This window comes from Sus scrofa, chromosome 1 (assembly GCF_000003025.6).
Source record: "Sus scrofa isolate TJ Tabasco breed Duroc chromosome 1, Sscrofa11.1, whole genome shotgun sequence".
Lineage (NCBI taxonomy): Eukaryota > Metazoa > Chordata > Mammalia > Artiodactyla > Suidae > Sus > Sus scrofa.
Genome location: NC_010443.5, coordinates 198,193,234 through 198,265,322, shown reverse-complemented (window position 1 = coordinate 198,265,322; position 72,089 = coordinate 198,193,234). Strand labels below are relative to the sequence as shown.

At 34.1% G+C, this 72,089-nt stretch overlaps 1 long non-coding RNA gene across 1 annotated transcript; it reads left to right on the top strand.

The window, feature by feature from the left end:
• Positions 14,559 to 59,682, top strand: LOC110257022. Its single transcript, XR_002339175.1, has 3 exons — positions 14,559 to 14,767; positions 18,485 to 18,688; positions 59,344 to 59,682. It is a non-coding gene; the product is annotated as an uncharacterized LOC110257022 (long non-coding RNA).

The following is a 72,089-nucleotide window of genomic DNA, read 5'->3' as shown; positions in this document are numbered from 1 at the left end:
CATATGGTGAGTCTGTATAAGAAGTAGATGTTAATGATGAACCCCTTGGGCCTGGCATGTCCTAGCATTAAGTTTCTTATTAGTCTGTTAAAAGGAGTAAGCCTGGGACTGGTAGTCCTTCTGAATGGATGATGTAATTTATGAACAGTAAAGAAATATGAGTCTCTTCATCACATTTAATTATAACATCAAAAAGACTATCAAAACAAAGGATGGTGCTGACTCTAGTCATGCAGTGACCAATGATCTAGGACCTCTGTGGTCTGAGCCTTATACCTCTTCATCTGAGAAACATTGCCTTAATCAAAAGCCCTTTGTACTCCTCAGAATGGAACAATTCCCACCTTAGGCACAGTCATCATCATGTATCTTTCTTGGTTTTTCTCCTAATTTGTAGATTGCTCCTTCTGAGGCTCCTTTGCCTGGTTACCTCATATCTTGTGGGCCTCTAGTTAGAATGCTCTAGAACTCAGAATACTTGGGCCTTTTCTCCTTTGCATCAACTACCTAGCCCATATGATTCATTTCCATGGCTCCAGTGCCATCAATTCTCAAATACAACTGTCAACTTCATATCTCTTGCCTATACTTCTCCCTGACCTGCAGAATCATATCGTTAGTATCTACTCATCATCTCAACTTGAACATGTCTAGTGTATATCTCAAAAAGTCCAAACCATATTCCTGACTCTCATCTGTGTAGGATCCATTCCATTTTCACCTTTATAATCAGTAAATGGCAATTTCATTTTTCTACTTGAAATGAAGGCTAGAGTCCCTGCTGTATTTTGTTTAGTACTGTATACTCCATGTATTCTATTGGCTCTACCTTCAAAATGTATCCACAATGCTACACCTTCTTATTACAGCCTCCAGGAACAATTAATAGCTCCTAATTGTTCTCCTTGCTTCAACCCTTGCTTCTCTACAGTGTATTTACAATCTGTCATTTTAAATATATCATTGAGTTGTGGTTCTCAAACTTCACCGTGAGTCAGAATCACCTGAAATTCTTATTAAAATACTATGTGATGGGCTCCACTTCCACAGCTTGTGATCCAGTAAGGTGGGGCCAGAAAATTTGTACTTCTAACAAGTTCTTAAGTGATGTGAATGCTGATGTAGATATTTGCTAATTACCAACAATATCCATATGATGGGAAGCCTGTCAGAATTTCAGTCTCCATCTCAGACCCATTGAATCAGAATTAGAATCTTTATATTAACCTGATACCAGGGTAATTCTTCCATATATGAAAGCTATAGAAACCCCAATGAAAGTATTCTTTTTACATTTCAAGTCACATATTATTTCTTTACTCAAAATGGATTTACATCTCAATAAGGTAAAAATCATAACCAGGAAAGTTTTGTATCAACTGACCTCCTGTTAAACCCTCTGATGCTCTCTCCTACCACACATCTGCTGTTTCATTGCCATTCTGCTGTATTGGTCTCCTTGCTCTTCCTTGACCCCTCAGCTATGCTCTGACTCAAGGCATTGGTTCTTGCTTTTCTCCTAGCCTGGGATACCCTTTGCCGAGGAACCAAGTTGGAACCTCACTTCCTTTGACACTTTGCACAAAAGTCACTTTATCAGTTAAGCCTCTTTTACCAAATATCTGATAATGGTCCCCCTCCCTAACCTAACTCGCCATGTATTTCTTAATCTGCTTTAGTTTTCTGTATAGCACTGATCATGATCTGATGTACTATATGTTTATCTATTTAATAGCTAGTTTCATTTCTAGAACATAAATTCTTTTGCTATAGGTATTTTAACTTGTTCACTTTTTTTTTAATGTCCAATGCCTTTAACAGTATTAGGCACGTTTTAAAAGGTATAAAATGTGTTGAATGAATAAAGAAGTTTTCAATATTTTTCATAGGACCAGATCTTGAAAGGGGAAGCATGAGAGCATGCTAGTACCAGGGTATTGAGGTGCATGGAAAAACAGGTCGTAATGTTTAGGTTCAAGATTTTATTAACGGGGAGACTAGGATAGAGACTGTCCCAGAATATTTCTTATGTTTCTGCTAATGAAAAGACTGATTTGTAATTTATGTGTAGTTCATAAATGTAAGACACATTTCTCCAGTTTCATGCTTCATTGTAGGATGGTAGAACAAAATGACAGAACGTTACTAACGCATTTACTGTGTGCTTAGGTATATTCACACCAGTGGGCCCAGCTGTGACTACTTTTGGCTAAAGAATTTTAAATTAATGGTGATAATGTACAGGAGTGTTTACTGTTGGGAGGCTTCCACCAGTGAGAAGATGCAGGGATAGGTGTTAGGATTGTTTTTATTTAATGCCTTTGTTAATGATCTGGAAGGAAGAGTGAGAAGTTCATTAAATTCACTGGTTTACTAAATTGGGAGGTGCCAGTGACACCAGGAAGAAGAAGAAAAAATGCAGAAAGCCTTAGGAGGAGTCCGAAAAGAGGGACATGAGTCAAAGTTCTATCTCTGAGATAAGAAATTGAGATTCAAATAATGTGGAGCAAATGTAAACAGTTTTCTATGAAGTTAATACATCTGTGATGGTTTTAGCATTAACAGTATTGTGGAAGATAACATCTTAAGGCTGCATTCTGACTCCTCTGCATCAAGAGTGGCTCAAGCACTTCTATTATGTGTAATATCCCATTATAGAGTTCCTACGTGTAGCAAAAGACAAATCTTATTCCTAAACTATACTTAGATTTATAATAAAATATATATAGAGGTATTACATGGGGTGGCCCATATGAGGGAGCATAATAATTCTTAGGGAAGGGATTGAGAGTGGTTTAGACAGTGGGTCATAGCTGGAGGGAGAAGTATTTGTGACTCAGATATTCTTTCAGATTGTGTTATAGCCCAACCACCATGCTCATTTCTGGATACCAGAAAGAAATCACTATATAAGAGCCAGTAAAGCTATTAGGTCAAACTGTATATAATTGATCATAAATGGTCAGGTATTGGACATTTCCTTTGTTTCAACTAAGGAACAATTTGAATCTTGAAGTCACAAAATACCAGCTATCTTGCTTTTAAGGGTGGGGGCACCTGTACTTGCAAGAGACCCACCTAGCTTCAATGCAGACTGGTATTCCTGAACACCAAGTTTAGGAACTACTAGTGGGTACAACATTTATCTCTGCTGAGGGTTAGCAGTGGAAGTGGAGCTTCTACTAAGTTAGCATCTGTAGGAAAAGAGAAGGAAAATGAATTTCAAAAAGTGCCCAGAAGACTAATCTATAGATGAGATTTAAGGTTTCTCAGAACTATTTGGGAGTTCCCACAAAGAAGATACTTGGGGTCAGAAATACTAATTTACAATTCTTATTTTCCTGTTTAGATTTTGCTTTAGGCTGTTGTGACACAGAAACTAGAGTTATACTTGATATAGTAGGGACAAAAGGAGGGCAGAGTTTGGATCTGAAGGACTTCAGGAATTCTGTATTTTGGGTCAAGACTAACTGCTCTTCTTTTTCTGCTCTCCTGTAGAATGGGTCTATGGCAACAGATTGCATTCTCAGATGTTAAGTGCAGCCAGTTTGGAGGTTCAGAATGAAGGCAGAACCATGTATTGTTGCTGTTGGCATTGTTTTAACATGTGTAACTGTGGGAACCTTTAGGAAAACACATTTTTGGCTCTTCCTCAAACTAGAGTGCTCAGAAAACCAGGCATTCTTTATCTTGAGAGCCTGTAAAATTTTCAGACTCTAGCATTCTGCAGCTTTAGCTAGAATAAAGCATAAGAGAAAGACATACATTCTTGTACGCCAGCCTTCCATTTAGAGTTTCCCTGTTTTGAACTATGTGAGAAGGATATTGTCAACACACTAAATCACTCCGATTCTTAGGTGCCTTGGGTGTAACATGGCAGAATTGCACCAGATGCTCTTGAATGCTTTTTCCCTCATATGTGTTCTATTATACTACTATCTTGACACTTTAGTGGAATATTAGGTATTGTTTACATATTTCACTTCAGCAGAGTGTTATTTTTGTAATGGAAATAATAAAAACAACAAATACAAATTAATGATAAAAATAGCAATAATAAGTAGCTACCATTTAATGGTAATGTATTGTTCTTGTGGGTCAGACATTGTGCTAAGGGCTTTTCATGAATTACCTGATTTAAATCTCAAATAAAGTTAGGGTTCATTTAGTGCCCATAATAGAGCATAGAATAACAAAGCCAAGAGGGCTAGAATTAGACACTTTTTAAAGTTTTTATCATCCTTATCACCACCATCCAATTGTACACAGTGGATTTTTCAGCTAATAGAGAAATGCAATAATAGAAGATGCAATGAATAAAATGAAAATGCAGTCAGTGGGTTTTTGTTTGTTTGTTTGTTTTAGGAGAAACATAATTTGGGAAGTAAGATAGGAGGGCTTTCTCATGTAACCAAGAAAGTACCATCAACATAATTCTCTTTTCTTATTCTATAGAACCGAAAAAGAAATAAGAGTGTAGATGGACTTTATCAAGATCCCTATGGCCACTCTATCTATAAACATTTCTCAAGAGGCCAGTTTCAATGCTATCTCATTGGCTTTTGCCATGTTTAAATTTATGATGAACACCTAAGAGAAACAAGCTAGATTAAAATGATTTTTTCCAGTCTTTTAAAACACTGAAACATAGTGTACGGACCATTGGTTTTTATCCATGTGTCCTCTCTCTAGTATTTCAGAAACTGTACTCAAAGTAATTGGTAGCTCTAGACTCCTATTCTCACAGCTATCAAGGTTCCCTAATCTAAGTAGATAGTCAGCTATCCTTAATAGATGATTTATAGCTGGGCAAATAGAGTTCTTAGACACCTGGAGAGGTAAGTGAATGTGCAGTATTGAGCAGCTTAAAACATTTTTTACAGATTTTGTTTTAGGTAAAAATGCAAGACATTTTCTTCTATAGATTTCTTAAACATATTGTAAGGGCGAGAAAATCCATAGGATATTGATTTTTTAAATGTTTTTAAAAATTAGATATTGGGAAAGCCTCTTATATTTATATTTTTCTTGGAAAACTGTTTATTTCACCCAGGATCAAGAGAAGGGAAAAAAAAAGGCCTGTACATTCATGTGTAGTTCCAAATTTAAAGTCAGGTTTGAAATGGTTTTTAAGACATGACCACACAAAAATAAGTCTATGGTTTCAAAGTAAGCTTTAGGGGGAGGCAGGCAAGCTGTTTCTCTGGAAGACTCCTTATTCCCTTATTCAAAACAGAGCAGCAAGCAAATAAACAGAACCCTCCAGTAGTAGCACCAAATGGCAGCTTGGTACATAATTCTACAGAATTTATAGTTTTAGCAATACTAGAGTGGGTATCACTTCATGTTTTCCTTTTTCTTTATGCTACAAAACAAAAGAACTCTGTTAAAAGAGTAATGAATTGTGTAGGCTGTAATTGCTATTCTGTTGGTAACTGTTGCAGACTTGCACTGCTTCAGAGCAAGCTGGAAATACCTTGTACTATGTAATCTGCTGATCCATACTTGTTGGTAAACAAACTGGAAAAGGAGAAATCACTGTCTGCTAGAATTGTTTTTAAAGAGTACTCTGAATACATAGACTAAAAGTTGAGTTAGTTTTACCGAGTTTTAAGTAATTTTTGTAATGACTCAAAAAATAAATTAAATCCCATAGTATGAGGTAAAGGGTGATGTTATATGAGGAACAATACAGAGAAACCTTTTATTTCTTTCCCTCTGTATTCCCTCCCTCCCTCCCTTCCTCTATCACCTATATATCTATATACACATCTACTTAGTTATATATGTTTTTATTTTTATACTTATGTAGGGATTTGTTACATCCTAGTTAGGTATGGCCCTGTGAACATAGAAGTGCCAATTTCTCTTCCTTTCTCTTCCTTCCCTGACCGTTTCCCTCAAAAATTCTTTACAATCAAATCATAGACTTGGAGAATAGACTTGTGGCTGCCAGGGGGAGAGGGAGGGAGTGGGAGGGATCTGGAGCTTGGGGTAACCAATGCAAACTATTGCTCTTGGAATGGATTTACAATGGGATCCTGCTGTGTAGCATTGAGAACTATGTCTAGATACTTACAACACAACAATGGGAGGAAAAATATGTATACATGTATGTGTAAGTTGGTCCCCATGCTGTACAGTGGAAAAAAATAAATAAATAAAAATAAAAAAACAAACAAAAACCTGATTATGTTATTTCATCCTATACTATATGTACATATATTTGCTTGAATAAACATAGGTAAAAATATTGTTGAGATGATTAGAATGATATCAACAAAAGTGTTAGTAGATAAGAAATACATTATTTTTAATTAACATTGCCCTCATTTAATATATGTTAAAATAATGTAGATCTCTATTAACTACTTTGAAAAACTTTCTATTTTTTCCAAATAATTGATTGAATAGAAATCACCCCCTTTTTTTTTTTTCATTTCCAGCATAAAATCTTTGAGTGTGAATCAAACACCTATTGTTAAAAGAGATACTCAGGGAGTCCAATATTATGGAAAGAGTATTAGGTGTCCTTAGTGTCTCAACTAATAAATGTTGACTGATTAACGAGGCACAAAAAGAACACTTTTAGAAAGTATTTTATTTTTGTAGTATTAGTACACATTCACTTTTTTTATATTTGTTTCTGAGCATATGTAATGTAGGTGTCAACAGTTGAGTTGAGGCAAGAAGTGAAAGCAGGGATACAATTAACATTTATTAAGCATCAGGAGTGTGTTTGTGCTTTACATACACTAATTTTTATGAACACATTAAGCATTACTATTGCCATGCTACATTTGAAGACTTCTACAGATAATGAAACCCATTATTTAAAAGGTTATTAAATAGTGAGTATGCGCTTATGTCTACTTTGCTCCCAAAGGCCCTTTCCATTACTTTCTTTGCTGAAGAAAAAGAAAAAAAAAAAAAAAAAAAAAAAACCAAGCAGATAGAGTATATTATGTGTACACACCACACACACACACAGACTTTTTTTCAAATAATAACCTGTACTCTTTAGGAGAAAGTATAGTTGAGTTGTTTTTGTAATTTGCTTCTGTATATTTGAGGACATATCCAAGGGAAATCTAGAAAAAAATATATAATCTTTTATAGTGTAATTATCTTCTATCAGTTATCATTCCTTGTATTTTCTTGAACAAATTATTATTTTCCCACTGAAATTTACTTATCTTTTTAAAAATCGTATGAGAATTACAAGCCTGATTTTCACATTCTAAATAACAGGCACATAAATTTTGTCTTTTAGTCTGGTGGGCCCAAATGTAACATATTATGAAGAGTAAACATATGTCTCCAAGTACTTACATAGACATAATAAAGTGAATATGTCTTAAAACGTTATTATTTGGCTTTAATTTTTATCTATCCTGGAACAGGTTTTAGAAGGGAGTAGGTATGGGCAACCCCTCCCCCCCCAAAAAAAATAGTAGCACATTTTAAAGCAAGTACAGAAAGTAGCTATAACACATCAGTTTCAAATCCAAATTTAGCTCCAAAATTAATCTGAGATTCCTAGGCTAAAATATCAGTTTGTGGCTAATTTTTAGTTTGGGTGGTTTTATTATTGAGTTTTGAAAAGTCTCTAGATAGTGTGGATATAAGCATTTTTTCCAGTTCATCAGATATATTATTTATAAATATTTTTACTCTGTGTCTTTTCATTATTTTAGTAATATGCTTGAAAGAGCAGAAATTATTAACTTTTCTGAGATCTAGTGTACCATTTAAAAATTTTGGGGGGAGTTCCTATTATGTCTCAGCAGAAACGAATCTGACTATTATCCATGAGGATGCAAGTTCAATCCCTGGCCTCATTCAGTAGGTTAAGGATCTGGTGTTGCCATGGCTGTGGAGTAGGCTGGGAACTGCAGCTCCAATTTGATCCATAGCCCAGGAACTTCCACATGCCATGGGTGTGGCCCTAAAAAGACAAAAAAAATTTCTTTTTTTTTATTTACAATGTTGTTTAACTTTCAGGTGTACAGCAAAGTTATTAAGTTATACATACATATATCTATTGTTTCAGATTCTTTTTCCTTATAGGCTATGACAAAATATTGAGTACAGTTCCCTGTGCTATACAGTAGGTCCTTGTTGGTTATCGATTTTGTATATAGTAGTGTATGTATGTTAATAAACTCCTAACTTATCCTCTCTCCCCTTTCCCCTTTGGTGATCATAAGTTTGTTTTCTGTGTCTGTAAGGCTATTTTTGTTTGGTATATAAATAAGTTCATTTGTATCATCATTCTTTTAGATTCCACCTGTAAGTGATTTCATATATTTGTCTTTCTCTGGCTTACTTAATATGATGATCTCTAGGTCCAATCATGCTGGTGCAAATGACATTTCATTACTTTTTACAACTTAGTAACATTCCATTGTATAAATATACCACATTTTCTTTTTCCTTTCATCTGTTGATGGACTTTTAGGTTGTTTCCATGTCTTTGCTATTGTAAATAGTGCTGCAGTAAACACTGGGGTGCATGTATCTTTTCATGTTATGATTTTCTTTTGATATATGCCCAGGAGTGGGATTGCTGGATATACAGTAGTTCTATTTTTTTTTTTTTTTTTTTTTGATTTTAAGGAACCTCCATACTGTTCTCCATAGTGGTTGCACCAATTTACATTCCCACACTCTCGCTAGCATTTATTAGTTTTAGAATATATGATGATGGCCATTCTGACTGGTATGAGGTGATACCTCATTGTAGTTTTGATTTGCATTTTTCTAATAATTAGCAATGTTGAGCATCTTTTCATGAGCCTTTTGTCCATCTGTACATCTTTGGAGAAATGTCTATTTAGATCTTCTGCCCATGTTTTGATCAGGTTGCTTTTTTTTTTGATAGCGAACAGTATGAGATGTTGGTATATTATAGAGATTAATTCTGTGTCAGTTGCAGCATTTTCAAATGCATGTATCATTTTTTTAAGGGAGAATGATTTAGGAGTCATAGTTAAAAAATCTGACTAACTCAAGGTCACACAGATTTTTCTCACATGATTTCCTCCAGAGTTTTTTAGAAATTTACAATTTACATTTTGTACTCTAATCCATTTTGAGGTAATTTTTCTGTATTTGATGAGCTATTGATCAAAACAATTATTTTATAAGCAAGATATCCAGTTATTCCCATGGTATTTGTTGAAGAGAGAAACATTTCATCACTTTGCACTTTATGCTTTGGCAAAAAAGAGTTGAATATGGAGTCTCTCTCTCCAGTCTTTTATGTTTCATTGATCTATTTGTCTGTCTTGATGCCAACCACATTATTTGACCTTTATAGCTTTAAGATAAATCTTGAAGTCAGTTGGTTTAGTCTTCTAACTTAGTTCTGTTTTCAAAGTTGTTTTGGCTGTTATAGATCTTTTCCATTTCTCTGTAATTTTTATAATAATCTTATCAGTTTCTCAAAAAAATCACTGGCATGGTGTTTTGATTGAGATTATATTGAAGCTATAGATTAGTTTGGGGAGAATTGACATATATATACTCTCATCTTCCTGTATGTGAATGCATGCTATTACACCATTTATTTAGATCTTTAAAATTTTTTCTAAGCATTATTTTATAATTTTCAGGTCTGGCAGATTTATTCCTAAATATTTTATATTTGTATACTATTGTAAATTTTATTAGTTCTAATTGTTCATTACTGATAACAGATGTAATTGATTTTAATATTTAATGATGAGTTCTAGTAGCTTTTTTGTATATTCCACAGATTTTCTACATAGTCATGTTGTCTGTGAATAGAGACAATTTTTATTCTTTCTTTAAATTTGAATTTCTTTTCCTGCTGTATTATACTGACTAGGATATTCAGAATGATGTTCAGAAGGAAAAAATGGATATTTTGTTTTTGTTTTAGTTTATTTCTTTTTGTTTTTGTTCCTGGTCTTAAAGGGAAAGCAATTTGATTTTCTAAATTAATTACATGTTAGGTCTGTATTTCCCATAGTGTTCTTTATTATGTCAGTATAGTTCTTTTCTACTCCCTTTTTTATGATTTTTTAATCAGAAATGGATATTAGATAATATCACATTTTTTACTTCATTTATTGACAAGATTATATGATGTTTCTCTTTTAGTTAATAAATTGCAAGTTACGTATTGCTGGTTTCTGTTTGCTAAATTTTATTTAGAATATTTGCATCTTTGTTCATAGATATTAGTGATTTTCTTTACTTGTAATAATTGTCTGCTTTTGATATCAGGCTAATCTGTGCCTTATAGAATGAGTTGGGAATTATTCCATTCTCTTCGTTTATCTGAAAGAGTTTATATAGAATTGATATTATTATTATTATCATTTTGTTTGCTAGAATTCATTAGTGAAGCCATATAGGCCTGGAATATTCTTTGTCAAGTTTTTAAGTAATTCAAAATTTTAAGGTAAATTTGGGTTATTCACTTAATATATTTCTTCTTGAGTGAGCTTTTGTAATTTTAGTATTCAAATCCATTTTTCCTTTTCATCTATGGTGTCAAAATTATTAGCATGAAGTCATTTATAACATTCTCTTATTACCCTTTCAATATCTATAGAATCTCAATGATGTCACCGTCTTCATTACTAGTATTTGTAATTTATGTCTCATTTTCCGATCATTCTGGCTAGTGGTTTATTGATTTTTGATATCCTCAAACAACTAGTTTTATTTCTTATCTAATCTAATTCATTTTTCATTATTATTTTTTCTTCTGATAATTTTGGATTTAATTTACTGTTTCTTAATTTTATTTGCATCTTTATATACACTATTATTATCAACTATTATAATTTGTTATTATGTTTTTGTTATTATCTTTTGTAGCAACCCTACTGAGTTTGCTATCTCGTGGGTTTGCTTTGCATTTCATTTATGGAAAAGATACACTATTACAGGACTTCTAATTCCTTCTCAGAATATCTGTAAGTGGAGTGTCTGTAGGCATCCAAACCCTTCAAATGGTAATAAAAATATTATCCTTTCCTAACTGTCTCCATTATTTCTAGGCATCCTGATAATAAAATTACCATCAATAATAGTCAAAAATTTTTAAGCACTTACTGGGTCTAGTTTCCACATATCTCATAGATGAAGGAAATTTTGTTGCAAGCTTCATTCAGTGCCATTTTTTTATAAATAGCATTTACCAATTGAAACTCATGTCTGTGGCGTTCCCATCATGGCTCAGCAGAAACAAATCTGACTAGTAACCATTAGGACTCAGGTTTGATCCCTGGCCTTGCTCAATGGGTTAAGGATCCAGCTTGGCATGAGCTGTGCTGTAAATCACAGACATAGCTTGGATCATGCATTGCTGTGGCTGTGGTGTGTAGTCTGACAGCTACAGCTCTGATTTGAGACCTAGCCTGGGAACATCCATAAGTTGCAGTTGTGGCCCTAAAAAAAAAAAGTAAAACGAAAGAAACTCCTGTCCACTACTGCTTAGAGACCACATCTGTCCCACACTCTACTCTCATAATGGCTGTGTGCTAAGAATATCTGTTACATTTGAAAGTGTTGTTAAAGGAAATAAATATGAATATGAATACAGACCTATGTGGCTGGAAAGCTTAAAATATTTAATATGTGACTCTTTATGAATGAAGTTTGCTTATCTCTGGTTCAGAATCGGCTTCACTTAATTCTGGAATATGGGTTTTACAACTGAAAATAAAATTGTGGACATATAAGGCTTCTGGTTTATCTGACCTTAGTAAAAGTGCAGGGGAAAACAAAGCAAACACACAAACCTATGTTTTTTGTTTTTTGTTTTTTTTAAAAGAGGTAAATTCTGTTGATATTCTTTGCTTAATATAAAACATATGTCTTGATATAGGCGACAGAAGGAAGTTAGAATATGATTCCTTGAACATACATGAGCAAAGAGAAAACTAACTATAGTTGCACAAGACCTAAGTAGAATGTGTACCATAGAAAATATTCTGGGGTTTGGTGCATGGCTTTACTCCTCCATAGTACCTAAGGAGGCTTCATTACTATAGATTAGATGGCACTCTCCTCGAAGGATAAAGTCACTAGATTGTAATATTGTGTAGAAAGACAGACTGGCCTAGGCTAAGAATTTTTATTAGAAAACAAATCACTAATCTGAGGGGATGGAGTATGTGAGTAGAAACTAATAGAGCTGGATGAACTGCATTCTGAAATTGTAGACCAAGTGCCAACTCTCAATGTTGACAGAGGACATTTACGTATCAAGCTATTCAGTTACCTTTTACTTGAGTCATTTTATGTGATGTCTATGCCATCCTGAGAGCTGAGTTCATGATCTTGTAGGTCTTACGTAATAGTAAACTTTCTCCTTTGATGATCAGCACTGAACCATGCTTTGTATTCCCCACTTTAACTATCCTTCCTGTCTATTCTTTTGTTAAAGAATCAAGTAACAGTTCTACTATCAAGCCCTCAATGATATGTAAGCATATAGGCTTGTTCACAAAATATCTCTTAACTTCTCTCCCCTGTTACTCACTGGCAATTTTTAGTTAGTGGTAAACTCTTGGTCTTGAGGCTTGAAATTTTATCGTTAGTAACTAGAATTTTTTAATGTTTAAAAGAAATTAAATTAATTTTTCCATCAAAATGCAGCACTCTCAAATATAAACAAAACATTCAGACTATCATTGATCAGGGTGAAATATGAGTGCTTGCTTGAGAATCAAAATCTTCTATAATGCCTGTCATTGGTGACTATGCTAACACGATTACAATATTTTGTATTTCAGAATGGCAATGTAACTGGTCCCAGAGGACACACTAAACCTTTTTATCCACATCCTTTAGGGCACTCTAGGTCATATCAGTTCCTTTCTAGAATGTCCTCTAATTTAATTTTCCTTTGAATAATTGTTTACTAGATATAATCTTTTTTTCCCCTAGAAATCCTTTTGACCTTTACAGAAGCCTGGAATTATAACTGAACATTATGCCAATGGAAATGTTAAGATTTGGTCTAAGACTTTAGAAATTTGTTTGAAGATAGTAGTGTATTAGTAAATATTCAAAAGTTCTTTTCTTACATAGAAATATTTTTAGCCAAATGAATAATGCAATGTTATCTAAGCATTACTTGTTAAGATTTTTAAACAAATATTTTTTAACCCTCAATACAGTTTCTTCTTTGCTTTAATTTTTCTCCCTAGCTAAAAATATATAATAACTTGTTTAATCTTTTTATTATGTTGGGCATTCACTATAATTTCTGGATTTAGATTTAGATGAAATAGGATATAATGAATAGTCAAATTTGTGTGTGTGTGTTTAAGTGGGGACATACTGCATCAAGTATGTTGAATAATTGAATCAGGAGTGTTGTCCCAAACATGTTTTAAATCACCCATTTCATCTTTGCATATTACAATTATAAACACCCTTTGGTCATGCTGAAACTATAATAATACTAAAAAAGTTCGCTTTGACTCCCCTTTGCCTTTTCATTGTTATTCAAGGCCTTTTATAATTTGTTCCTTTACTTCTCCAAATTACCTTTTCAAAATTTGTAGATAAATTTTTATTCATTTACAAATGATCTATATATTTTATATGAATATGATTGCCACCAGACACCTCTGTTATTTATGCATTTTTAATTAAAATGCCTTCCCAACTCTTCATCCATGAATGTCTCATCTTCTACCTAAAGTCCACATTGTATGACCTATGAAGTCAGTGATAACTGTCTGACTTATTGCTTTCCTAAACTCTCCTGATACACATATTCTTAAAAACCATTGGCATTTTTACTACTTATGAACTTTCATTGCATTTATCTTGGGTTTCCAATTAGCACAGGAGACTTCAGAGGCAAGAACATGTATTTGTATCTCTTAAATCTCTATCACCTGTCACAAAATAGGAGTGAATATGTTACTGCATTTTAAAATCAGTCATTTACTTTTAGTTATAATTAATGTATTTGCATGAGAATTAAGCCTTAGGCAGCTGAGCATAGGGAAAAAACTGAGAAGAAAGCATCCTAAGAGAATAGAAAATAAACTGGTGGAAACAATGTGGCACCAGAGATGTAGGCTCCTCACTTCCCCTCTGTTTTTACTGAAGAGATGTTTGTGCTGTTCTAGGTCATCCAAGCCTGACTATTCCCAATAGTACCTCTTTCACCTAGAGCTTCTACCCTTGCCCAAGTTTTGCAGCCTATTCTCAATAAAGCAGATGGAGTGATCTCCTCTAAAAAGAAGTCAAATCATTTTGATAGGGATAGAGTAGGCACAGGTGATTGTAGAAGTCCCAATAGGGAACATAGATAAAGAGGGAAACCTGGGGGATGTTGGGAGACCGCTGTAGGTTTAAGAAAGCTGTCAGAACAAAGTTTGCTTAACTAGTGGAGGTGCGAGAATTGCCTCAGGTCATTGGGCAGGGGATGGGATGAGGCCTGCATTCAGATTCAGACCAAGGGCTAGAGTTTGAAGACCGCCCTTCAGCTGATTTGAATATATACCTTACCGGATACTAAGGAGGAGCTTCGACTCCCAGAAAGGAAGAGGCGGGCCTTTGCAACCCCCACTCCCCTTGGGTGATAAAACTGTGGCCTACCAGATCCTCAGATCCCCTGGCAGAGCTTCCTTGCCTGCTTGCTTGCATCACTCACAAGCGTCCTACCCTAAAAAAATCTGTTTCTTGCCTATCACTTTGTCCCTCGCTGAGTTCCTTCTGCATGGAGGCATAAAGAGGCTGAGCCTTGGTTGAGTCCAGACACAGGGTGAGTAACTTGAATTTCAAACCTGTGGGTTTCAGTCACAATTTGGGTTTCGGCTGTGTTTGAGTCCTGGCACGTGGGTTCAAGTCCCAATCTCTGTTCTGGTTAGCTTCAGGCCGTTAGTGCTGTCAGTTTCAATTTCACAATTCCACCGGTTTCCCATTTTACTCAGAATGAAAGCAAACTAGTCCTTAGCATGAGCTATGTATGAGTCAGGATATTTTATAAGCCCTGACCAACAACTCAGAATCTTAATGATTTAAACAACCACAGTTCATTTCTGCCTTCTTCTGTGTTTTCATTGTGGAGGCTGTAAGTTCTGCCCTTCATGAGCATCCAGGGACAGACACCAGTGGAGTAGGCAGTCACCTCAAATGTGCTTATCACCATGCTGAGGCAACCACGCATTCTAGTCTAAGAGAATTGGATCACATCCTCACATTTGGGTCACAGCTTTGTCCAGAAGTATTTTAATGGTTGCAATGAAACATGGGGAACAGGAAATAGAAATCTACCTGGAAGAGTACACTAAAGGGGGCAGAATCACTGTCTATAAAGCCTTATACAGTCACCTAACTCCCATAAACACATTATCTCTCTGATCTTATCTATTACTTTCCCCCTGCTTGATTTTAATTCTACCACAATAGCCTCCTTGCTGCTACCTCAACACTCCAGGAATGTTTTTACTGTTACCCCATCCTAGCCTCTTTTCCATGGTTAGCTTCCACCACCATTCCTCAAGTCTTTATACAAATGTAATTGTCTCAGAACTACACAATTATCCTATGTAACATGATGCTTCCCCAACATCCACTTTTTTTTTTTTTCTTCTTGGTCTGTACAAGTATATTATACAATATGTTGTCATTATCTCCCTGAAAACTAAATTTAATGAAGAACATGGATTTTAGTTTGTTTTTCTGTGTATTAGCATGCAGGGCATTGTCTGTCCATGGTAAGTGTTTAATGTTTGTTGCATAAACTTTAAAAATTTTATAAAAAATTAAACGTCTTAACCTACTGCAATTATGACTAGACTGGAATGACATATTAAGTATTATAATTTATGGAGTTCCCGTTGTGGCACAGCAGAAACAAATGAAGTTGCAGGTTCAATCCCTGGCCTCGCTCCCTGGGTTAAGGATCCAGCATTGCTGTGAGCTGTGGTGTAGGTCGCAGATGTGGCTCAGATTTGGCGTGGCTGTGGCTTTGGCTGTGGCCAATAGCTATAGCTCCAGTTTGACCCCTAGCATGGGAATCTAGGGCTGTGAGTGTGGCCCTAAGAAACAAAACAAACAAACAAAAAACAATTTATAATTATCTGTTGATAGCCACTATGTAATAAATATCTATTTTATGCAAACTTTTATTAGGTATTTTCTAATGTATTAACCCATTTTGTTTCATGATAACCCTAGAAAGTAGATGCAATCATCCTCATTTTGCAAATGTGTGAGCAAGCAATGAGAGCTAGTTTGTGCTTATGTTCACACAGTGATAGAATTTTGCTTTAAAATAATCTAAAATGGTAATTTTTAAATTTAATACTCATTTTCTCTAAAGGATTCTCACAAAGTACATATGATGTAATTGTAAGAACTGAGTGGTTTCTACTAGCAATGAAACAACATAGGGGATCTCAGTTACCATCAGTGATTTTCAAGTTATCAAATTACTGCAGATAAACTTACCTTCACATTGTAACATCTTTGCACAGGATAGCAGTAGTCCTCTGATCTTAACTGTACATTGGATCATGCAGGGAGCAGTAAAAAAAAAAAAAAAAAAAATGCTGATGGCCAGTTCCTACTCCCAGAAATTCTGATTCCAGCTCCTGTAAGTAATTCTAATATCCATCCCATGTTGAGAATCAATGAGTTTGAGGATTAACTTGATAACTAAGCTTCTGGTGGTGGTGATACAAAGATTTGTTGACAGTTTTTGTCAGAAATAAGGAGTGTTTACTGCTGGGTTCAGATTGGGTTAGATCCAGTCACCCATTTGTTGTATTGACCAAGGAAAACAATGGTGCAAGCAGTGGTTTATTAAAATATTGCACACACTTTCACACATGCATCTTTCTCATCAGTCTTCTGTGAATATTTATTTTCCTTTATGTTTTCTGATTTGGGTAAAAATAAACTGACAGAGTTGTTGGAGGACAGAGAAAAACTATCTCAGCTGCTCTCCAGTTTTCTTTTTATAATGTCAGATCGTTATGGTTGGCAGAAGTCCAAAATTTTCAAAAACTCATTGTTTTTTTATGGGATTTTTCACATATCTCTTTACAGATCCAGTTCTGGTCCTGTATACTAAAGAGGTCTAATTCCATGAGAAGTCTAGTCTCGAGAATTGTCCTAAATATATTTTTGTTTTTGAATTGATGGAATTCTGGGCAAATAGGTTACAGATGTTTTTCTCCTGGTGGCATCTTTACAAAGTTGAGTTGCTTTAACTTTATTCAGACATTAAAATATTCATGATCTTGGTGGAGAAGAATGGCCCATTTTTTCAGTCCAGCTCATGAATTAATTCAATAGCTGGGCTTAGTAACCTGGAAGGTATTGACTTCTATTTCAGATAAATTATTGTGGGGAAAGAATGCAAAAGATTTATTACAAATCATATGAATGATACAGCACCTTTATGGCATGAAGCTTGTACGGTTAAAAAACAGCAGTTCTCTACCTCAGTTAATGCAGTGTATATGCTGCTCAGTGTTTCTAAAGTTGCAAAATGCTCGCAGAACTGTCCCCAAAGAGATTTACTCTTAGGATTAGGTTCTAGAATATATGAGGCAGGGGAGTAATTCTCATTTCCTATTATTTACGAACTAGCCTTGGCTTATCATTCAAGCTCTCTAACTTTGCCTCACACTCCTCACACTTTGTGTCTCAAATGAATACCTCAAAACATTGTCCATCACACATACCATGCTTTATCAAAACAAATCAGAACTTTTTGAAAGGATTGTCTTATTTGAACTCCATTATCTGTCTGGGATTACCATTTCGTTCTCCTAATGCTATTTTAAAAACATATATAGCACTGCCTAATTTAACAGTATCTACTATTTTTACTCACATTGATCAATTAATTTTGCTTTCTTTCTTTAGGCAGTGTAGCTTTTGAATCAAAGAACTTTCCAAACCTTTTAAGGGCACAAGGTTGTATAAGAAGATAGCTAAAATTCTCACCATATACAAACAGAGGTTTTGCTTTCTGGCCCTGTATATTTCTTCAACTACTTCTCATTAATACAGCAAAATGTGCATTTTAACATTAAAGTTATTTCCTTTTGGAAGGGTCTCATTAGATTTTTGCTGTATTCTTTATCATGTGCTCCACCATCTACTTCACTAATGAGTCTCTTAAAAGATATTTGACATAGAACTCCCTTTGTCTGTATGATTCTTCTAGGCCACTGAAAAGATGAGCATGACTAGTGAAGATTTATTTGAATTCCATTTCACCATTACATACTCCAAGACCCAACATGGAAGAAGAGAGAGAATTACAAAACATCTCTCTAAGATCTTTAGATTTTCTTATATCCATATCTCTCCACGTAGTCTGAAAAACACTGACTATGGAATTAGAAGACAATTTAATACTGGCTCTATTACACATATAAATGGAGAGAGTTGAGAAACTCCAAACATCTTAACTTTAGTTTTTTTGTTGTTGTTGTTGTTATTTTTATCTCTATCTTTCCAGGCAGATTAAGTGGATTTGTGCGAATGGTTGGTGAAAACCTAAAAGAACTGTGTAAACTTGTCCTGAGCCTTCTTGCCCCTTCACATCCACAATCTGCCGTTCTCCACCTGCTTCGTGCCTGAGGAACTGAGCCACATGCAGCACTTCAACAAGGCTCCATCGTCCTGTGATTTTCAGCCAGCCGATGGGAAGCACCAGTCAAAGGTAGGAGAGAGGGAGGATGGAGAAGTCAAGGGGTCTTTCCCCTGGCTTCCCTCCTTGCCATCTACAGTTTGCCACTGACTCTGTTTTCTGCTGTTTTTTCTCTGCAAATATCTGCAACTCCATTTGGACGTTCCTTCTCCTATAACTGTTTGTCCTCATGGGTCCTGGTATCTGCTCCTTCTGGCCGCTTCAGGCCCAGGAGTGGCAGTGGCTCTCTGCTGCTCTTAGCTCCAAGGTTCTTCAGAGTATTCTACTTGTTTTTTTTCCCTCCACATCTTTATAAAAGTCCTTTCTGCACTCTCTTCCATCATCTATTTTGAATGCATCATGTTTCTTATTGAAACCTTAACTTAGACAAATATTAGCATTTATTATGGATAATTTATTAATGAGATACTCTATTCCCCAATGCAAATCTACATGTATAAATTTAAATTTTTCTAATTTTTTTGAATAATGCATATGTATACATTTACAAACTTTCCTAAATAGATGGTTGTCCCCTTTTTCAGAATAGACCTACGGACTAGATTAAATTTCCAGGTCATTTGGTGAATTTATACTCAATTTTATTAAAAATACTGGTCTTATTTCTGCTAGTGCTGATTTTTAATTTTTAACTACTGTAAGATTAAGTTCAGTCTTATCAAACCTATGTAAATATTGTCATCAACAGTGTTTTTTGATCTACAAGTTTAATAATTAGTGTAAGTATTATATAAATAACATTTCAAATATAAACACTTGCAACCCCATAGCTTGTTAACTCCATAGTTTGTTAACCACAGCCATTTGTTTATTTATTTTTATTTTTTACTTTTTCTCTCAGTGCGAGTTATTGCACCCATAAAACAGGTTTATGTGGAGCACCAAAGAATTGCAATTCAGCATGTGTAACTGTGGTGAATAATGTGCAAGTATGGCTAAAGCAAGGGAGAGAAAACTCTTTTATAAAGGAAAAACGGCAGTTGGAAGAAGCTGTTAGAAACAAAAGGCCCTTTGGAGGAAACTGGGAGTTTAAGTAAAGTACAGTGGCTTTTCATTGGCTGGGCTGTGACAGTTTTCTTTGGCTGAGCTGTTGACAGGCAAGGAGAAAATCTTTCTTTCTTCTGATACTGGTAATACAGTAATGCCACTTCCTGACAGAGATGCAAGGTACAGCTACCTCTTCCTCTTTGGATCTGTATTGACCTTGTGTTAGGTGCGTGAGAGCTCCCCCTTCTGGCCTCCCGATGGATTTAGTGAGGTTTTCTTTTATTAGTTTTCACAAGCTAGAGCAGATAAATTCATAATCCAAAAAGTTCCTTCCAAGACAAATTCCATTGTTATCAAGAAGTGCTTTTTCTAGTACAATATGAGAAAATGTATAGTGTCTCAGCTTATATGTTGTGCTACCTGAGAAAGTCTTAGCTATAAAATTTTAGGGCATTTGTCTTGAGGTGTATGTGTATTACACTCTCTAATGGGAGTTTGATACGCACATGCAAGAGAGCTCACCAGCTGCAAATCCATCTTTGCCAGTCCAGTAAGATATTTGTGGACTTGCATTATTCAAGTAACTTTGAGTTTAATCATTTTTTAATAATGAGATAGTTTACAAACATCATTATTGGTAGCCAGTGACTAGAGCTGAATATTATAGAAACAATGATGTCATCCCCTGAATACTACTGCTCTTAAACCTCAACCTGTGGTCATTCAGGCATAGAACAAGTGGGAGTCACTGGCTTATGGAAATTTGTCACAACATCAGAGCTCTGCTGAGTTCCATGAGTAAGTCATTCCAGTCATGCAGTCTTTTTTCTGGCTAGGCCTTGACTCAGCTATGGAGAAATATATATATATACATAGTTGCAAATGTTACCACAATTGTTCATGTTCTTGTGGACAGTGTTAAATGTACTTACAGCCTTCCCTGAGAAGACTTGTCTTTACTTTTAAACCTATCATCTCAGTTGTTTTCAAACACTAAGGTGAAGGTTTGAATTTGTGATGATCTATTTCCTACTCGATGTGGCATATATTTTTAATCAGATGAAGTGAATTAAATTGCTAACCTGGAAAATAAAGGGAGGCTGCTTATGTATCTAAGCTCTTAGATTTTAACTTTACGATACTTACAGTTAGTGTTAGTAAGATCAATACTACTTGAAGTTCTTTGAATTTCCAATTAGGTGGTAAGCATGATTTTCTTTTTGAACAGCTATTCAATATTACCTTTTGTTGGCCTGATAGAATTGCATTTGGTGTGATACTTCAAAAAATACTCTAGCAGGAGAAAGAGCTTGGATCCTCCCCAAATTGTGTTGGTACATCAGTTCTAACAATTACTGGATGCATTAGATTGGACAAATGTTATTGGCTTTAAACATATCTAGAAATGAGAGGCTAATAGTACTTACTGTAGTGAGTTGTGAATAGTCAACAAATATTGATTTAATTTTCCCACTTCTATTCTCCTCTTTCACTTTTGCCTTATTTGTTACTCTTGGACTTGGGAGAAGGTAGCGTCTACTGGCAATGCAAGGAAAATTTTCTTTTCTTTTTCTTTCTTTTTTTTTTTCCACTTTAAACAATCATAGTAAAATATGCATATAAAGTTTACCATCTTAATTTTAAGTGCACAATTCAGTAGTGTTAAATAATTCACACTGTTTTGCAGTGTCCAGAGCTCTTTTCATCGCGCAAAACTGAAATTATATATACATTAAACAACACCCAATCCATCCTTTCCTTCCGAATTTCCTTTTATAGTGTTAGTTTCAATGATATCAGCAAATTTAGTAAAAATTAAAGGTTTATTCCAAATTATTGTTCCATTAATGTGATTAATAATCACATTAACTATACGATCTTCATTTCTCTGAACATTTTTATTTTAAGAGGTTTCCTTCTTTTAAGTTGAGTCCTTAAGTGAATAATTTGATGATATTTACTATTATTCATTAAATATAGAGAAGCTAACAAATCAGAAGAGGAAATTAATTTATCCTACCAGTTTCCTTGACCTTTGGTTTTTGAAAACAGAGTGTGTCTGTAAGTTGTAGTTACTAAGTAGAATTAGTGGGTTAGGGTCTTTTCTTACAGATAAGGTTATGTTTGATAACTGGAAACTAGTGGGGAACTGGATATTTTACTTTTTTAGCAGCCAGCTCTGCCCTGGCTCTAATCTTGGCTAAAAGCATTTTTACTTACATTTTAAACTATATTCAAAGTAGTTTAATACTAATGTCTAAGTTTTAAATGTAATATCCAAGTTCATTTTCATATCTACTTTCAATTCTTCATTATTCCTAGCTTTCTGTATACATATATAATACGTGTGTGTGTGTGTGTGTGTGTGTATGGGTTATAGGTGAGAAAATAAGTAAATAATTACTCAGGAGTGTGGAAACAGTTATTCTTAAATATTATTTGTGTACATTTTAAAAATAAGAAATATTCTAGATAATTTCAATAACAAAGAATATGCTTTGTTATCTAATAGTCTATAATTTAGTTTTAAGTATTAAGCATTCTAATAAATGTAAAACACTTAAAATAATGCTTGACATAGAAAGTGGTCAAATTTTAGCCATTATTATCATTACTACCCATATTATTATTATTATTTGTAGAATTAAATTGAATGGACAACAGTTATATTAATCAAAATTATAGTATTGGGAAAACCCTTCAGCCAAGGTACATACTCTAAAATATTTGCCTCAAACCTATCTTATAGAGTGTAATATTATGGACAATATAGGTTCTTAATTCTCCACATGCAAGATACTTTCACATCTAAAACCTTTACTGTACATAATCCTGAAATTCTGGGACTTCTTTCAAATAGAAGCAACTATTGGATAAACTTTTCCTATTTGAAAGATATTTTTCATTGTGTTATGCCTTCTAAAATAAATGATTATACATGCTGCTAAAAGACTAAACCTCCACTTTGATTTCTGGAGACATTTGTCCATATTTATTATTCAAGTAGAAGTACTACATAATTTTTTTTTTTTTTTTTGGTAAAGAAAGGAGGAAGCATTGTGTTTCTTCTTAATTTACTGTAAAAGTGCATTTATGTGTAAGAGGAAAGATGTAGGGTATGTTTAAAAATTCTCAGGAGTTCCTGTCTTGGCTCAGTGGTAATGAATCCAACTAGCATCCATGAGGATGCAGGTTCAATCTCTGACTTGTCTCATTGGGTTAAGGATCTGGCATTGCCGTAAGCTGTGGTGCAGGTCACAGATGTGGCTCAGATCCCGCATTGCTGTGGCTGTGGTGTAGGCAGGCAGCTGCAGCTTCCATTTACCCCTAGCCTGGGAACTTATATATTTAACTGTAAAGACACTTGTGGTGAGTTAAATGTCATATAAGAAGACACAAAATAAAAAGAAAAGAAAAATGAATATATCAATACAATAGCTTGCCAAATTGTTTTGCAGAAATTTAAGAAATGTATGCACAGGATTTAAAGGCAGATAAAGAATATTTGCAATCCTGGCACTGATGTGCACTTGGACAATCAACTTACAGAATCTTGTTCTTCTCATCTCTTTAATCTCATTAATACTAACTTCCTAGGAGAGTAGTTGTGAGTACTCAATAAGATCGATTAAGCACTTGGCACACTTAACAGATGCCAATTACTCTTCTCGCTTTTACAGGTCTTCCTCAGATACTGAGGTAGAAAATGGAAAAAGCACAGGTTTTGGTGTAAGACAAGCTTGAGTTCCAATTTCTGCTCTGTTACAGGCTGACAAATTGATACCGAATAAATTATTTAACCTCTGAGGCTTAGGTTCCTCATCTGTAAAGTGGTGTTATGAGAGTGAAATAAGATGATTTTGGAAAAGTCAGAGATATATGTTGGTTGAGCTAGAAACTCCATTAACACTGTATTCTTCTACTATCAATGCTGATACACACTGAATTTGATAAAAATGCATACACCTTGCATAGAATGGAAACAAAATCTACTTTGGACTTGTAGCTATGATACTTGTAAAAAACAATTTGATATTGGGATTTCTTCTCCAATATGGAGTAGTTTTATGAGAAGTTTAGAGAAATATTTGTATTCATTTAATCCCACGTTTCTTTTACAAATGGCCATATTAGTGGTGTGACTGAATTAAAGTCTTCCTTCATAAAGGGAAATGGATAAAATCCCACCCATTTCAAAAATCTATGTCACTTTTCTTGGTTATTTGTTTGGAAAATTAAGAGTTCTGAATCTCCTCTAGATTGCCTGGATTTCTTTGTAGGATTTAAAAAAAAATATTACTGTGGTAAAATATACATAACATTTAAGCAGGTTTTAAGTGTACCAGTGATATTAATTACATTTACAAAGTGATGCAAACATCACCACTTGAAAATTTTGCTTTTTTTTTTTTTTAAACTTTTTAGGGCTGCACCGGTGGCTTATGGAGGCTCCTAGGCTAGGGGTCGAATTGGAGCTGTAGCTGCTGGCCTACACAGCAATGCAGGATCCTTAACCCACTGAGCAAGGCCAGGGATCTAACCCGCATCCTCATGGATCCTAATTGGGTTCATTAACTGTTGAACCACGAAGGGAACTCCACCACTTAAACATTTAATGTGACAAGAAAGACTCTAAAAATTTAGAATATTGGAGAACTATTATTTTTATCTGATTTTTTAAAAATAAACAAGAGCACCAAATACAAATCACATAGAAAACATTTGATAAGTTTGATGACTTTAAGGATATCTCTGCATCCAAAGAACAAAATCAGAAAAAAAAACTAATAAAAGTAAGTTATAATCTAAAAATGTTATAGCAACTTATAGTCTTAGCATCCAGTATATATGTGATGAACTTGTTAAAAACTGTAAGCAAAAGGGAAATATCACCCCAAAATAGTAGCAAAAGCCAATAGAAGGAAGATCACAAAAGAGAGAATAGAGATATTCAATAAACTTGTGAGGAAGTGTTCAACCTTATTAATAATAGGGAAAATAAAAATGAAAAGCATAATAGAGAATACTTAATTGGCAAAAGTAAGAAGATAGAACTATACTATGTTTTGTGAGGGATGGAGACCAAGGGGGAACTCTCATACACAGCCAGTGAAATGGGGTTCAAAATTTATAAAAACCTCTATAACAAATTTTATTATGTAATATATTTGTACATATACATACTCTAGGTCCCTGTATTAGAAGCTGTCCTTATTTGTAAAAACAACATTGCAAATCACCGAACCACCTTTCAACAATCAATTGAAGAGCCAAATTATTATATATCAAAAGTAGGAGTTTCCGTTGTGGCTCCGTGGGTTAAAAACATGACTAGTATCCAGGAGGATGCAGATTCAATCCCTGGCCTCACTCAGTCTGTTAAGGATTCAGCATTGCCATGAGCTGTGGTATAGGTCACAGACATGGCTTGGATCACGCTGTGGCCGTGGCTGTGGCATAGGCTGGCAGCCATAGTTCTGATTTGACCCCTAGCCTGGGAACTTCCATATGCTTCTAAATACATCTCAAAACCAAAAAGTTGAATGAAAATAGCAAGTTAAAATACATATACAGTTTGATTTCATTTATAAAAACATTAAAAAGAGAAAAAAATTGAATGACATGTTGGTTATGTGTGCATGTACAATTGATAGAGATGGAAAGAAAATCAAATAATAATTAAATCAGAAATCTGGAGACCAGTTATTTTCTCTTGATAGAATAAAAGGGAAACATAATCAGTGAGGGAAATACAGGCATTTTCTAAGATGTGAATAAAGTTTTCTTTCTTAAGTTGTTTGGTAGGTGCATGAATGATTTGTTTTATTGTTATTCCTTAAAATTTGCGTGGACGTTGTTGTGTCCGTAATACTTTTGGAACATTTTACTTATAAAATATAAAAAAACCTAGAAAAGAATTATATATATAAATATATATATATATATATATATATATATATAGAGAGAGAGAGAGAGAGAGAGAGAGAGAGAGAGCGTGTGCCAATGTGTTTTATTGCACTAAGGAAATTAATTTAAAATTGCATTTCCAACATCTATCTAATATTCTTTGGAGGGGGGCTAGAGTAAGATAGATGATCACAGCTAGGCTTTCTACCTCACCTTCCAACATTCTGCTCATCCTGGTCAATTTACTGTACCACCTCCTTTCTTTTGGAAACTGGAATAATCAGTTCATTTTCTTTGAATAGCAGTTCCTCATTTTCATTGATTTTATTTCTTTGGGAAAAATATTATTTGATTTTTTAGGTCCCTTCACTTTTCTCTTTAAGTATCCATCTCTTCTCAGGCCTTATAACTTCCGAGGGCTTATGTTCTCCCTCTGCTTGTCTAAGTGTAGATTTCCTTCTAAAACTGCAGAGGCCATTTTTTTTCTTCATTACCCAAGCTATTTCTTTGTATTCTACAGTGTTACTATCTGCCATAACTTGATGTAGTTGAATCTTTCTTTCTTTCTTGTTCCCATCTGTCATGGCAAGCAACATACACAAATGATATATGAAATAAGGAATTTTCCTGCTGGACTGCTGTGGGCAGTGACTTGGACGTCTCTAGTATGTACTTATGCTGATAGTGCCAGGAAGATTTAGGAGAGCATTATTGCCAGAACACCAGGTAGTGTGTTGCACTTCTATTTTAGAGGAAATTATTGGACAATATAACATAGAAACATTAGAAATATACCCTGTTCCTCAACAACCAGGTTAAACAATACTAATTATGTTTATAATCCACATAATTAATATGTATTACAGCTTTCCTATATGCTAGCTACTGTGCTGTACTTATTATCTCAGTTCATCAATCTAGAAACTTTGACCTGATAATAATCAATAAAAATTCCAAATCCAAGTTGAAGAAAAAAAAAGACAAAGGGAGAAGAAAAGATCAGAACAAGAGAAAGATTATGAAGAGAGAGAAATGAGCCCCTTTTGATATTTCTTGTGTTACCTGTCATGTATACAACTTAATTAGGAAACAAAATTACAACTTAATATTGTTATCTCTAAGGATAATGCTTTTATACATGCTTTGACTTTTCTCTTCTACTCCATCAAGGCTAGGAAATTATGTCATGTAGAAAATGTAGGGATGCAGGAAGCCTGTTGTGGCCTAGTGGTAACCAACCTGACTAGCATCCATGAGGACACGGGTTGGGTCCCTGGCCTTGCTCTCGCAAGGATTCAGTGTTGTTGTGAGCTGCAGTGTAGGTCTCAGCCGCAGCTCAGATCTGGCATTGCTATGTCTGTGACATAAGCCAGTAGCTACAGCTCCGATTGGACCCCTAACCTGGGAACTTCCATATTCTGCCTGTGCCACCATAAAAAAAAAAAAAAAAAAGTAGAGATGAACTTACAAATTTATCACTTAGATCAAGAGGTCTAGAACTAAATATTGGCCCAAAATGTATCATTTTCCTTTTTAAATAAAATAACCGTACTTTTAATTTTAATTTAAAAAGTCAGGGGGATAAAAGGAGTTCCCTTCGTGGCTCAGCAGAACAGAATCTGACTAGTATCCATGAGGACGTAGGTTTGATCCCTGGCCTCACTTAGTGGGTTAAGGATCTGGTGTTTCTATGAGCTGTGATGTACCTTGCAGACATGGCTCAGATCTGGCATCACTGTGGCTATGGTGTAGGCCAGTGGCTACAGCTCCCATTTGACCCCTAGCCTGGAAACCTCCATATGATGTGGTTGGGCCCTAAAAAGATGAAAAAAAAATCAGGAAATGCCTAAAATGTAAAGAAGAACTCATAGGAGTTTCTGCTGTGATGCAGTGGGGGTAAGAATACAACTACTCAACTACGGCAGCTTGGGTCACTGGAGGCACAGGTTTGATTCCTGGCCAGGTGCAGTGGATTAAAAGATACAGCATTGCCACAGTTGTGGCATGGGTCACAGCCCTGACTTGGATTCAGTTCCCAGCCCAGGAATTCCATATACTGTGGGTGTATGCCATTAAAAAAGAACTCATAAACTTGAAATCATACTATTAAAGATATAATAATATGTATAAAACATTATTGTTTTCTGTGTTACATTTAGGTGCATAATATATCCTAATATGTATAGCCAATTACTTAAGATAGTTACTCTATTTAAATAAAACATTTAAATATATATACACATATATATTATGTAGCTGTATAATAGTAATTATTTGCTTTTTAAGACTGCACCCACAGCATATGGAAGTTCCCAGGCTAGGGACTGAATCAGAGCTGTAGCCGCCAGCCTTCACCACATCCAGGAGCAACACGGGATCTGAGCCACGTCTACAACCTACACCACAGCTCACTGCAACATGGAATCTCCAACCCACTGAGAGAAGCCAGGGATTGAACCCACATCCTTATGGATACTGGTTGGATTCATTTCCACTGTATCACAATGGGACCTCTTAACTATATAATTCTTACTGAATAATATAAGCATATGGATATAACAAAACTTTGATTTTTATGTAGAATTCTAATGTGTTTATAAACAATGATGAAATGAAAAAAACTACATATATGATATCTGTACTTACTCATAATTTTCTGTACATGTTCCTAAAGCAAGAATTCCTAGAATCGATTCATACATGCTTTGAATAGCTATGGTTCTCAAGTGACTCCCTAGAAATTTAGTATCAATTTAAACTCTCTTTAACAGTTTCTGAATGGCTGTTTTCACATACTTAACAATACTAGCTCATATTAATCAACCTTTCCAGTCTGATAAATACAAACAAATAGTGCTTTTGTATTTTAGTGAATCCATTCATGAAATACCAAAGTTTAACACATTTAATGTCTGTCTGAAGTGAGGTTCCTTGCGAAACAAACTCTGAGATGAAGACTTGCCTGTGGGAAGTTTATTGTGGGGTTCCTACAGAAGCAACTGTAAGAGAGTGAGTAAATTTGAACAGAGGGAGTTGAACTTTGAAGAAGTTGAGAGATGTAGTTATGAGATGATTCCCAAGGATCTGGAATGATGATAGCCTTTCTGAGTTTTCTTGAATTAAGGTATGCATACACTACACTCAAAATATCTAATTTTTATTGTTGGGGTTTTTTTTTGGATGTGCCCATGACATGCAGAAATTCTCAGGCTAGGGATCAAACCCGTGCTACAGCTTTGACTCCAAATGGTCATCCTTTGGGAAAGAAATGGGGGAGTCCCTATTATGTACATTGGTAGAGGTTTTGCAGGATTGTTCCTTTGGTGGACTATCTTCTTCAGTCTTTTGTTTCTAGCTCATGTCTGGAAACTGGTCAAGGATTGTGTTTGTATTGAGATTGATGCTTTAGTTTCTTGATTGTCTGTCTTTGATTTCTTTTGATTGTATAGAATAACCCTGTTGGCTGTCCATCTATCTTGCCCTTAAAGATACTGAGTTCTTGGGAGTTCCCGCTGTGGCGTAGTGGTTAACAAATCCGACTAGGAACCATGAGGTTGTGGGTTCAATCCTTGGCCTTGCTCAGTGGGTTAAGGATCCGGCGATGCCCGTGAGCTGTGGTGTAGGTTGCAGACGCAGCTCGGATCCTGCATTGCTGTGGCTCTGGTGTAGGCTGGAGGCTATAGCTCCAATTGGACCCCTAGCCTGGGAACCTCCACATGCTGCGGGAAGCCACCCTAGAAAAGGCAAAAAAGGCAAAAAGACCAAAAAAAAAAAAAAAAAAAAGATACTGAGTTCTTATAATTATCTCTATATATAGGTCAGGCTCCCATGGATGTTATTCAAAACTTGTTTGTTCCTCCATACTGTCTGGGCCTATTTTGCTTCTAAGAGCTCAGCATGGTCACCACTTGACCTATATTTTCTGCATTCTTCTGTCCTCATGTGTCAGCCAGAATTTTCAAATTTCTTTATTTGTGAATTCTACTCAATTAAGTCATTTGATTTCTCTTAAATTATAGATTACTCTCCTGTAAAATAATAAAATGAATTGTTTTCTCCGAACTTCATCCTCGTTTCCAGAATAAAATGAAAAAAGTAAAATATGTGACTATATTTCATAAAACTAGCTCTAAACAAATGTGACAGTATTTTTATTTTCTCATTACAAAATCACTCAATCTTTATATAATAGTGGTAGTGCCTCAAAATATCTTGTCTTAAAGTATTAGAAAATTATGGTATCTTCTAACAACTCAATTTTTGCAGGAGTTAACTTTTAAGAACTTGCATTTACAAAAAATAAGATTTTCCTTTTAGCTACAGTTATAGAATCTTATCCTAACACTCCTGGATCAAGATACCTAACGTGTGAGAAGGAATCAAAGGACAAGATAGGACCTCAAATTTTGGATGGAAAAGACAGTTCAAAAGAGCATTTCTGGGAGTTCCCATGTGGCACAGTGAAAACAAATCTGACTAGTATCCCTGAGGATGCAGGTTTGATCCCTGGCCTCACTCTGTGGGTCAGGGATCCAGTGCCATGAGCTGTGGTGTAGGTTGCAGATGCGGCGGCTCAGATCCTGTGTTGCTGTGGCTATGGTGTAGGCTTTAACTCCAACTTGACCCCCAGCCTGGGAACTTCCATATGCCATGTGTGTGGCTCTAAATTAAAAAAAAAACAAAAACAAAAAAAAAATATTTCTGGGACTTGAGGGATGGCTAATAGGACCATGGTGAAAGATGATGAGTATATGATGTCATGTGTATGTCTAGGGTGGAATGTACTTTTGTATTTTGTGACTTAGAGGTCTTGTAGAAAGAGCACTGCTTCTTCCTTTACTTCAACTATTGTAGACCTTCTCCTGTAGGGTAGGACCTCATTTGGCAATTATCTTGCTGCTCTTGAACTTTTGATTATTTTTAATTGCTAGTTATCATAAGGCCAGATGATTAATATTGCAGGTACCATTATGTAAGAAGTGTTTCATTGAAGCAAAGTTAAATTTTCAAAAGCACAGACTTCAACCTCATTGTGATAAATCTTTAAAAAGACAAAGAACTTTATAATGAGAATACTTTTTTAGTATTCTTATTAATATTTTTCTTTTCATAAAACAAGGCATATCTGTTTTCACATTTAATATTAAATATTTCAAGATTTAGCAAAATTTCAGAAACCTATATACATACACATATATCTGAAATTTAACAGATTTAAAATCTTTGCAACATTTACTGTAGTATTTTATTTTTGGGTTTTGTTATGTCTTTTTTCTTGTTTTAGTAAATAGTGTGTTAATTGATAATATGCAATTTATGCAGTTCAAAGTTTTAACATTTTCTAATAATAGGCTTGTCTTCTAACTATAGAGAATATTTTGACCATTTTAATTTATTGAGATTCATGAATAAACCTTCATACTTTCTAGGAGGTATTTCCTTATGAATTCTCAAGCTTTTTTGATTGCCTCAAAACTACAACTGTAGCTTGAATTGAGATTTCACTTTTCTGAAGTTAAAATTCATACTATATTATAGCCTTTAAAAATGAAATGTATATCTGCAAAGCTGACAATAAATCTTTGTCACAGTTTTTTGAAAATAAGTGGTTTATCTTATACTATGTTCTTGATCCAGATGTGTTAATATTTATTTCAGAGTTATTGAGAATCTGGCAGGAAACATCAAAATGAATGAATGGAAAAAGCTGAATCCTTTAAGATAATTAAAATGAGAGCATATGTATAAATTTTTCTTTTTTCGGAAAGTTTGCATACTTATCAACTTTAGAAAGGCTATTGGATAAAACTGAATATTAAATCTGTAGGTATGAACCCTCTGACAACTTGAAAATAAAAGCATAAAATTTTGGCTTGAGATATTGAAAATTGGAAACAAGCAGAACTATGAATTTTTATTAAAATAATATGCAGGAAATTGTGATTTCAGAGTGATGAAACTAGAAGCTATACTAAAGCAATTAGACGTTATCTGGGTTTATGTAATATACTTACTGCGTGGTCAAACATGCCATAGCTAAAAGTAGCTAGGTTTTTTTCCTCCTGGTTGATTTACATGGCAAAGCTACAATAAAGCTGACTTTTTTTTTTTGCATTCAAATCTCTTTAATAGATAACTAGTTAAACTAAATTAATAGCAACTTATTGTGGATTTGTTGTATATTCACGTTATATAATGAAAGACAATTAGAGCATAAAGGTGGGGGGAATGGAAGTATAGCATTGTAAATTTCTTGTAATATATGTGAAGTGCTATAGTGCTTAAAGGTAGTGGTAAGTAAAAAATGTACACCAACAACAATAACAAACAGAATAAGCAGCAAAGACAGAGTTATAGCTAATTAGCTAATAAAGGAGATATGATGGAATCATAAGAGTAATAAGTAAGAAGACAGAAGAAAAGGGAACAAAAAGCCCAAATGAGACAGATATAAAACATGTAAGATAATAGAAATGTACCAAAATATATCAATAATCACACTACTTATAAAAGTAAAGTGAAGATCAGATTTTGCGAGAGTATATAAAAAGCAAGAAAAATATATGGTGCCTGTAAGAAATACTCTTTAAATGAAGACTTAAATGGATTAAAAGTAAAGTGATGGAAAAGGATACACAATGCTAATGCTCATTAAAAAATATGAACTCTATACAAAATACATTTTGAAACAAAGACTATTAACCAAGGATAAAGAAGGCTGTTAAATAGTGACAACGAAGTTATTTCATCAGTAGGATATGATCATAAACATTTATGAACCAAATTACAGCTTAAATTACATGAGTCAAAAACATAAAAACATTCAAAAGGAAGTAAACAAGTTCACAATTTCAGTTGAAAATTGTAATACCCTGCCTTCCATAGTTAAGAAAATAAACAGGAAGAAAATCAGTAAGAATATAGTATATTTAAAGAACCCTAGCAAATAACTTAACCTATTTGACATTTATAGAACACTTCAGCCCAATGTAACAGAGTACACACTCTTTTCAAGAGTACTTGGAATATTTGCCAAGGCAGACTGTATTCTAGACTATAAATCAAGAATCAGTGAATTTAGAAGTATTCAAGTCATATGAAGTATGTTCTTTGACCACAGTGGGATTAAAATAGAAGCCAGTAAGAGAAAGATCACAGGAAACTCTTCTAAATATTTGGAAACACAATTCTAAATAATACCTGGTCAGTGAAGAAAGCGCTAGGATACCCTAGATACTAGAAATACAAAACAAATTTATTAAGGAACATCTGGGCACTTCCATCACTAAGTATCCTGTAGTTAGGATGACAAAACTCCACCTGTAATCTTAAATTTTCTGCTGTTGCAGATGGCAATACTCAGGCACCAGTAGAATGCTGGTTTATCCCCAAACAAAAGACAGCTGCATTCAAATACCATGTTAGGTTTGTAGTTTGCTATAGTTTATGTTGGAGAAGAATATTTCAAAGCACGCATTCCTTCAGACAGTATTATAAAGGATCATTTTCTGGTGTTGCTGTGTATCCATTTTCTTCTTTATTTATTCATGGTTAAGGTGCTACATATGTATTAACAAAATATTTGCAGTAGTTCTTGAGGACTAAAGGACATTTTGCAGTATTAAAAAGTTTATATTTTTAATTTAAATGTTTTTAGGAATAGAGGTAATGTGTAAAGTGTAGTATTAATTCTACCTGCACAGAAAAGAAAGGACTCATACAATTAATTACAGGATCTAAAATAAAAACTGACTAAATATCAAAATATGCAATACAATAAAGGCAAGTAAATAATGATATAGGTCTTTGGCATGATTTTCTTAAAGGAGTAATATTGTGTGCTCAGTATTTCACCAGACATTTTTCACATTCATGGTATGAACAAAAATATGTTTTAAATTTATCAATAAAGTAGACATGATTGAGTAATTTGACTTGTAAAATAAATAGAAATAACAAAATAATCACTATAAAAGGAGATAAATTTTAAATAGACATGAATTTAATGGATATCAAGGTGTGAAAATAAATCATACATAAATAACAAATAATTCATGTTCAACTATATTATACCAAAGGCAAAAGTCTTTCAAATGTGGTATGCTAGGAATAAAAATCATGGTGATAAAAATTATTACTCATACTTCTTGTATAAGAAACAAGGACATCAAAATTAATGAATATTTCATTGTTTTTACTCTTGTTTGTTAAAGTACAGGTTTAGACTAATGTGAACAATGGAAAAAAACTTTTAGTTTTAAGTATTGATTTAAAACATGATCAAGGACAAATCTATGAAAATGGAGGTAACAAGGCTGGTGAAGAAAAAAGTGTATAAGACAGAATTTTGCATAAAAGGTCATGAGTTTTATATCTTACATAGAGTGTTAATTGAATTTTTGCTAAGAGACATGATGGTTTCAATTATGGTGATGGCAATTACATACTCTGGAAAAGTGAAAGATAATATTCAGTAATTCCTAGATCTTCCCAAAGATGAAATATCTTGATGAAACATATTGAATTTGATCTTATTCTTGGACACTCTACAGGAATTCTAAATGAATACTGGCAAAGCAATTAGATTTATATTGGACTTTATGAATTACAATAGAATTAAGGAAAAGAAGAGCAAGTTCTCAGAAAAATAAGCAAATCAGGTTCTTTGACTGAAAATCTGAATTTTTACATTGCACTATCCATAGTTTCGAGGTATGAATTGTTGCTTATAATTAATGCCATTAGTGGAACCTTATAACAGCAAACAACTATTTTATTATTTCACTTTTTAAATAAATATTACATATAAATTTTAGATAAATCAACACAAATTTTATAGGTAATACAAGACATTCAATTTACATAAGAAAATTATAAGGAAAGAAAACCATAATTAAGAAGGAAAACAATATAAAATTCTGTAATTGTAATTATATTTCTATCCACTATAGATTTCAGGTATATTTAAAGGACCTTTTAAACAAACTGAGCAATATACTCTTATTTTTCATATTTCAGAATTGAAAAATGGGAGAGAAAATTAGAACTAAGAAATACTGTTTGCATGCGGCAAAAATTTCTTCAAGGGTCAGTAAGCCATAATTGACAATGATTTTATATTGATAACATTAAAATATTTTAAATATTTTAGAAAAATACTAATTTATTTGTTTTTATGTAATGTTTATACATTATATGAAAAATCCTTTTTAAAAAATTTATTGAAGTGTAGTTGATTTACAGTGTTGTATTAGTGTGAAATACAGTGTTGTATTTCTGCTGTATAGCAAAGTGATTCAGTTTTATATGTATATTCTTTTACACTTATGGTTTATCGCAAGATGTTGAATATAGTTCATTGTACTATGCAGTAGGTTGTTGCTGTGTATCGATTCTATATATAATAGTTTGTATCTGTTATACTAAACTCTTAATCCATTCCTCCCTCACCACCACTCCCCCTTGGCACCCTAAGTCAGTTCTTTATGTCTATGAGTTGGTTTCTGTTTTACAGATAGGTTTATTTGCGTTGTATTTTGGATTCCACATATAAGTGATATATGGTATTGGTCTTTCTCTTTCTGACTGACTTTACTTGTTTGATAATCACTAGGTCCATTCATGTTGCTTCAAATGACATTATTCATTATATTTTTAATGGTTGAGTAGTATTTTGTGTGTGTTTGTGTGTCTGTATGTACATACCACATCTTCTTTATCCATCCATCTGTCCATGAGCATTTAGGTTATTTCCATGTCTTGGTTGTTGTAAACAGTGCTGCTATGAATATAGGGGTCTATGTATCTTTTCGAGTTATAGTTTTTTTCAGATATGTGCCCAGGAGTAGGAATGTTGGATCATATAGAACCTCCATACTGTTTTCCATAGTGGCTATACCAGTTTACATTCCATCAACAGTGTAAGAGAGTTCCCTTTGTTCCATACCCTCTCCAGCATTTGTTATTTATAGACTTTTTAATGATGGATGTTATAAACCTGTGTGAGGTGGGAACTCACTATAGTTTTGATTTTCATTTTTCTGATAATTAGTGATGTTGAGCATCTTTTCATGTGCTTATTAGCCATCTGTGTGTTGTCTTTGGAGAAATGTCTATTTAGGAATTCTGTCTATTTTTTTATTGAGTGCTTTTTTTGTTACTGAGTTGTATGAGCTGTTTCTATATTTTGGGGATAAGCCCTTGTTGGTTGCATCACTTACAAATATTTTCTCCCACTCCATAGGTTTTCCTTTTATTTTGTTTACGGTTTCCTTTGCTGTGGAAAACCTTGTAAGTTTGACTAGGTCTCATTTGTACATTTTTCCTTTTATATCTATAGCTTTAGGAGACTAACCTAAGAAAACATAAGTTTTGCCTATGTTCTCTGCTAGGAGTTTGATTGTGTCATGTCTTGTATTTAATCTTTAAGCCATTTTGAATTCATTTTTTTATATGGTGTGAGCATGTGTTCTAACTTTATTGATGTACATATGGCTGTCCAACATTCCCTGCACCAGTTGCTAAAGAGACTATTATTTCTACATTGTATATTCTTGCCTTTTTTGGTCAAAGATTAATTGACTGTAGATGTCTGGGTTTATTTCTGGACTCTCTATCCTGTTCCATTGATCCATATGTCTTTTTTTGTGCCAATATCACACTGTTCTGATTACTGCAGTTTTATAGTGTTATCTGAAGTCTGGGCTTATGCCTCCTACTTTGTTCATTTTCCTCAGGATTGTTTTGACCATTCTCAGAACTTTAAAGATTATTTGTTCTAGTTCTGTGAAAAATGTCATGGGTAGTTTGATAGGGATTGCATTAAATCTGTAGGTCACTTTGGGTAGTATGGCCATTTTCACAATATTAATTCTTTCAATGCAGGAACTTGGGATATCTTTCCATTTCTTTGATTCATGTTCAGTTTCTTTTATTAATGTTTTATAGTTCTCAGCATATAAATATTTCACCATCTTGATCAGGTTTATTCCTAAGTACTTTGTGTTTTTTTGATGCAATTTTAAGAGTTTGGGTTTTTTTTTTTACATTCCATTTCTGTTATTTCATTAATAATAAAGAAATGAATCCTATATCTGTAAGTCAATCTTGTATCCTTCTACCTTGCTGAATTTGTTTATCATTTCTAGTATTTTTTTTCCATGTGGACTCTTTAGGATTTTCTGTATGTAGTATCATGTAATATGCATATAATGACACTTTTACCTTCTGTCTTCCAATTTGGATAAATTGTATTTCTTTTTCTTCTCTGATTACTGTGTCTAGGACTTCCAATACTATGTTGTATAGAAGTGATGAGAATGGGCATCCTTGTCTTGTTCCAGATTTGTCAGGAAGGATTTCAGCTTTTCATTGTTGAATATTATATTGGCTGTGTGTTTGTTCTAAATGGCTTTTATTATGTTGAGATTTGTGCCCTCTCTACCTACTTTGGTAAGAATTTTTATTATACGTTGATGTTGAAATTTATCAAATTTTTTTCTGCACCTATTGTGATGATCATGTGGTTTTTTTTGATATAGTGTATTATATTGATATGTGTATTTATTATAGTGTATGATCTTTTTATTTAATGTTTTGTTGGATTCAATTTGCTAATATTTTGTTGAAAATTTTTGCAGCTGTATTCACCAAAGATAATGTTCTATAATTTTCTTTTTTTGATAGTGTCTTTGGTTTTGGTATCAGGATGAAGGTGGCTTCACAGAATGATTTTGGGAGTGTTACCTCATCTTCAATCTTTTGGAAAAGTTTAAGAAGGATCAGTATAAGTTGTTCTTTCTATGTTTGGTAGAATTTGCCTGTGAAGCTCTATGGTCCTGGACTTTTATTTACAGGAAGTTTTAAAATTACAGATTCTAGTTCACTTCTAGTGATTGGTTGTTTCAGCTTATCAATTTCTTCTTGAATCATTTTCAATGAGCTGTATATTTCTAGAAACTGTTTCATTTCATCTAGATTACAGAACTTATTGGAATATAATTCTTAGTATTCTCTTGTGTTTTTTTGTATTCTGCTGTGTCAGTTTAGATGTCTAATTTTTCATTTCTTATTTGTTTATTTGGGATCTCTTTCTTTTCTTGGTGAGTCTGGCCAGTGGTCTGTCAGTTTTATTTACCTTTTCAAATAACCAGCTCTTGGTTTTATTGATTTTTTTCCTGTTGTTCTTTAAATATTTTGTTTATTTCCTCTCTAACCGCTATTATTTCCTTCCTTGCTGACTTTAGGTTTTGTTTGTTTTTCATTTTTCTAATTCTTTTATGTGGTCAGTTAGGGTCTTCATTTGAGATTATTTCTGTTTTTTGAGGAAGGCCTATGTCAGTATGAATTTACCACTTAGAACCGCCTTTGCTGCATCCCATAAATTTTGTGTATTTGTGTTTTCATTGTCCTTTGTCTTAGGTATTTTTAATTTTCCTCTTTGATTTAATCATTGTCCATTGGTTTTTTTGTTGTTGTTGTTTTAGTCTCCTTTCAATCATTTTTTTTTCCGCTTCCCCCCCACCCCGTGGTTTATTTCCAGTTTCATACCTTTGTGGTCAGAAAAGATGTTTGACATAATTTCTATATTCAAATTTGTTGTAACTTGTTTTGTGTCCTAGTCTGTAGTTAATCCTAGAGAATGCTCCATGTGCACTTGAAAAGAATGTGTACTGTAGTGTCCTGAAAGTATCAATTAAGTCTAACTATTCTATTGTAGCATTTAGGGTCTCTATTACCTTACTGATTTTCTGTCTGGAAGATCTATTGATGTGGCACAGGTATTAGCATCTCATACTATGATATTCTCATCAATTTCTCCCTTTATGTCTTTTAGTTTTATATATTTGTGTGCTCCTATTTTGGGTGTATGTGTATTTAAGAGTGTGATTTTCTGTTCCTTTACTGATCTTTTTATCAGTATGCACTGTCCTTCTTTGTATTTCATTATGGCATTTGATTGGGTCTGTATTTCTCTGATAAGAATATTGTTATCCATGTTTTCTTGCCCTTTCCATTTGTATAAAATATCTTTTTCTATCCCCTCACTTTCAAACTATTGTGTACTTTGCCCTAAAGTTGATCTCTTGTAGGCAGAATATTGTAGGCTATTGATTTTTATCCAGTCTACCTGCTATGTCTTTTGATTGGATAATTTTTTCCATTGATATTTAAGGTAATTGTTGATAAATATGTATTTATTGCTGTCTTAAACCTTGTTTTACAGTTGATTTTTTATTTTGTCTTTGTTACTTTTTCCTTTTGTGGTTCAATGATTTTCTTTTGCATTATTCCTGTGTTCTCTTCCTTTTGGTTTTTGTTAATCTGTTTTATGTTTTTGATTTGTGGTTTCTGTTTTACAGGTATGGTAACCCCTCTCTATATCCCCTTGTTTTAGACTGATAATAGGTCTAAACACATTCTAAAAGAAAAAACTACACTCTAAAAACAATTTACATTCTAAAAATATCTACATTAAAAAAAAAAAAACTACATTCTCCCTCACATTTTAGGATGTTGGTGTCTTTTACATCTTCATATTCATCTGCTTGCTATTCATTGTGGTTTCATTGCTTTCATGCTATTTTTTATTTTTAAAAATCTGTATACTGTCTTATTTAAGTGATTTAATTTTCTGTTGTGATTTTCTCTTTCCTATAGATTTTTCCTTCCTTTCTATTTAGAGAAGATCTTTCAGCATTTTTTTAGGATAGATTTAGTATTGATATATTATTTTAATTTTTGCTTATCTGAGAAATTCTTTATCTTGCCTTCTATTATATTATAAATATTAATATTGCAGTGTAGAGTATCTTAAGTTGCTGATTTACCCTTTTAGGACTTTGACTATATCTTGGCATTCCCTTCAGGCCTGCAGCATTTCTGTAGAGAAATCAGCTGATTAAGGGATTCCCTTGTAGTTAACTCTTTGTTTTTCTCTTGCTGCTTTTATAATTCTCTATTTATTATTAACTCAGCTGTCTCAGTGTCACTTTTATGAGCTCTGGTAATACACAAGCACCCAGGGACCCTGGGACTTAGGAAGCAGGGCTGAAATCTGAGCACTCCCTCTGCAGCTGTGTGATCTGCAGATTTATACCACTGTCTCCAGCTTTGTAAATTCAGTGCCTGTGGGCCATAGAAGAAGACAATGGGTACATCCATGGCTGGGATGGGTCTGGCCTTAGCAGCTGTGGGATTTGTGGATAAACGCATGCAAAGGATGGGCTGGACCAAGGTCTGGGATGCATCCATAGCTCCCATGGCAGGTCTAGGTACAAGACTACTACAGCCTTTCTACCCAACTTCAGTGGATTTGCGCCTATGGATATGCACTGGTGGCTTTGTGAAAACAATGTATTAGGGACACCAGGGCTGATTTACAGCATTCCTAGGGGTGAGGCAGGGCTGAAGGCAGTGCCAACAACAGCGCATTTTGTAAGCCTGCACAATCGGTAACAAGTTACACTACAGAGTGCATGCCACAGTAGATGGCTCTGGCAGAAGAACACTCAGTGGTTCTTCTCACAGTAAGAGCACTCCAATCCTGCTTACTTCACTGTGTGTCTCAGAAACATACCTGTCTGTTGTTGGGGGTGTCTACTCCAACATCTAAGGAGCATATCCTTCCCCTGCTATTGGCTGTGACAACCACAGAACAAAGAAGAGGCCTTTTCAACATCCAGTACAGGCTCTGGTCACCAGAACACCAGTCGCATTTCTTGTCAAGGGGATAATAGCCAGCACACACAGAGGAAAGAGGCAACAGTCATACATATTAAAAAACAGTCCTAACACCAAATATATTAAACCCATGCAAGTTATACACAGATGCTTCCACATAAAACTAGCCCTCCAAAACTAGAGTAGATAATTGTTTCTCCTAAACTCATAGTATAAGAGAAATATAAGTAAAATGAAGAAGTAGAGGAACTACTCCCAATTATAAGATTAAGAGAATTCCCCTGGAAGAACAATGAAACTGAACTCCTAGTCTAATAGACACTGAGTTCAAAAAGGAGATAATGAAAATACTGAATAGATTAAGAAAGGCTACTGGTAGAAATAAGACTGTAGATTACTGTAAAAGGGAACTAGAAGTTATAATGAGGAGCCAAGAAAAACTAGAAAACTCATTTGCCAAGATGAAAGCTGAACTAAAGGCAATAAATAGCAAAATGAATAATACAGAAAGAAGAATTAATGATCTGAAAGACAGAATAATAGAAATCACCCAATAAGAACAGAAGATAGCAAGCAAATTTAAAAAAAATGACATCAATATGAGACCTAATTGATTATATAAATCTACCCAAACCTAAAGAAGAAAACAGAAATCAAGGTGCAGGAAGTACAAAGGGTCTCAAACAAGATGAACCCAAACAGACCTATACCAAGACATATTATAATATAAATGGCATTAACAATGGCATTTCTATAGCAGGCCTGGACTTCATCCATGTACCTGCTGTTTGTGGCAAACCATACAGCAGCTCCTTCAGGCTGTTGCTGGACAGCCAACTCTAGTCCTCTCCCTGAGTCTGTCCTCTAAAGCCGAAGTTTCAGCACCCAGCCTCCACATACATCAGTGGACACATGTCTCAGGTTAGGGAGTGCAGGGCGGGGGCATGGGCCATCTGTGCAAGTTTCTCTCTTCAGCCTGCTGCTAACAGTTGCTGCTTTTCCTACAGTTCTCTGACGCTCCCTTTCTGTCCTAGCTTATCTATCCAACAGTAACAGGACTTCTCAGAGTGTGGTAGCCTTTTCTCTTTCATAGTTCCCTCCCAGGGGCACAGTCCCATCCCACTTCTTTTTTTTTTTTTTTTTTCCTTTTCTTTTTTTTCATCTTACCCACTTACATAAGATGATGTCCTTTTAGGTATCTGAGATCTTCTACCAGTACTCCTTAGATATTCTGTGAGAATTGTTCCTCACATAGATGTATTTTTGATGTATAAAATGTGTATACGTATATTTGTCAGAAGAGGTGCCCTCCATATTCTTCTATTCCACTATCTTGATTCCTCCTAAAATTCTTTATTCTGAAATTGCTTTAAACTTTTTAATATTTCAAGTTGCTGATGACTCTGCTAGGTAAATTTTCTTTAAATTGAAATTAACTAAGGCATTAATATTGATAATTGTGCAAACATTTTATCTAATTAAGTAAAAGTGTCAAATTATGTGATAATCTTGATTTTAATATCAAAATGACTCTGCTAAAATGAAAACAGTTTTATGTAATACATATATGACTTTATTATATTTATATTTTATTGTATTATACAAACATTACAGACTTATCAGCACAACCCCCAAAAGAGAGCAATGATAAATTTATTCTTAGGAATTTATTCCAGCTTCATCAAATAAAGCCATACACTTACTTATAATTTTTAATCTTCTTGTTATGAAGGTTTATTTGTTAAATAGGAAAACATAGTCAGCAGTTTATTACCTTGATATATATATTTTAGCATTCACATCTAAAGTATATGAGCCTCCCTTTGTACTGTTTTCTTGGGTTCTATGAATGATACGGACCAGCTGCTCTGGTGATACATGTTGGACTTGCTCCATGCATGAAAAAACAGTCACACAATTTTAATTGTATTAATAAGCCTCTGAGATTTGGAGGCTGTTTTTACTGTCCATTCTGACTAAAACAGGGGCCAGTAGTTAGTTATTCTTTATTTTAATTAATTTCATTATTATCTTTATGAAGTGACTATGACTGTGCTTGCCAGGCACATAATATCCACTTCAGCACTTCCTGGAATGATGTGATTCAAATTTAGGAGTTTTGAACACCTTTAAATTCCAACCAGGAATTCCCATGGTGGCTTAACGGTAATGAGCCCAAATAATATCCATGAGGATGTGGGTTTGAATCTTGGACTTGCTCAGTGGGTTAAGGATCCAGCTTTGCCTTGAGCTGTCGTATAGGTTGCAGATGAAGCTCAGATCTGGCATTGCTGTGGCTGTGGTGTAGGCCAGCAGCTGCAGCTTTAACTTTATGCCTAGCCTAGGAATTTCCATATGCTGCATGTGTGGCCCTAAATAGACCAAAAAAAAAAAAAAATTCCAACTAGTACTGAGTAGCACAACCTCTGCTCTATACCCCACCTTGCTGTTTTTTTTTGTTGTTTTTTTTTTTTTTTTTTTTTTTTTTTTTTTTTTTTTTTTGCTATACTTGGTCCTCTTACACATCAAGGGGTCATTTAGGGAACCTTATCTTGCCCTCACCAACTCTAGTTCTATTTAGAAAAACAGTAACAAGGATGCGCTCACTTAGCTCTTGGATGGGATTTCTATGCCATTTTTGTACAGGCTATGAGATTCAGGAAATCTCAGCTAGAGCTGGATGATGTGGGCTTCTAGTTAGCAAGTCCTCTTGACCCTTCTTCCATGGAGAGAAGAAAATTCAACTGGGGAAATGAGGAACATTAGACTTACTTCCTCTAAGCTCCAGGCTCAGGGCCAGGTCTCGTCTTGTCTTGGTCTCAGGTTGGTTCTGGTGCTAAGTATGTGATAGAAAAGGAGATTATAAAGTTCACATAATATCTTTTTACCATTCTTAGGTCATTGACATGTATCATTAATTTTTATCTTTGAAATTATTCCCCAAATTAAATTTTCAAAAGAAATGTGCTTAAAAAAATACCAAATATGGTGTTCTCTGAGCTGCTTGATGGAACTTAGCATGTAGAATTTTTACATCAAAGCAAGTCTTAAATGAAGGCAGGTTTTGGAGTAGATAAAAATTAGAAAGTATCTATTCTTACATTTAAAATATAAATTTAAGTGGAAAGAATCTATTTCCTGTAGAATAAAATACCTCAGCATTTTCCAGATAAATCCTGTACTAAAGAAGACTGTCCTTTTTTGCTCTGTTATCTCTCCTCCTTTCTTTTTTTTCTCCTGAATTGGCAACTCACGCTTTTAAAAAGAAATTTAATATCTTTTTTTATTAAAGTATAATTGATTTACAATGTGCCAATTTCTGCTGTATAGCAGCAAAGTGACCCAGTCACTCACACACACACACACACACACACACACACACACACACACACACACACATTCTCTTTCTTATATTATCTTCCATCATGGTCTATGCCCAAGATCTAAGAGGTTGGACATAGCTCCCTGACTATACAGTAGGACCTTGTTGCTTATCTGTTCTAAATGTAGTAGTTTGCATCTGTTAACCTCAAACTCCCATTCTTTTATGCTTATCTTTCTATTACCTCACACTCATCTCACTGTTTGTTTTTCCATATCCAACTAATTTAGCTTCAGAATTCTGCTATCTTGCATTAAGTTGTTCCCTTACAGTTGTTCATTTGCTTGAATACACATTTACTCTTTTATTTAAGATTTAGAGGTAATAAGTTTTAAGGAAACCCAAGTGAGATATCCATCCCACTCTGCATGATATTTGCACTTTATTTTAGGCATATCTATAATAATCCCTTCAGAAAGTGGAATCTATACTCCCACATCAGCAGAGAGTACTAAATTTTTAATAACTTCCTTGGGGTTTTGCTTTTTACTGTGATGCTTTCAAAGATTACAGCATAATTTAGGAATGAGAAAATGTTGGTATTTTTACCAATAAGTGTTAACATATCATTACATTTCCTTTGTCAGTCTTCTGTCCTTTGAATTCCATATTTAAATATGGGTAAGCTTCTAAAACTACATGGCAAAGTATCTAAACCTTGGTTTCCTAATTAATTTAATAAAGAATAAGGGTATTACTTAATTTGTAGTTTTGTGGAATTCCAGTACTGGTCATGTAGAACAGATCCTGGCTTAGAACAAGTATTCAATACATGCTATTATTGTTGGACAGTGACTCTAAGCATAGACAGTGATCTATAGTATCTATTAGATTGGTTATTTGGAGGCTGATCACCCATTAATATGGTATATTTCCCCTTCCAAACAAATTCTTCATTACAGTGAATTATGCCAAAAAGAGCAGTTGGTTGAGAGTGAAATTTAACAGTACCATTGATAAATTGTTCAGTAATTAGCTCTTTTTATGAATGGAAAATAGACTGTAATTGTTTTGTGTCAATTAATTTAGTCCCTACTCTCCATTTGCAAAGCAGTTTTAAAAAGTGACTAACATAGATAAATAAAACATCTGACTTTAAAATATTATAAATATTGCTCATTTAAAAAAATTTGACTCACCATTTTAATACTACTTTTCATTTATACCAATTATTCTAGTTGTATTTTTATTTATTCTTCTGTTGGGTGCTTTTACATTTGTCCCTTTTCTGTCTCTTTTTCTTTCAGACTATATGCAAAAGTCTCAGTTTCAATCTTGTTTCTATGTGATTTATTTTTTGGGGTAACATTTTATAATATCACTTATGCAAACATTAGAATTTTAAGAAGTCTACACATATGGTATTGGTAGAAAGATTTTATGAGGATCTTGAGATTTCATGAAAATTATGTTTTCAATTTATTTTAAAAATTAACAAATATACACAAAAGTAAAGGGAATATAATACTTTATGTACCTAACACACAGTATAACAATCAATTGCCATTTTTTTCAAGAAATACATTTAAAAATTATATTATGAGTTATATAAATATAATTAAATATATATAATTATAAATATGGTTCAGGAGAGATACTAAATTTTTTCTCAGTAGTATGTTACTTTCATTTCTATTGAAGACTATATAAAAATTAATTTACTAATGATGAGATGACCATTGAAGAAAAATAACCCAAAGTAATAATTATCCTATGGCCTTGTCCAACTATAAATTATATAGTGATCTTCTAAAACTGCTAAGCAATGATTTGTAGGAATTTTCAGTTGGAGTCTAATTTTCAGCCAACTTCCTTTCTTGAGCTTGTAAAAAATTTAAATGTTTGTGTGCAATCAAATGGAAAGGAAAAATAAGTCTCTCTGTGTGTAGAAGTTATACTTGTTTTTTTTTCCTTCTGAATATAAAAAGTCTTCAATGAGGAAAATCTATTTTACTTCCACTGGATCATTAATGGTATATGCCTAATCTAAATACTTATACAAAATAAAGTGGTTTTCCCTTTCTTTCAATTTCTTTATATGATCAGATATCAGAAGAATTATCTCCCAGATGTGGTTTTTCATATCCATTCCAATGTAGTCTTTTTTTTTTTTTTTTTTTTTTTTTTTTTTTGGTCTTCTCTAGGGCTGCTCCCAAAGCATGTGGAGGTTCCCAGGCTAGGGGTCTAATCGGACCTATAGCCACTGGCCTACGCTAGAGCCACAGCAACATGGGATCCGAGCCACATCTGCAACCCACACCACAGCTCACGGCAATGCCAGATCCTTAACCCACTGAGCAAGGTCAGGGATCGAACCTGCAACCTCATGGTTCCTAGTCAGATTCGTTAACCATTGCGCCATGAGGGGAAGTCCTCCAATGTAGTCTTATAATAAGTAGATATGTGTCAAATTTGGCTTAGTTCTTCCTGGTGTCTTCCCAGCAGATGTTTTGCTTTGATTACTGGGATCAAACAGTTAGTATTCATGTATTTTAATCAACTCAGGTAATTGGGGCTGACCTTTGCTGATTTTTGTGTGCCATAGCAGTAAACAGCAGTACAATTTCCACAGAAAATCATATATTTTCCCTTCCAGCATTTGTCTGATACTAAGTTTTTAACTTGGTCTACATACTCTGGTAGTAATCTTGCTGTCTAATGATAACAAACAGATAAATTCATTCAGTTTTTTAAAGGAAGGAGATTCATGGGAAAAGTCAGCACAGTTGTCACTCCATGAACAACTTCAAGGTAAATGAATCTAAAGGAAAGTGGGGGAAACAAAACTGTTTAAAACATATAGGAGTTCCCACTGTGACTCAGTAGGTTAAGGACTCAACATTGTCTCTGTGAGGACACTGGTTTGATCTGTGGCTTCACACAGTGGGTTAAGGATCAGGTGTTGCTGCAAGTTGTGGCACAGATCGCACTTGTGGCTCAGATACAGTGTTGCTGTGGCTGTGTTGTAGGCCTGAAGGTACAGCTCTGATTCAACCCCTAGCCCCAGGAACTTTCAGATGACACAGGTGCAGCTATGAAAAGAAAACAACAACCAAAAAACATATATATGAGGTTTTTCTTCTAACACTGGAAATAAGGCAAGAATATCCATTCTCACCACTCCTTTACTGGAAGTTTTAGCTGTCAATAAGTGAAGAAAAAAAATATTTTTAAAGGCACACATATTACCTGTTTGAAGACAACAAAATGTTTATATAAAATCCCAAGGAATCTAAAGCTAACAAACATAAACTTCAAAATTCTAAGAACTAATAAATGAGTTTAGCAAAGTTATAGGATACAGGTCAACACACAATCATAATTCTCTAATAGCAATAAATATCTAAAAAATAATTAAAATACAATACATTTATAATAACTCCAACAAAAATGAAATAAAGTACAAATTTAATAAAATTTTCAGGAAATCACTGCTAAAGACTACAGAATGCTGATAAAAGATATAATAGAGAACCTCAAGAAATGGAAAGACATTTTCCGAAATTGAAGAATCAACATAAAAAAGATGTTAATTCTCTCCCAATTGATCTATAGATTTAATTAAATATCAATAAAAAAAACAGCGGATATTTTTCAGATGTAGACAAAGTCATTCTGAAAAGTATATGGAAGGGCAAAAAAATGAGAATAGGTAGAACAGTTTTAAAAAATAGGAACTTTGGAAGAATCACACTACTTCATTTTAATAATTACCATACAATGGTAACAACTAGGAGTGTGGTTTTGATAAATGTACAGGCACACAGATCAGTAGAAAAGAATGGAGTTTAGACATATACTCTCATGTATGTGGCCATTTGATCTTCTACAGTGTTGCATAAGAAATTCAATGGAAGAAAGAGAGATGGTGTTGAAACAATTGGTCATCTATATGTAAAATAAAAAATGAAAGGAAAACTAAAAAGAACCTGAACCTAAACATCTCACTTTGTATATAAGCTTACTCAAAATGGATTATAGATAGAAATGTAAAATATAACACTATAAAACATTTAGAAGGAAATATGGGAGAAAACCCGTTTGTCAGAGCCTTTAGGCATGACACCAGAAGCATAATCCATAAAATAAAAAAAAGAGAATTGGATATCATCAAAATTAAAAGCTTTTGCTCTATGAAAGACACTATTAGGAGAATAAAAAGACAAGCTAGAGACTTATATTTACAAATTCAACAAAGGACTAGAATTTTAGACTGTATAAATAACTCTCAAATCTCAACAATAAGAAAACATATAATTAAAAGTTTCCCAGGAGTTCCCTTGCTGTGGGTGAAGGATCCAGGATTGTCACTGCAGTAGTTTGGGTTGCTGCTGTGGTGCATGTTCGACCCCTGGCTCAGGAACTTCCACATACCACAGGCACAGCCAAACAAACAAACAAACAAGTCTCCCAGACTTCAGGCAGTTCTACAAAGCTATAGTAATCAAAACAGTGTGTTATGGTCACAGAAACAGACATGGAATATAGCCCAGAAATAAACCCGTCACCTCCAGTCAATCTTCAACAAATGAGGCAAGAACATACAATGGAGAAAAGATAGTCTCTTCAGCAGTTGATGTTGGGAAAGCTAGACAACTGCAAGTGAATCAGTAAAGTTAAAATACTCCGTTATACCATATGGAAAAATAAATTCAAAATAGCCAAAAGATTTAGATATGACAGGACACCATACAGCTCCTAGAAGAGAACATGGACAAAATAGTCTCTGATATGAAGTGTAGCAATGTTATCTTTTTTTCAAATTAATTTTAAAAAATTTTTATGTCCATACCTGTGGTTTATGGAAGTTCCAGGCCAGGGACTGAATCTGAGCTGCAGCTGCAACCTATGGCACAGCTGCAGCAACACTAAATCCTTTAACCCACGGCACTGGGCAGGGATAAAGCTGACACCTCCACAGCTGCTACATTCAGGTTCTTAACCCACTGTGCCACAGAGGGAACTCCATAGCAATGTTTTCTTATGTCAGTCTCCCAAGGCAATAGAAATAAATGGGACCAAATCAAACCTGTAAGCTTTTGCACAGCAAAGAAAACCATAAACAAAATGAAAGATGAACTACAGAATGGGAGAAAATATTTGCAAACAATGAGATCGATAAGGGCTTAATCTCCAAAATATACAAACAGCTAATACAACTTGAGAACAAAATAAAACAAACAATACCATTGAAAACTGTGCAGAATACCTAAGGAGACCTTCCCACGAAGAAGACTTACTGAACACCAATAGGCACATGAAAAGATCCTCAACATTGCTAATTATTAGAGACAGGCAAGTCAAAACTATAGTGAAGTATCACCTCACGTCAGTCAGAGTGGCCGTCATTAAAATGGCTACAAATAATAAATGCTGGATAGGGTGTGGAGAAAAAGGAAACCTCTTACACTCTTGGTGGGAATATAAATTGGTGCAGCCATTATGGAAAATAGTATGGAGGCTTCTTAAAAAGATACAAATATATTTTCCATATGACCCATAATCCTTCTTGTGGGCACATATAAGAGAAAATTGCAATTCGAAAAGATATGTGCACCCCAGTGTTCATTACAGCATTATTTACAATAGCCAAGACATGGAAGCAACCTAAATGTCCATCAACAGATGAATGGATAAAGAAGTGGTATATGTACATGATAGAATACTACTCAGTCTTAGAAAAGACTGAATGACATCTACAGCAACATTGATGGACCTAAATTTTATCATATTAAGTGAGGTAAATCAGAGAAAGAGAAATATCATATGGTATCACTTATATGTGGAATCTAAAATGTGATACAAATGAACTTATTTACAAAACAGAAACAGACTCACAGACATGAAAACAAATTTATGATGACCAAAGGGAAAGGAGAGGGGGTAGGGAAGAATTAGGAATTTGGGATTAGCAGATACAAAGTACTTCATACAAAATAGACAAACAACAAGGTCCAACTGTATAATATAGGGAACTATATCCACTATATTTTATTTTAAAAATTTTTTTTAATATTTTTTTTAATTTTCCCACTGTACAGCAAGGGGGTCAGGTTATCCTTACATGTATACATTACAATTAGATTTTTTTTCCCCCACCCTTTCTTCTGTTGCAACATGAGTATCTAGACATAGTTCTCAATGCTATTCAGCGGGATCTCCTTGTAAATCTATTCTAGGTTGTGTCTGATAAGCCCAAGCTCCCGATCCCTCCCACTCCCTCCCCCTCCCATCAGGCAGCCACAAGTCTCTTCTCCAAGTCCATGATTTTCTTTTCTGAGGAGATGTTCATTTGTGCTGGATATTAGATTCCAGTTATAAGTGATATCATATGGTATTTGTCTTTCTCTTTCTGGCTCATTTCACTCAGTATGAGATTCTCTAGTTCCATCCATGTTGCTGCAAATGGCATTATGTCATTCTTTTTTTATGGCTGAGTAGTATTCCATTGTGTATATATACCACCTCTTCCGAATCCAATCATCTGTCGATGGACATTTAGGTTGTTTCCATGTCCTGGCTATTGTGAATAGTGCTGCAATGAACATGCGGGTGCACATGTCTCTTTTAAGTAGAGTTTTGTGCAGATAGATGCCCAAGAGTGGGATTGCGGGGTCATATGGAAGTTCTATGTATAGATTTCTAAGGTACCTCCATACTGTTCTCCATAGTGGTTGTACCAGTTTACATTCCCACCAACAGTGCAGGAGGGTTCCCTTTTCTCCACAGCCCCTCCAGCACTTGTTATTTGTGGTATATCCACTATCTTTTAATAAGCTGTAATGGAAAATATATGAAAAGAATATATATATGTGTATATATACATATATAACTGAATCACTGCTGAATAACAGAAACTAGTTAAAGATTGTAAAACAACTATACTTAAATAAAAAGTGGATAAAAACATGTTTCACCAAAGAGTGTAAGGATGGCAGATTCACACAAGAAAAGGTGTAACATCATTGGTCATTAGAAAACGAAAATTAAAACCAAAATGAGATGTTACTACACACCTTCTAGAACAGATAAAATAAAAAATACTGACAATAATAAAGACTGATTACAATTTGGAGCAAATGGAATTCTTTTCTTTGTTCTTGAGAAAGCGATATACTTCAGTTACACAGTAGTTTCTTTCAACTACCAAACTACGTAGTAATCCTACTCCTATGAAATTACTCAAGAAAAATGAAAACATCTGATCACACTAAAACTCATACATGATGTTGGTAGAAAATCTTTACAAAATTGCCAGTAGAAACTTACCCCAAAAGAAATTCACTTCAACACATCAATGAGTAAACTGTGGTACATCCATACAATAGAAAAGACAAACTATTGTTAGACGCATGACAATTTGTATGAGTCTCAATATCTTTCTCTAGAGTGCTACACCAATCTCAAAAGTGTATATACTTCATGGTTCCAGTCTAGAAAATACAAAATTGTAGGAATGGTGACCAGGTGAATACTGCTAGGATTAGAGATTGGGGAAGGATGTGACTATAAAGGAGGGAGTTTGGGTGGGGAGTAATTCAGGAAAAGTTTTGGATTCTCAGTGGTGGCAGCATGAGTATCTCCAAGTATTAGAATTAATGTAACTGTGCAACAAAAAGAAAGGAGTCAATTTCATTGTATAATAATTTAAAAAAACCCCACACACATACCCTGGCATACACTCATAATTATTTCATGGTTTTTAAAAGATTTAAAAAAGATGTTGAATCCAAGTAAAGGAGACATGAGGATACCTATAAAATTTGTTTTTGGTTATAACGTAGGATTTATCTTTTAAATTTTTTAAATGAAGTAGTTACCAAACAGTTATTATCATACCATAAAATAACAGGTACTTGATTAAAGAGAAAAAAATTGCTCAAGAAATTATCTCAGAACTCAAAAGAGCTGATGAAGAGATGAGTGCAATAAATAAAAAGATAAAAAGAAGATAGCTATATGTAACCTGAAAACAGAGCAAATGGAGGTGGAATAACAAATGAAATAATAAACTACAATTTCCCAAACTGAGAAAGACTAAACAAAATGACAAGGAAAAACATGATGATAAGAGATGCATATATAACTGTGACACTTCTGAATTTCAAGAATAATGAACAAATCTTAACAGCTACTTCATTTTAGAGGAATGAGGTAGCTAATTTGTGAGAAAAACCCATGTTATTATTATTTATTTGTGGTTTTATTATGTGGCAGTTAAACATATCCCACTATTTTTGTTGGCCCCACTGTCTGATTGCAGAGTGCAGAAGCATGGCCTATCTTTTTTTGTCCCTGTGATTTGTTCTGGAAGGAGGACCTAATATAGCCCAAAGTCACTCAGAAAGCAATTCCTAGGAGCAGTGACTGACTCAGGCATGTTAAAATACTTAAAAGAAAATGAACTTGAGACTTTTTCTTTGAGTGTGCTGAGTGCTGTGATGATGTGAGCCTCAAAATTTCTACTGCCTTCTTGCCATCATGGAGTTAATCAGTCATGAAATGGATACTACTGACAATATTTAACACAGAATTAAGTGTGAAGCAAAGCTGTTCTTTGACTCTTTGGTTCCATAAGCAAATAAATTTCTTCTTATATTTAGTCCAGGGTAGATTTTCTCTTACGTGGAATAAAATGCATCTTGAAAGATCAAACATTTAGTTTTCATATTTTATTTTATTTTACTTTATGTCTTACAATTAAAAATAATCAGTAATAAAGTAGATTCTACCTTTTTTCTTTAATTTTCAGTAAAACTAGGATCACATTTGTTCAAGTAAACATGATTATTCTGTAACTAAAATTAATATTTCTTTATATTCAACATTGATACATCATAATCATTTCTATTTCTTTACATAGCAAATATATGCTCTAAACCTACATTAGAACATTTTTTATTCCTTCCTGATACTTTGAAAGTGAATTGAGGAACATTATTTTTGAAGTGAATTGAGGAGCCTTGGCTGAGAATGTTTATGCAAATGTTGGTCTTACATATACATGGATTCAATTTTCAGATGATTTATTGACCATGTATATCATGTATGTCATAAGAAAATGAACCACTAAATCTTTTGATATTCTCCTGCTGTACAAGAGGTCTAATGTGAATCCTTCAAAAGATTTATAGTATGTCTAAAAGTTTTCCTCGTTTTTAACTTTTTCCTTACTTTATGATCCCATGGATTAGAATCCATATGCATACTTATGAGAATGTGCAATAAACCATTCAATAATTTAAAAATTATATATGAGAGGATAGTCTTATATTATTTGTAACAAAATAATTGCTTAAAGTTCATAAATCTATTGCAAGTTAGATCACTATTTGTTAGTGGGTAGATTACAAATATTTTAAAAATATCAACAGTAACTTATATGTATATTTAAAACAAATTAAAATAATGCAATATAGAGTGAACAGAAAATAGAAGATAATATAAATTATTAGATTGAATATCTTTACTTACTAAAGCCTTCTGATCAATGATATAATCACCAACGAAGAGTTACTATTCAGAAAAGTATCAGGATGCTGAAATCAAGGTGAGAGACCTAAGTGTCTAAAAGTGTGAATTTCTTTGAAATCAAAATTAAACTACAAGGAGTTCCCGTCATGGCTCAGTGGTTAATGAACCCGACTATTATCTATGAGGATATGAGGACGCAGGTTTGATCCCTGGCCTTGCTTGGTGTGTTACGGGTCTGGCATTGCTGTGAACTGTGGTGTAGGTTGCAGACATGGCTCTGATCCAGCGTTGCTGTGGCATAGGCTGGCAGCTACAGCTCCGATTGGAACCTAGCCTGGGAACCTCCATATACCACAGGTGCAGCCCTAAAATGACAAAAAAAAAAAAAAAAAAGATTAAACTACATAATCTGATTATCTTAATATGTCCAAGATTGAATTCATGAACTTCTAATAGCTAAATTTAACAAGCCATCTGGGCTGTTATTTTGTATCATAAAGTACATATCTACTTCACCATCTTCACTCAGTAGGGTCACTCAAAAGTCAGGTACCGTGCAGTAAAAAAAATACTAGATTCACCATAATTGGTTGGTGTAATATTGCAAAAATCTTGATTTCTTGTAAACAAATGATAATTGTGTATTCTAGAGTTAGACAAAAAATTAATGTATTTTTTAAATCCAGATCTCTCCTTTTGGTTAAAGATTTTGTCTCTCATCTGTAAATAAATTACAGAAATGAAATTTTAGAGTATAAAATTTCATATTTATAAAGGTGGGTAGAGGATTTCTTGCTGTGACACAGTGTGTTAAGAATCTGACTGCAGCAACTCAGGTTGCTGCAGAGGTGCGGGTTCAACCCTTAGCCTAGTGAAGTGGGTTAAAGGATGTGGTGTTACCACAGCTGTGTCACAGGTTGCAGCTGTGGCTCAGATTCAGTCCCTGGCCTGGGAACTTCTATATGTTGTGGGTTTGGCCATAAAAAGAAAAAAAAATGAGTGGCAATGACTTCATTAATCTGTTCTTTAGATTAATCTTTGTAACTTATTTTCATCATTTATTGCTGATTAAAATTGATGTTTAAAATAAGTGAAAAGGCTATGTAGATATTATTATAATTTAACTTAGAATTAATAAAATATATTATTTTTATAAATGTTCAGAATCTTAAAAAAAGGGCATGTTTATGTTCCTTGAAAGATAATTCAAAAAATAACTTCCAAATGAAAACTTTATGTAGATAGATCTTTAAAAGATACCTTATTTGTGACTAGGTGTAAGATTCTTTATTGCCAATATTCCTACCAATGTCATTTATAGTTTAAAGACTAAAATTACTTTATCATTTTAAAGAACATTTATATCATTCTATTGAAAAAGTAACACATAGCATTTATTGTGGACAATTTGTGAAACAAAAATGCACAAAATTGATTATTTATTCAATAATCTACAGAAACTGAAACCATCAGGTCAAATTTTAGCTGAGTGTTTTAGAAGCAAATTATTTTTTTAATTGATAATGTACCTGCATACATAAAAAGTAATAATTAGCCAAAAGAGTAGGTTCATCAGTTATTTAGAAGTTCGATTCAAAACTATTTGATTTAGTTTAGTCTGAGTAGTTGAAATGACCTTAGTGAAAACTTAGAGAAAGCAGGAGCCATGTCTTTTAAAATATGTTCATTAGTAGAGCGATCATTCTTTTTAAGAGGATATATTTTAATGTGTCATGTATGTTTAAATATGCATACATGATTTACTTGGGGGATATGAGTTTCTATTAATACTAATTAATTTTCAATAATAATAATAACTAGATTCTGTGAAAATTCATATGGCTGGGTCATTTCTTTTGTGATAGAATCTAGATGCCTTGAACCTTAGATAGTCAGCTTTTGTCATTTGCCAGCAATCTTAAAAGTTAACAGGGTAGATCCCAACAAACCACTTGGTTGATTAGTTGTATTAATGAGAGAATGATAGCTCATTTTATGTAATTGTGTATATTTGCAAGGAAGAACTATTAATCTCAAAGGGAGTTCAACTTTCTGGAAGGAAAGTTTTTGGAATAATGTAATATGTTCTTGACTTTGCACATGGTTAGGTATTCTTATTATAGTAGCTATTTTTCATATCGGCTTTTACAAATCTAGTCTTTTAGGAATTTCATTTGACTATTTGCAATGAGGGATGAGGGTTATAACTTCTGAAAAGAAAGTGTATTTTGGAAAAGTTATTTTTATTTTGTTTTCTTAAATAATAAACTAATAATGCAGTTTACCACTTCTACCACAATAGGCTATAAAAACTATGGAATAGGAAGATTTAGAAACTAGAGGAAATTCAGTGGGGTCTTTTGAGGTTAAAGTTAATGAATATTAATGCTAAATAACGCATGTGGAACAGTAAAGAAAGCAATGGATACAACATGTCTATAGAATATGAATAGAAGAGAGAAAATAGATAGTAAATTGCAAACATAAGAAACATGATTACAGGAAGGAAAGAAAATCAAATAAGACTATTCAAAGCTGCTTTCCTTGGCAAGTTTCTTACTTAAAGCAGTGAGAATGAGTTCTATTTTCCATAGTCCATATTATACTAAAGACTTGAAGAGTGTTTAATTCTAGTTCTGCATGCTGTTAAGTATTATTGAAAACCTGTTACATTAAATTTTGAAGTAAAAAATCGACAGACTCCAGGAGCATCCTCTAAAAATCAGTGGGTCCCAACTTTCACCTGGGAAATTTTAGAAGAATGCCCAAACCATACTCCAGTCTTCTAAAATAAGAAACTTCACATGTGGAGTCAGGCTTCAGTAGTCTTTAAATTTCTACAAATGAATCCAGTTGTGATCACATTTATGAATAAAGGCACTAAAGTATTTCTCAAGGTGTGGTCCTTGGGCTTCCTATATTATAGATGTTAATAAGCAAATTCCTGAACTGAACCTCAAATGTCTTCAATCACAATATTTGGTGGTGGGCCTGTGCATTCAGTATTTTTAATAAGCAAGAATTTTTAGTCATATGACATATGTATAATTTAGGCAAATAAAATGATAAAATGAACTGGAAAACTGAATAAATTGAATCTTCTTAAAGAAGTTGATTTTTTTTTCCTGAAGAAAATACTACAAAATAAGAAAGATTCTTTTTAAGTAGAATTTTCTCTCAGAAATGTTACTAACATGTATTTATTTATTTTATTTTCACAAAATTTCTGTAAGGTAAATCCAAGCACCAATTAAGTTCAGAGAAATAACTATTGAGTACAAAATTACAGAGCTAGATTGTAGTAATGGGACCAAGATCTGAATTTGTGTCTTTAAATCTGAATCCTGTGCTTTATCCCATCAGGTGACGAGAATCACCTGATACGTAAGCTTCTCTCTGGTACCATATCTTTCCATCTTCTCTGTAATCTACGACTGTTCTTAGTGCAAACCATTCCCTTTGTCAGCAAACCAATGTCTACCTTTCAGTCTTATAATTTGCTATCCGTAATGATATCCATTTTGTTGTCTCTTGGTAACCTCCTGAATTCAGAGTAGAGGTTAAAGAGGAACAGAATTATGAAAGATCTCAATTATCCTGTTTTCCCTGTTGTTTGTTTCCAGCCACTGAATTTACAGAAATTTAATTTCAATGGCTTTAATCATCATTTAACATACAGTCATAGTTAAAACTTTGGTTTTGTCATTATTGAAGAGTCATTGTTCATTCTCTTTCCCATTCCCACAACACACGTCTTGAAAAAATTAGAGTAATTCTTTTATATTACTGTTTTATAAATAGTTAGAATAATGCTTGTTTTATAAGACATGACAATGATTATTGGGGGATGCCTAGATTTTCTTAATTATTTTTTTATTTAATGATTTTTATTTTTTCCATTATAGCTGGTTTACAGTGTTCTGTCAATTTTCTACCATACAGCAATTGACCCAGTCACACATACACATATATATTCCTTTTTTTTCACATTATCATGCTACATCGTAAGTAACTAGATATAGTTCCCAGTGCTTTACAGTAGGACCTCAATGCTTATCCATTCCAAAGGCAAGAGTTTGCATCTATTAAGCTCCAGTTACCAGTTAATCCCATCCCTCCCTCTCCCTCTTGGCAACCACAAGTCTGTTCTCCATGTCCATGATTTTCTTTTCTGTGGAAAGGTTCATTTGTATTGTACACTAGATTCCAGATATAAGTGATACCATATGGTATTGTTCTTTCTCTTTCTAACTTCACTCAGTATGAGATTCTCTAGTTCCATCCCTGATGCTGCAAAAGGCATTATTCCATTCTTTTTATGACTGAGTAGTATTCCATTGTGCATATATACCACATCTTCCTAATCCAATCACCTGTCGATGGACATTTAGGTTGTTTCCAGCTCTTGGCTGTTGTGAATAGTGCTGCAATGAACATGCGGGTGCCTGTGTCTTTTTCAAGGAAAGTTTTGTCTGGATATATGCCCAGGAGTGGGATTGCTGGATCATGTGGTAGTTCTATGTATAGTTTTCTAGGGTACTTCCATACTATTTTCCATAGTGGTTGTGCCAACTTACATTCCCATCAACAGTGGAGGAAGGTTCCCTTTTCTCCACATCCTCTCCAGTATTTTGTTATTTGTGGACTTATTAATGATGGCCATTCTGACTGGCGTGAGGTAGTACCTCATGGTATTTTTGATTTTCATTTCTCTAATAATCAGTGATGTTGAGCATTTTTTCATATGCTTATTGGCTATCTGTATATCTTCCTTGGAGAAATGTCTATTCAGGTCTTTGCCCATTTTTCCATTGGGTTCTTGACTTTTTTGCTGTTGAGTTGTATAAGCTGTTTGTGTATTTTAGAGATTAATCCCTTGTCAGTTGCATCATTTGAAACTATTTTCTCCCATTCTGTAAGTTGTCTTTTGGAGTGTTTTTATGGTTTCCTTTTCTGTGCAAAAGCTTGTCAGTTTGATTATGTCCCATTGGCTTGTTTTTGCATTTATTTCTGTTGCCTTGGGAGATTGACCTGAGAAAACATTTGTAAGATTGATGTCAGAATATTTTGCCTATGTTCTCTTCCAGTAGTTGGATGGTGTCTTGTCTTAATTCAAGTCTTTAAGCCATTTTGAGTTTATTTTTGTGCATGGTGTGAGGGTGTGTTACAGTTTCATTGATTTACTTGCGGCTGTCCAGTTTTCCCAGCACCAATTGCTGGAAAGACTGTCTTTTCCCCATTTTATATTTTTGCCTCCTTTGTTGAAGATAATTGACCAGAGGTGTCTGGGTTTATTTCTGGGTTCTCTATTCTGTTCCATTGGTCTGTCTGTTTTGGTACCAGTCCACACTGTCATGATGACTGTGGCTTTGTAATATTGCCTGAAGTCTCAGAGAGTTATGCCTCCTGCTTGGTTTTTGTTTCTCAGGATAGCTTTGACAATTTTGGTTCTTTTGTGGTTCCATATAAATTTTTAGACAATTTTTCTAGTTCTGTGAAAAGTGTCAAGGGTAATTTGATAGGGATTGCAGTGAATCTGTAGGTTGCTTTGGGTAGTGTGGCCATTAAATTTTCATCCCTAAAATATTTCTTTTTCCCTCCCACTGATCTTATGTAGTATTTCTGTTGTACTTTCTTGTTACTCACCATCACATCCCATTCTCTTCATTCACAATTTTGATTCTGACTTCAATTGATTCCCTAACCTACTTAGACTTAATGGTTTCTTTATCCAGTATTTTCCACCAGCACTATATTATTTACTCCTTGACTTGGCATCATTCTTTCAACAGCAGCCTCTGGCATATGTAAACTCAGCTGCCATATTTCCTCAGTCCTGGTGTATAGCTCTCAGAAATGTTTGGAGTCAGATAGCTTGATGAAATCTTTTCTCAACTGGGTAGCTCAAAGGCCTTTATTTTTTAATTGGCAATGTAAAATCACTCTTGTTTGAAATCAGCCTTACTCTATAATTACCACAGTGTTTCAGTATCTTTTAAGATTCCTTCAGTTCTTCTATGTCTACAAAATTTTCTAAATGATTCCAACCTTAACTCTCCTTCTCCTTGTATACTTACTTTTTTATCTGGAGCCATTTCATTTTATTTTCTTGTTTTCTTATCTCTTATATTTGTGTAGGTTCTTATGTAAGTTCTTCCAAAGCAATGATAATTTCTATTCATCCATAGTACTTTTAGCATGCAAATCCCACTGCTCTTTTTTTTTTCTTCCATAGATGATAATTCAAAACAAATGGTCAAATGAAAGAATGGTTAAAGCCAGAATTTGAAGAGCTGAGAACTCCAGGACTTTCATGGGGACTCTGATTTCCCACATTCTTCCTTAATTGATCAGCATCAAATTTCTTACAAGATAATTAGGTCAAAATATCTGTATAGACACAAATTCTTGAATGGCAACCTGCGGAGCTCTATGGACCCACTCCGCAAAATGACTTTGTTGGTGAAAATTATTGAAACAATAACAATGTAAAGTCTATTGAAAATGTCTGATGGTCATACCATAAGTAAGAAATATTTATTCAAGACAATTTAATAAATATTGATAAAAGTGCTGAGAATCTGTGGCTTCTGAGCAAAGACCCATTCCCTTAGTCACTCTTGATTTCTCTCCTGCCCAATTCAGCATCAAAGTTGATAATTCTAGGTGGATGCCACCAAGAAAATAGTGCTTCCTCTTTTCCCAATTCCAAGATGAGGGCTCTGCTAGCTCCTCATGACAGGCAGATTGCTAATTTTTCTTATCTACCCCCGGTTCCATGTTGCAGAGGCTCTGTTCCAAAAAATAGAAGGAGCTAATGATGAGCTCTCTTTCTTCACTCAGCTTCCACTGGTAGGGTGAAAGTTTTACCCCAGGGACCACATGCCCAAAAACTAGAGCCTCAGTTACCCACTCCCAGGCTCATTTATAGGAAAGAATTTCCATGACTGGAGAATCAAGCTGAGAGGACAAAAGTTCACTGCTACCACTCAGTGCCATGCCCGAAAAAACAGAGGTGTCACTCAAGGAGAAGCAGACCAGTCCACTGGCTTGTAGCTAAGGAGCAGGTAAGGGGATTTGACAGCAGGGGAGAGATAGCCTTAAGAATAGGGATCTTTGAATCTTTTGCTATTGGAGCTAAATTTATTTGGAACAAAGTGTGAGGACGTTTAAGTTTAAGAGCTTCCATTAAAAAAAAAAAGGATATTTTTGGTATTAAGCAATGAAGCAGGAAGTGGTAAGCAATTAAGAGAAAGTTTTTTACATGAGAGAAATAAGTTAATCATTAATTGATCTAGAAGTTTACCAAAGGGAATGAGAGAAAGAGTCCCCTGGTGTGAGTACAAAACTCTAACACTGACCTCAAATAAATCTAATAGGGACACAAATCTAATAGGATCAGATTGTAGAACAATTTGTGCCTGAGGGTATTGTCAAAAAATAGAGGGATCAGCCAGCACTTAGTGGATGTTAAGAGCTTCCTGTGATAACAATGCAAGCAGTAGCTTAACAGAGAAATCAGGAAAGAGATAGTAAAAGAGACATTTACTAAAACCACTGTCATCATAAAGTGACTGTGCACATGTCCAAGACATTGGACATAATTATAGAGCTCTAAAAAGTTGATTCTTACAGTTTTTGCATGGCTCTTTTTAGAAGGATTGAATTTTGGAGGTTTCCACGCCACCATTTTTTTTTTTCTGACAGAGTTTTTGTCAGTTGATATTTTACAAAATTGTCAAGACAGCAAAGATGTCAAGACATGATAAATAGCAAATAACAAAGATGTCAAGACATAATAAACAATAATCCTTTCAAGATATTATACTGAGGCAGCTGAATATCCACATTTCAGCCAATGAAGTTAGATCCCTTCTTCACACCATACAAAAATTAATTAAAAATGGACCATAAACCCTAAACTATTAACACATATAAAACCATATAAACTAAAAGTATAAAATGCTCAGAGGAAAATAGAGTAATTTCTAGTGACCTTGGATTAGTCAAAGCCTTCTTAGATATGACATCAAAAACATAAAAAAAATCAAAGAAAAAAATTGGTAAGTTTAATGTCATCAAATTTAAAACCTTTTTGCATCACAGTATAATAAAGAAAGTGAAAAGAACAACCTACAGGGTGAAGGTATTTGCAAGTCACATTTGTGATAAAGGACATAATGCAGAATATATCAAGAACACTTGCAGTTCAATAACAAAAAGGCAAAGTACATATATAATGGACAAATATTCTGAATAGACTTTTCTCCATAGAAGATATAAAAATGTCCAACATGCTCATGAAAGTAAGGTTCAGTATCATTAACCATAAGGAAAATGCAAATCAAAACCACAATGAGATACAATTTCACACACTTTAAAGTAGCTGTATTCACAAAGATAAACAATAACAAGTTTTGGCAAGGGTGTGATAATATTGGAATCTTCATACATTTCCGATATGCATCCAAGATGATTTAGCCATTTTAGAAAGATGTTCAGCTGTTCCTCAAAAACTTAAACATTGAGTTACCATTAGACACAGAAATTCCATTCCTAGTTATATACTCAAAAGATAGGAAACGTATATCCATACAAAAACTCGTACATGAATGTTTGTTGCAGCATTACTGACGGTAGTCAAAACTTGCCTTCTCAGTGCCTCTGTGCAATATTTGGGAGTTTTGAAAAAATATTATCACTCATGCCTTGGCTTTGATAGACATAAAAAGAGCAGATGGGTTTTTTTTTAAATTCCTCCTTTGCCTTTTCTCCTTCTCTTGCTCCCTCCTTTTCTAAGAATTAAGAACTTCAAATATATAGTTAATTAAGAATTATTATTATTATTGGATTAATTATTAAAGTGAAATGACTTAGGGATCAATTACTAGACAACCTGTAAACAAAGGTGTGGTAGTAAATTATTTTCCTTTACAGAGCAGTGCTGGGAAAACAGAGTGTATCAGTGGGGGGGGATTGGTCAATTCCTGCTTCCTCTAAGATATTTTAATTCATCATTTTAAAAGCATGAAATAGGTAATATGGGTTAATAGTGAAGGAACATAATAATATATAGAGTTAGAAGCATGGAGCAAGTCATGATAAGACTTTTGCCAAGAGTTTTCTGGGGAAATCATAAGGAAAGTGGCATGATTAGAACTAAACTGCTGAACTGGGGATTCCCTAATGAAAAATTAGAAAGCTTTTAAAAGACCAGTTGATGAGAGTCTTTACTATCCAGCTTAAAATTATAAGGATTGATTTGATAGGCTTTGTACGTGTATGTTTAGGAATCTGATGCATATACCTTATAAAAGATAACACTGTGGTTTTCAATTTATTGGGAATTTGTGAAAATCCTATGTTAAGAAGTCATCATATTTAGCAGCAGTTTTGCTCTATGGAGAAATAGCCTGTGAATGCTGAGGGAGAATAAAGCTGGTCATATTAGCAAGTGTTTTACCCGTATTAGTCTGCCTGAACATCTGGTGCATAATCAAAGTAATCCTGGTTTAAGAGGTCTTTCCCATAGTATGTTTTTAAAAATTTAAGATGATAGGTTGATAAAGGGAAAGTGTGTAATCCATATCCACTGGAATTGAAATTATCTCCATGAAAATAAAAGTATACAGAGAATATGACTTGGAATTTTAAGCATTCAGCAATCAACGCATGCCGTTTTTCATGCATTATCAACATGATTTGTCTGATTAGCTATTTATCAGGTTTCCAGTCTCTGATTTCTTCCTCACTTAGGAGGCACAGTGACACTGGAATCATGGCTAGTTTTAGATTTGGCAGTAGAAACAACCACAAGTATATATGGCCCTCAGACTACTGCCTATGCAGCATTTATGGCCCTGCCTCCCTGGCTTGCTGGGCATTTTTGCTCAAGTCACTATAAACCCTCAGGCACAGTCATTTCAACTGAGTAGGCCAGAGAGAGCATCTAAGAAGATGTGTGTGGTTCTTACATCCCTAGATACTAACAAACATTGGGAAAATCAAGATTTGGGCCTAATCCTTTGACTAAGATCTATATCATTAAAAAAAATTGGCTTAGCCACTTCCCTATGGGCCAACATCTTCCATATGTTCAGTTTTGTATTCACATTTCTATTTAGAATGTTTGGAAGGAGAAAGATACCACTTTTCCATGATTTCTGGATATCAACCCTGCTGCTTTTGATGCTGCTCTCTCTCCTTCCTACCAGAAAAATATTATTCATATCACGACTAATTACTACAAATGTTATACTAATGCTACCTTTCTGATGTTACATTGATGAAACTTGTTTCTATTCCATAATGGTCACAACTAACTGTGCACCAGCTCCTCCACAGGTCTTTCTGCTCCCCAAGAACTGAAAAATATTTCCTCCAGCACTTTCTGCCATTCTAGACAATCTTATCTCTGGTTACATATTTTTAATCCACTCTCTCTTAAGCTTCCCAAGTTATATATTTCTTTTTTTTTTTTTTTCTTTTTAGGGCTGCACCTGTGGCATATGGAGGTTCCTAGGCCAGGGGTCAAATCTGAGCTGCAGCTGCTGGCCTATCTCACCACAACACCAATGCCAAATGCAAGCTGCGTGTGCAAACTACTCCCCAGCTCAGAGCAACGCTGGATTCTTAACTCACTGAGCGAAGCCAGGGATCAAACCTGCCTCCTCATGGATGTTTGTCAGATTCGTTTCTGCTGAGCCACAACAGTAACTCCAATTTTTTTCCCCAAATTATAATATTTTCAGTGGGTTCTTTTTTTTTTTTTTTTGAGACAATTATTCCTGATTTTTCACAGCCTAAGATGTGGAGAATTTAGTAGAACTTGTCCTGTAACAGACCTTATTCTTTTAAATTAAAAAATAACATAACTAAAAATAACTACTGTGTGAGTTGATTAAAGTATACTTTAATAGTTTCAAAGAGCATATTTTCATTATAACATATGAAATACTAAAATCTTTAAAGAATAGAATAAAAATTTCTCAACCAGGTATAAACAAAATAATTATTTTAAAAAACACTGGTTACCATACTGTTCTCATAAGATAGCTTTATATGTGTGTGTGTTTATATCTGATTTTTTCACTTAAAATTTTTGTGTATATATTTATTTCTTACAATTAAAACCTTGAAAATATAATTTGTAATGATAGCATGACACTCTATTGTCTGAATGAATGAAAATTTAACCATTCCTCCTTTGTTTAATATTTTGAATATTTCCAGAATGACTAATTATAAATTAGTCTGTGGTAAACATCTTACTCTAAAGATCATTGATGATTCTTTAGGATATTTTCTTGGCCATTGTATAATTGCTAGTTCACAGAATGTTTGCATTGTTAAGGCTCTTTTATATATACTTTCAAATTATTTCAGGAAGGTGTACCAATTAATAATCCTAGCACAAACTGTATGCCCAATAAACATAAGCCAGATCTTTAAGGATATTGTTTGCTGTATACACATAAACCCACATGCATGCATACACATTAATAATTGTCTTAGTGATCACCAAGTTACTATTTAGAATAAAGTTCTAATAAATATACTTATTTTGCTTTGGTTTGCACATGTTCCCTGACATTGTACTTTTTAAAACCTTTAAGAGAGGAAGAAATTGGCAAAGCTAGGCTAGTATAAAACAAAATTTCCAAAATGCACATAACTGACACTAACTTTAAATAATTCTTTGTTATTCTCTTCTTATCTAATCTTAGGTAAACATTTCTAAGTTCTGGGTAAAGCCTTGTCTTTCCTGTAAATGTCACTTAATACATAAAAGGCTTTTGGTCTTGGCCAGATTTAAGATGAAATATGCTACACATAATTCTTAAAGTGCTGGCTGTTTCATATCTGCATGCCTAAATCATTTTATTATCTGCTTAATAGCAGAACAAATTAGTCATCCTCTCTGATTCTGGTGCACATTATGCTGAGACATGCCCACCCTAATATGCTTTCTGATAAAGTAAATGCTCACCCTGTCAGAGCACAAATCTTATTTGGGCTCCAGGAAAGTCAAGGGAGAGAGAGCTGAGTCTGCAGTAGGACTGCTTACTCCAGGAGAACTGAGATTTATTAGCTGACTTCATTAAATATATGGAAGACCCCAGAACTGAAGGTTAGAAAATTAGGATGCAAACATGAAACCTCTGTATGAAATGAAACAGGTAGCAAAAACAAGAAAGATATATCTTAGCACTTAACAGAGTAAGGAAAGTAGGCTTATTTTGAGTAAAGGCTCAAGCTAACTAAATTAAAAGATATGCTTTTCAGTTAACTTCTTGGTTCAGTAACCTGTGACTATAGGATAAATAACAACACTAATTAAATCTCAGAGAGATATATGGTCGTCAAAAAATATGAAATGAAATCTTAACCCAAATCACAGATTGCTTTATTTACAGATATTATTTCGAGTATGTATTTTGGAGTAAAATTTAAATACTCAAATTTTTTTTGTTTGTTTCTAGGGCTGCACCCACGGCATATGAAGGTTCCCAGGCTAGGGATCTAATCTGAGCTGTGGCCTCTGGCCTACGCCAGAGCCACAGCAATGTGGGATCCGAGCCGCGTCTGTAACTTACACTACAGCTCAAGGCAACGCGGGATCCTTAACCCACTGAGCGAGGTCAGTGATCGAACCCACAACGTCATGTTTCCTAGTTGGGTTTGTTAACAACTGTGCCACAATGGGAACTCCTAAATCCTCAATTTTTTATGTAAACCACTTAGCTACACAATGCTTAATAAGTTTCAACTTGGAACAATTTTCATGCTATATTTCAATGTACTATTAATGAAACAGACATTTCTATAAATTATGTTTTGATATTTTGGAAAGAATTTCAATCAAGAAGTTAAGTAGTAATGATGTAGGTAGCTAAAATGGTCTGTTTTCTGTTTTGTATTGGTTTTTTCCTTGTTTCCCAAGTCTGCTGTCTTATATTGTTTATGGCCATCAGTCAATTTTTCATAGTTGTGGAGAAAACATACTATATTCTGTCCTTTAAAAACACTACTATTTTATGTCCCCTTCTCTGGCCTTTAATACTGTAACTTGGGCATATAAGAATAATTGTGTTGATAGCCTGTAATATTCATTTGCTTTTGACTTGAAAAAATGTCTAAAATGGAGTTAAAGAATAAAACACCTGGAATTAGTTGAAAGAATATCAGCATTATAAGTTTTAATAGATGAATTCCTGACATTAGGGGAAGAAAATGATGTTTCCAAAGGAAGTATGATATCGGCAGTTCTTTGAATTCTGAATCTATTTTATTTCCATTATTTTCTGTTCCAAATTAGTAAAGCAAGTGTGGAGACAGGATTCATGTTAATGAAAATTTAGTAGAGATTAGAAGATATCAAAAACATGGGCCAAGTGACAAGGGCTGGAAAAAAAAAATCCATTAGGGGTAAGCCTTAAGAGTTTATAGTCAGAGCTAAATCCATGAAGTATATAGCTAGTGATCATGGTTTCATCCTTTACATTTTCCTTATTTATAGTTTGCTTCTTCTAAACCTTGTCCACAATGTGCAAAATATATAGTCTTTGCCCTGTAGCAACAGAGCTTCAGTCTATTGCATGTAGGGATAGTTGAAGGCCATATGCGAAGGAGACTGAAGAAGCTGCTGAAAAGAGTCTTTAGATAGAAGTTTATTTTTGTGCTGTTTATTTGTGTTCTCACAGTGATTTGGGTGGAAGAGATTGCTTCTGCACCCTTCCAAGCTATGGTATAGGGGATTCAAGAATTTCTTTAATACATCTATGTTTGAGAATACAGTCATTGGTACTTAGCAAACAACTGTTAAAAGGAGCACCTGTCTGATGGACTAAAGACATATGGAAACTTTATCAAGGAGCAGTTCCGCTTATACTGAATTTGGACCACACAAGAGGGATCTTGCCTGAAGTCATCCTAAAATGAATTTTGCTGAAGATGACTGTCTGAAATTACAGATAATCCACTAAAGTCTGGTGGACCATTAAAATCTTGAACCTAAGGAAGAGTCATAGGGGCTATTCAGAGGACAGACTGTGTTCTGCACCGAAAGAGCTGTGTTCTGTCTTGACACAGCTTTGCTTGTGCTGAAGGAAAAAATGTTCCACTAGAATAAATGATGGCTGTTTTTTATTGACATCTGAAACATCTAATAGAATGTTAGAACTATACCAGCTGTGGGACATTGTACTTCTTAATTCCTAATGCCTTTTTCCCTTGTGTCTAATCTGGGAAGAATCAATGAAGAGTACATTGAGTAACGTACTAGAAGGAGGAAGTTGGTGAAGTTTGAAGAAAATAATACTTTCAAAGGGATAATTTACTTATTTAATTATACTTTCTCAGCCCCATCATTGCTTAGAACTTTGATCTGTTTCATATCTAAGTTGATGGTGAAATTTTTCTTTCTAGTTTCCATGGAAAGAGATTCATCTTCCTCTCCTGACTTTCCAATCTAATTTTTTTCTTTTCACATTTATTTTTCAAGCAACAAGAAAAGAGGTAAGAGTATTATTTGAGTCAGTTTCAGAAGTCCTTGAAAACAAGATTAACCTTAGATTTAGACTAACAATGCAAATTAAAATTAACAGGAATTGCTTATGTTTAAATATATACATGAGGGAAAATGAAGAACAGATGACTTGAAGATAATTCCAGGAGGTGGTCTATCATTTTTAAGAATTCAAATTCTGTTACTAACAGAGATGGGTTAAATTCTAACTCTAACACAAAAACTTGAAACAGTTACTAAACTTCTCAGTGCTTTGCTTTTCTCATATGGAGATAAGGAATAGCTTTAGTATGTATCTCTTGGGGATCTTGTAAAGATTAAGGAGGTAGTTTACATAACATACTTTGCAGAGGATTTGGGGCATAATAAGTAATTAAAAATGGTAGGTGCTATTATCATCAACATCATTGTTACTACCACCACCACCAGTTGAATTCTTCCATGGCAGCTTAAATCTCAGATATTGATTGACTCCCAAATGAATTTGCCGTATTACCTCAGAATTTCCAGTGTAAGCTAAGCAAATTCAAATTGATTAATATGAGGCTATTTTAATAACAATCAAACTGACCAAATATCTCCCCCTCCCAATTCCCACCAGTTTTAAAGTAATGTTAGAAGGAATCCTGTCCTAGCTTCCCATTTCTTTTCTCAGTAATGCAAGATAATCATGTCACAGAAGCTATTACGTATTTCCCATTATATAGATACTGCTAATTTGGGATTTACTAGTTGTCAGTCACTATACAATATACTTTACAAATATCATGTTTAAACCTTGGAATAAGCTCCCCTTCCAAAGTAGATATTATTATCCCTATTTTACAGATGAGGATTCTGAAGCTCATAGAGATTAAATAGCTTATGAAAATTCACACACATTGAAACCACTTAGTGATAGGATTTAAACATATTTTCTGACTCTGAAGATTATTCTTTACCATGAAGTGGTATATTTTATTGGGACTTTTTTGACGCAGGTTATATGGTTCTTTTTAGATCACTTGGTGTTTAATCCACTGTGTTGTTATTTTTTCTTTTTAACTGAAATATAGTTAATGCACAGTATTATATGTTACATGGTGCAATAGAGTGCTTCACAATTTTTAAAGGTTATCCTCCATTTGTAGTTGTTATAAAATATTGGCTATATTCCCTGTGTTAGACAATATATCTTTATAGGTTTATATATACACACATACATAAACATAGTACTTCTTAATCCTTTCTCATTGTGTTATTTTTTGTGAAGCAGTAATGTGCATAACAGATACTCTTTGTCCATCCATAGTCATCTCATCTAACATTGCCCTAATTTTTATTCAATTATTAACTTTCCAGCATCCCTTAGCATCCCAAATTCCTGATGCCTACAAAGTTCCTCATCTCTTATCTATTGTGAACATTACTAGGTAAGGAAACAAGTTGAAAGCTCAACTTTTGACACAGCAGCAATTGTATGTGGTAACTAAATGGCTGCACCAAAATATTGGTCTTAAAATGTGGTAGAAAGGCAGACATACAAAAATACAACATTCAGCTTAACTACTATATGGTTCCTGACTTTCCCTGAGTTCAAGATGGCCCTAGTCAATTATATTGTGTACTGAAATGCCAAAAATTTCCATATTAAGGACCAATAGTTCTTACCACAGAGACTCAGCCTGTGGCCAAATGATTTGTTTGACTTTTGACTGCCTGCCCTAAGGTGTGTTTGTTTGGTCAAAAAGCAATCTATGTAGATATCACAGACTTTTTTTCAGAACTTGTCCTCAACTCAGAGGAAAAATATATATTAAATCTTGAGAAGTATGCCAAGGGAAAGTACTTTACTTCAAAGCCAAGTAATTTCTGATTAAGGAATTTGGCAAAAAAATAAAGCCTATCCCTCAAATTTCTAATGTGCAATTTATCTTTTTCATTTTTTCATTCAAGTATAGGGCCTATGTCCTGTCCTACTTCTTTCAATAGCATGACCTCATGAAAATAGTTTTGTTTCAATGACATAAATATGTTTTTATCTTCTCAGAAAAATCTGAAAAATATTGTTATTTAAAAAAAAAAAAAGATTGTTGAGCTTAACTGAGGAATGGTATAGTACTCTCTTATCATTTATTTTAATGATAATCTGAGAGCCTAGCCTAATCTAGAACCAGTCCATTTCTGTTCCCTCTTCTTTAAGTGTGGACTCCCACACATTCCTTTATTGTAAATGGACTTCATTCTAAAATAAAATTGCCCTAAGGAAATGCATATGATGGTGCACTTTTGGATATATCAAAACATGCTGCTTCAGAAAATTAAAATACATTCTTAAAATGATTGCTAGCAATTGAAGGCAAAAATCTTATAGTTTATTGATAATAATGCTATAACTCCCCAATTCTCTAATCCCGCTCCCCTTCCTCCTCTTGCTGTTCCAACTGGGAAAAATATATAGCATCATAAATACTAGGTACGGGATCAATAACATAAAGACAGCAGCCCTCTAGGAGAAGGTATTTAGGCAGTAGCAAAGAAGAGGTTTGTTCATAGGAGGGTTTTATCTCTTGTTAGATTCTACTCTTAGCTGACATCTGTTGGTGGAGTCACTTTTAAGTTTAAGGTAGTTCACACAGGAAAGTCCCTGTTCATTAACCCTAAGTTCTGTGCTTTCTTTAGAAACAGTATTACAGAGACATTAAAAGTCACCACATAGTTTTTAATACCAACCCTGTTACTTAGCAGTATTTGTAAGTCCTTTTGGGACTTAGATTGTACATCAGTAAAAATAGAGATAATAGTTCATATTTCATAGGGTTATATTGCAAAGTGTCTGACACATAATCTTTGCTTCATAAATGCTAGCAATTACTATCCATTATTCTTATTACCAACATGATAGATCAGTTATGTGTCCTTGAATGCCCATATTCTTGCTTACCAGTCATACTTATAAGAACATATGTTGGAATAAAAATTGATAAATAAATTGATAAAAGAGCTATAAAATGGGCTTCATTCTACAATAAAGAAGTAAAGGATATGAATGGTCCATTCTCTCTTTCACTCTAACTTAATCAAATTTAAGAAGCCTATAATGAGAAGCAAAGTCTGCGTGCATTGGAACAGGTTATGTTGTATTACAGAGGCCAGTAAAAGACTAAGAACAGGCCAGGGACCGCTCCCTTCATCTGTGGGAAAATCAAAATCTATGGCACAAGCTAATGTTTTACTCAGTTAAGACTATCACAATATCTTTTTTTTTTTTTTTTCTTTTTTAAGGTGGGGTTTAAAATTGTAATGTTATAGAAGAGTCGAGTCGAAATGGACCTTGGTGATCACCTCACCAATGTCTGAATTTTATAGATGAAAGAACTGGCAAGTTCCCGTCATGGCTCAGTGGTTAATGACCCTGCTAGGATCCATAACGATGTGGGTTCGCTCCCTGGCCTCATTCAATGGGTTAAGGATATGGCGTTGCCATGAGCTGTGGTGCATGTTGCAGACGCGGCTTGGTTCTGGCATTGCTGCAGCTGTGGCATAGCTGCTATTTGATCCCTAGCCTGGGAACCTCCATATCTGCATATGCCATGCACGCAGCCCTAAAAAGACAAAAGATAAAAAAATAAAAAATAAAAAAAAGACAAAGAAAGAAATAACTGAGGCCAGAGTCAAAGTATAATTTGTTCAGGGTCACTCAATTGGCCAGTGGCAGAGATGAAAAAGAAATCTGGTCATAGCCGGTGTAGATAGGAAAGTTTTATATCTACAGATCTTAGAGTTTTAATAAAAAGCGGCTGGAGGCATGAGTATATTTTGTTATTTTCTGAAAGAAAAATGAATCTGCAGATAGTTTTATTCTAACAGAACAATATTCCATCCAAATTAGGTTCAGAAGCTGTCAACAATAAAATAATTCTACCAACTATTTAAAGTACAATTATTACTGTGAAATACTTAGTCTAAGGATGTTTTTATATCACACCAAAACATCTGGACACTTCAATCAACTGGGCATATTTACATTTTATAGACAGATCCTAAGTGATATAGCAAATTTAGAATTTTTGTTTTTTAATCAAGGGACTAAGTATCATATATGTTTGAAACAAGCCACATTTTATTAGAGTTAATAATCAGTTTATAATAAATTTGCTCATCACTACTCTGATTTATTATGAATTTAAGTTTTAATTCCCAGAAGCCAGATTTTTTTTTCCCTCATACGGAAGTTCTATACTGGGACAGATAAGGAAGAACAGGATATATAGATGTAATCTTTATGTTTTGTCAGTAAAGATAAATTATATAAATTGCCAGAGAAGCATAACTAGTTAATTTTTCTACTAATATCATGCTTGGTTTTAGGATATATTTCTTGAGAAATAGCCCTCTTCTAAATAAATAACCATCTTTCAAGAAATGAAGCCAGAAACTCCAACCTTTCCTTTCTCTTCCAGTTCCATTCTCAG